This window comes from Bos indicus x Bos taurus, chromosome 3 (assembly GCF_003369695.1).
Source record: "Bos indicus x Bos taurus breed Angus x Brahman F1 hybrid chromosome 3, Bos_hybrid_MaternalHap_v2.0, whole genome shotgun sequence".
Classification (NCBI taxonomy): Eukaryota; Metazoa; Chordata; class Mammalia; order Artiodactyla; family Bovidae; genus Bos; species Bos indicus x Bos taurus.
In genome coordinates, this window is record NC_040078.1 from 33,700,106 (window position 1) to 33,771,791 (window position 71,686).

At 50.1% G+C, this 71,686-nt stretch overlaps 1 protein-coding gene and 1 pseudogene across 1 annotated transcript in view; both read left to right on the plus strand.

The window, feature by feature from the left end:
• Nucleotides 1–30,632: 30,632 nt before the first annotated feature.
• Nucleotides 30,633–37,562, plus strand: LOC113890305 (annotated as a pseudogene).
• Nucleotides 37,563–70,226: 32,664 nt separating this feature from the next.
• EPS8L3 (EPS8 like 3) overlaps nucleotides 70,227–71,686 on the plus strand; it is a 14,922-nt gene continuing 13,462 nt past the window's right edge. Inside the window, exon 1 of the mRNA XM_027536252.1 lies at nucleotides 70,227–70,396. The gene's annotated coding sequence lies outside the window, so the exon portion shown is untranslated. The remainder of the gene's footprint in view (nucleotides 70,397–71,686) is intronic.

Below are 71,686 nucleotides of genomic sequence, written 5' to 3' on the forward strand. Positions count from 1 at the left end.
GCAGATAGATAAGTCTGAGTAACAAGAATTCAGGGAGAGGCAGGTCAGTGGTGGGTGGCAGAGCAGGAATGACTGTGGAGCAGCTGGTCAGGGCCCTCATGACTTCAGGATGTCAGCTCGGGAGAGAGAGTGGAGCAGAAAGAGACTTGATTGGCAGGTCCAGCAAAGAAGGCCGGGGAGAACAGCTAGAGCAGAGAATGCCTCATTCATCAGGTTTGTTGCCAAAGTCCACTATTAATAGGCAACTGTTGTCCACAGCCCTACGAGCAGCTATCCATCCAGTCTGTCTGGTCTACCTACTCTCACAAGCTCTCTGACCTCTTAGGAAAGGGAGAGTTCCTGGAGGGACGGAAATCGTGTTCTTTGTTCCAGGAGTCCCAAGTTGGGAACGAAGGTACAGGGACACCTCTTGGAGGGAATTGAGGTGTATTGGGGGCTAAAAAGATGCCAAATCCCTAGCATGGACTCCAGACTGGGCAGTTCCTATGGCTGGAGGTTTGACCAGGATCCTTCTGAAGAATATCAATCATATCTATTTGAAATGCATATCATCACTGAAAAACAAAGGTAACTAAATGGAAGGAAAAGCAATGAGTTAATGCTTAAGTAAAGGTCTTACTTTTCTGCTTTTTCAAAACCAGTCAGTTGTTGAGATTTTCTTGCAGATTAGCTCCGCAAACATTCCGTTCACCGTGAGAATGTGCTAACAGCCACATCACAGTGCAACTCTGTCATACTATGGCTGCATCCACTTATCCAGCCACAGGTCTTGGGTCTATCTTGCCATTCATTCATCTGACCCTTCACTCATCCACTTATACCTTCATCCATCAAGTCAACGTTTGTCTAGCTTCCACTATGTGCCAGGTTCTATGTTGGACATTGGGGGTGTAATAATGAAAAATACCATTTTTCCTGTCCCCATGGTGTTTATGGCTTAGCAGAAGCTGAGAGGATGGAGGTGACAAAACAATGAAGCTGTCATTGGGTGAAATGCAGACTTCAACTAAGGAAGTTCAGGTTTCCATTTAAAACTCACCCAACTGAGCAGTTTCTAAGGTGATTCAAAATCATCTGTAAGGAGTACAGAAAAGTTATTTGAATTTCCACAGACAGGTTCAGATTTTATGTGAGTCACAAGAAATTCTTGGGATTGGAATCAGATTCAATGAAATTAGGTGTGGTAAGTATTGTGTGCCAAGGTGGATGAAAGGAATCACCACCCCAATCCCTCTCCTTTTCAGACTCAAGATTATGAGAACCTCTCTGGTGAGCTGACCTGGTCCCACCAGAGGACCACTGGTGGGGAAGACCACCAATACCCCCAAGAAAAGGGAAAGGGTCTGTAAAGAGGTGACTTAACTGTCACCTCCCAATCCAATTGCTCTAGCAGAGCAAGCCTGTGTGTAGAAACCCAAGTGTGATGCTTTCTTGGCTGCACCTGACACTGAGAGCACAGGAGTGTACTCCCTTGAAAAACCACCATGGCCTGTTCAGGGATCTGAACTGGGTGCCACTGCAGCCATGAACTGGGTGGGACTGTCCGTGATCAACAGCCACTGCTTGTGGTCATAAAAGGACCTGAATTACAGGCACTCCTCTGTCACTCACTGGCCATCCGAGTTGGCTCAAGTCCCCACCCATAAGTTGGGGACATTATAATTTTCTTCTCAACAAAGTTGTTTAAAGACTAAACGGAGAGACTATGTGGGAAGGCACTCTGTCACTAGAACAAGAGTGTGTTTAAGGAACCAGCTCCAGTCAGAATTCTCACATCCTTAGATGGCTAGTCAAGCATCACCTCCTACTAATTTTCACTTTGACTTTGGGTGAGACATTGTTGACAGGACAGTAAATCATCGATTGTTTTGCCCTATTTTAGACAGTAGCATTCTTTACTCTTTTTCTTTAACCACAACAAGTCTAAGCCTAACTGTGATGGGAAATAGGATAACACAATGTTCCTTAATGGGGTAATTGTAAAAATTAAATTAGGTATCAAGTGTCTACCACAAGGCAGAGCCTGGCACAGGCTTTGCCTATGAAATCAATTCTTGCTTCCCACCCATATTGCTCAATCTTTAGCATTAGTGAATACATGCAGAGAGTAGTTCTCAACAACAGTTAATAACAATTAACATTAATTGAGCACTTACTACAAGCAGGCACTGTGTGATGTGCCTTTTTTGTGTTATTTCATCTGATTCTCACGATAGCCCAATGAAATGTACACGATCACTATCCCTGTTTTACAGACGGGAACTAGGGGAACAGAGAAGTTAAGTAACTTGGCTAAGGTAGCACAGCTGGTAAATAACAGAGCTGGTATACACGCCCATACATTCCAATCTCAGAGCCCTTGCTCCTGAGTGCTGTACTCTGCTGCCTTATTACTGGGGTAGAGACACAAATTCAGTTCAAATTCAGCTTGAAAGTGGCTGATAGTAATAAATTGTAGGTTACTTCTAATTTGTGCTAAACCTTGACCAAAGGCAGCTTAGTTCCACCTGCTTTTCTCTGCCCATATAAACCATCTCAACAATGTGTTTCAGTCTGCTTATCTCCCTTAATTTGTTTATATCAGTCACCTAAGACAGGAGTAATTTGACCTTTTACACTTTAATAGCACTCAATGATTCACATGTCTGAAAGAGAGAGAGAGAGAAACAAGGTTAACAAAATACCATGTATCATAAAGAGTAGCCTGGGTCCAGCTGGACATGGAAAAAATCAGGGCAAATGGAGGGGGCAAAGGGAGGATTCTCTTTTGAGTAATAAATTTAGAAGCTAACATTTTGTCCTGAGTCACAGTGCAACATAAAATTTCCCATATTAAAGAAGCCTGGGAATGATACAAACTGTGGCCCCAGATATGATCAGTATGAAACAGAAAGAGAAGTCTGATGCAGTTGGTACCAAAGTGGAAGATGGAAGTAAGGAAAGACATATAAACAGCCAGGAAACCAGAGTTACCATGGAAACCCATGGTGCTGGGAAATGCAGCTCGGAAACACGAGGGAAGAGAGAGCCCAGGCAAAGAATGTGGGCAGGCTTACTTAAGGGAGTTCTGCCTAGCTCTTCCGGCTGGTGTTGGAGCCAGGAAGTATCCTGGTTTTCATAAAAGCTGGGGTGAATGATCCTACACTTACACTTTGGACACTGATTATGCATCTGCCCTTTAGTGAGGGCCAGGATGCAAAGATGCACCAAAGGTCACAACTGGCCTCAGAAAGTTTACCAGCGACTGAGACAGACAGACTGGCAGGCGTGTGATGGGCGTGCTGTGTAATGGATGCTTCTGTGGACCCGGGGAAAGAGTAGCAAAGAGGGGGCAGGTCCAGTACAGGGAGGGTCATATCGGGGATGCAGTTTGGGGAATGACGTGGTATTTTCGAGGGTGGCGCTGAGTGTCATCATTCCTGGCAGGGGAACCTTCACCTGCAGAGACCTTGGAATCTGAGCTCGTTTGGTGGGTTTGGGGAAGCATGTTGCAGGGTATGACTGGAGAGAGGGCCTCTGGAAACACAGCGAGTGATGGGCTGGAGGTCCGGCAGAAATCAGATCACACATCATGCATTTAGTTTATCCTGAAGATGCCTCTTTTCTCTGATGGTTTGTTGAGAACCCTGAACAGAGCAGACTTTGCCTGCCTGGGTGCTTCTGGGCTCAAGACAATACTTATTAGTATTTTTCAAACTATCAGTTGTCGATAATGAATTTAAAAAAAAAGAAATGGACTAAACCAGTGACTTTTGCATGGATGGCCTGCTTTTTTAAAAATTCCAATCTGTCATGGACTGATACTTCATAAAATACAAGGCAATAAAAATTAATTACTAGAAAAAGGATCATGCTCCTGGATGTCACAGTGATATCAAATTACTGTAAAAGTTTCTAAAAATTCCTACTTTATTGAGATATAATATCCATACCATACAATTCACCCATTTATAGTATACAAGTCAATGTTTTCTGTATATTCACAGAGTTGTACAACCATCACTACAGCCAATTTTAGAACACTTTATCACTCTTGAAAGAAGCCTTCTACCCCTTAGAAGTTAATGCACTTTTTCCTCTAGACCCACTCTTCCCAGCCTTAAATAGTCACCAATCTACTTTCTATCTTTAAAGGTTTGCTTATTCTGGTCATTACATACAAATGAAAACATACAATAATGTGCTTTTTTGTGACCGGTCTCTTTCTTTAGCATAACGTTTTCAAGGTACATGTATGTTGTAGCATGGATCAGTACTTCATTTCTTTTTATTGCAAATAGTATGCCATCCTTTGAGTATATCATGTTATTTATCCATTCATCAAGCTTCCCAGGTGGCGCTAGTGGTAAAGAACCCACCTGTCAATGCAGGAGGCATAAGAGACATGGGTTCAATCCCTGGGTTGGAAAGATCCCCTGGAGGAGGGCATGGCAACTCACCTCAGTATTCTTGCCTGGAGAATCCCCATGGACAGAGGAGCCTGGTGGGCTACAGTCCATGGGGCCGCAAAGAGTCGGATACAACTGAAGGGACAGCACCCACGGCACGCATCCATTCATCGGCTGACAGACAGTTGGGTTGTTTCCATCTTTGGGCTGTTTTGAATAATGCTGCTATGAAGATTCTTGCGTGAAGGCATGTTTGATTTCTCTTGGTATATACACACCCGGGGGTAGAATTTCTGGGTCATATAACGCTATGCTTATCTTTTTAAGCAATCGCTATACTGTTTTTCACAGCAGCTGCATCATTTTACCTTCTCAATAGCAGTGTATGGGGGTTCCACTTTCTGCACATTCTCATTAGCACTTATTACTTGAGCCATCCTAGCGAGTGTAAAATGATATCTCGCTGTGGTTTGTGTTTGCATTTCCCTGATAGCTAATGATGGCAGGCATCTTTTCATGTGCTATACACTTAATTTCTGCACTTATCTCCTTCCTGGCTGCTGATAAGCAGCTCACAGACCACACTTCAAGTAGCACTGGACTGGAAAATGTGAGTGCATTACATGGAGTCAGAAACCTTTTGTTTCGGTTAGGCACATGTGTTTACATGTTCGGGACTGAGATAATAAAATGTACTTGTACTTCTTATTGTTTGAATCCCTTCCTGACATCCCTCTTTATCTAGAGTGACACAGGCCATCCTAGAAGAGGGACATTGTCCTTCCAAATATGCCTCATGGCTAAGTGCCACTGCCAGAGCCCTGAGAAAACCTGACTGGCAGCTTCAAAATATGAAACTAATAAAAAAGGGTTTAAGTCCCAAACCAGTTTAATTACTAAAATATATTCACTGTTTTGAACTCAGTAAAATATTTTAAAAAATTTTTAAAGACTCTCCGTTGTATTTTAATGCTCTATTAATTTGATGAGGGTTTTAAAAAACCTGACTTTATTCCATGAAAATGTGATTGCTTAAAGGAGTTGGTTGACTCTGAGGTACAACCAAAGGCAAGGTATGCCTGGGTGGCCCTCGTGGAGACACATGTACACACCACTCAATTGTGAGTGTGCTCATGCCTTCCTGTACATGAGTACCCATGCAACTCCCTTTGCTTCAATAGATGCTGCTGTTCACTCTTGTTCACTGCAGTATTATTCACAATAGCCAAGTAGTGGAAGTCACTCAAGTGTCCACTGACAGAAGAATTAAAAAATGTGGTGGGTCAGTGTGCTCGGTTGTCTCTTTGCGACCCTATAGACTGCAGCCCCCCAGGCTCCTCGGTCCATGGGGTTTTCCCAGCAAGAATACTGGAATAGGTTGCCATTTCCCCCTCCAGGGAACCTTCCCCACCCAGGGATGGAGCCAGTGTCTCCCACGTCTCCTGTATTGCATCTCTTTCATTGTAAGTGGATTCTTTGCTGCTGAGCCATCAGGGAAGCCCAAAAAGCATGATATATACAGACAATGGAATGTAATCCAGCCTTTAAAAAAACAAGGAAATCCTGGCACACACTGCAACATGGATGAAATTTCAAGACACGCTGCTAAGTGAAATAAACCAGTCACAAAACAACAAATACCGTATGGCTCCACTTAAATGATGTCTCTAAAGTAGTCAGACTCGCAAATGCAGAGAGTAGGATGACGATGGCTAGGGCTGAGGGGAGGGGAAAATTAGGAATTGTTCTTCCATGAGCACAGAGTCTCCGTTTTGTAAAACGAAAAGGTTCTGAAGATCTGTTGCACAGCAATGTGAAAATGTTTAATACTACTGACTATATACTTAAAGATTAAGAGGGTAAATTTTATGTTGTGTAAAATTGAAAAAAATTAAAGATTAGGCCACTTAGAAGCCACACCACTTAGCAGACAGAACTGGGTGTTGGATTGACAAATCTGGATTTACATCTCCACTCTGCCTCTCCAGAGCTGTGCGACTTGGGTGAGTGATGTCAACCCTTGATGCCTGAGTGCTTTCTACAAGAAAATAGCTAGTTCTTAGTGCCAGCAGAAGGTTAGGGGTGAGTGAAGTGCCTGGCAGAAATTGAGGAGAGTCCAAAGAGCGGTGTCTTCCGTAAGCAGTATGAAACTTACAGCCCCCTCCCACGGCACTCCTGTCTATCCATCCTCTAGTCTACAGGAGCCAGTTTGCACAGCTGTGGCTGTAGTGCCGGGATCTCCCAAGTCGATCAGTGAGCTCAGCTCCATGGACAGCGGCCTGCACCTAAACCTGTTTGTTGTTGTGTTGTTGTTGTTTAGGCACCAAGTCATGTCCCACTCTTTTGTGACCCCATGGAATATACACCTCCAGGCTCCTCTGTTCATGGGATTTCCCAGGCAAGAATACTGGAGTAGGTTGCCATTTCCTTCTCCAGGGGATTTTCCTGACCCACGGATCAAACGCACGGATCAAACCCATGTCTCCTGCATTAGCAGGCGTTCTCTTTACTACTGAGCCACCAGGGAAGCCCAAACCTAAGTTACACCCGCTGACAACAGGACTTTCTGCTCCTCTGAAGCTCTGAGGGATCCAGTTTTAGGGTTCCTTGACAGAGCCTTTTACCAGCTCAGCCTAGCTTCTGGTCTCATAGAAGGCAGCCAGACACACGTTGTGGGATTTTAGGTGTGTTCCAAGAGAGGCAGTGGGGACTTTCTGTACCCAGGAAAACTCCCTAGCTAGTCAAGGCCTCATCCCTTGGCTCAAGGCTTTGCACTCATAAAACACACACATTTCTGAGATCATACTAATACCATTACAATTAAATAATTTTACAGTTCCCTAAGAGATCTCACATACAGAATATTCATCCAAACTTATTATCTCTGCTTTTACAGATGAAAATTTTAATGAGCACCTACTTTATGCCAAGCCACTTTCCAGGTTCCTTCTCCCAAGTTATCTCTCTCTGTTTCGTAAATAGCCCAGGAAGGACATGAATGGTGCTTTTCCCAGAGCACCTCAGCTCCCTTCTGAGTCATCAGTGAACCATCAGGCCCTTGCAGAGAGCAGATTTTCCTGAGGCAAAGAGCACAGCAGGCAGTACCTAAAAGAGATAGACCTTCCCAACAGAGAAGGGTGCAGACAACAGTGGCAAGATGAGGGGCCATCGGAATGTGGAACCCAGGACTATGGATGGTCTCGGCTCTCGGCCAGCCTGCCGGGCTTCAGTTTCCCGGGCTCTCTTGTTCTCTCTCCTCAGAATCCCTCCTCACAGCCCCACCCCACTCCCATAGTGGGCAAGCTCATTGGCTTGGGAGGCACACAGATCTGGCTCCAGTCTCTGCTAAGCCTCAGCCTTCATCAGTACAATAGGGACAGTAAGTGGAGCTGGCTCTTAGGAGACTGTGAGTGTTCCGAGAACTGCTGCATGTGAAGTGCCAGGGATGTTCGGGCTTCTGGTAAGAACTCAGTATAATCTGCCATGGTGCTTCGGCCCTGCCTTTCAGGGGCTCCTACCTCCAGGGCCACTACGAGTCCCTCTTTTCTCACCCAATCCCACTCCAGCCAAACCCCCACCCTTGAAAAAGCCACAGGGAATTGCACAAGAAACAGAGTGCCAGCTGGGAGTGGAGGGGAGCTGGCAGCAACAGAGCGTCCCTACCATCTCCCCTTCCTCCTGGAGGACAGGCTGACCCTCAGACCTGGCCTCAGAGACTAAATCCAAACTGCCTCCTTCCTGTTTACTCTATCAGCATCCTGGCATTTAATTAGGCCCCAGGGAGAGAAGCTGTGGGTTCAGCCTTAGAAGCGGCAGAGACCCTGGGCTGGGAAAGCCACTGGTCTGAGTCTCCCAGTGGGGCCATCCCATGCTACAGACAGGCTCAGATCAGAGGAGGTGAGAGCTTGCAGGCAGAAGGCAGGCTTGCTGGACCCAGGGAGCATTCTGCACAAGCTCTATCTGATGAGGCTTCCGGCAGCCTCCTGCTAATGCCGCTGGTGACATCCCAAAGGAAGTCACCAGTCCTTAGAAGTCCCGCTCCTCCCCCTCCCAGAGTCTCACTGCCTTGAAATTCTCTCACCCTGTGGGAGAGTGTCCCACCGTGACTGCCTTTCTGAGATTTTTGAGGAGATGCTTAACTCACACCCCCTCTAACTTTACATCTCTTTAGCAAGACCACAAAGAATGGGTATCATGATGAAGCTTTCATAACACAACGGAAAGACTGGGCTTAGTAGCCAATAGGCTGGCATGCAATCCCCAGTCACGCTATTTACTCTAAGTTCTTCAACCCCTTTGAACTTCAGTTTCCTCACATCTATAATGATTCTGATGACACTTAGTCCAGAAGGTTACTATGGAGATTAAGTCAGGTGATCTGTGACAGTACCTAATATGCTGGGCACATATAAAAGATGCTTGATAAATACTGTTTCCTCCCACTTTTTCCAGAGGGAATATCATGGACCATAGCTTAGTCAATCAGCCTTTTAGCATCCTGTACTTCTCAGTAGCATTCAACATCTGTTGGATCATAGACAAAGCAAGCGAATTCCAGAAAAATATCTACTTCTGCTTCATTGACTAGACTAAAGCCTTTGATTCTGTGCATCACAACAAACAGTGGAAAATTCTTAAAGAGATGGGAATACCAGACCACCTTACCTCTCTCCTGAGAAACCTGCATGTAAGTCAAGAAGCAACAGTTAGAACTGGACATGGAATAATGGACTAGTTCCAAACTGGGAAAGGAGTATGTCAAGGCTCTATATCGTCACCCTGCTTATGTAACTTATATGCAGTGTAAATCATGCAAAATGCCAGGTTGGATGAAGCACAAGCTGGAATCAAGATTGCCGGGAGAAATACCAATGACCTCAGATAGGCCGATGACACCACGCTTAAGGCAGAAAATGAAGAGGAATTAGAGAGCCTCTTGATGAAAGTGAAAGTGAAAAAATTGGCTTAAAATTCAGCATTCAAAAAATGAAGATCATGGCATCCGGTCCCATCACTTCATGGCAAATAGATGGGGAAACCATGGAAACAGTGACAGACTTTATTTTCTTGGGCTCCAAAATCACTGCAGATGGTGACTGCAGCCATGAAATTAAAAGACACTTGCTCCTTGGAAGAAAAGCTATGACCAATCTAGACAGCATATTCAAAAGCAAAGACATACTTTGCCGACAAAGGTCCATGTAGTCAAAGCTATATTTTTTCCAGTAGTTATGTATGGATGTGGCAATTGGACCATAAAGAAGACTGAGCATCGAAGAACTGATGTTTTTGAATTGTGGTGCTGGAAAAGACTCTTGAAAGTCCCTTGGACTGCAAGATCAAACCAGTAAATCCTAAAGGAAATCAACCCTGAATATTCATGGAAAGGACTGATGCTGAAGCTGAAGTCCCAATACTTTGGCCACCTGATGCAAGGAGCCAATTCACTGGAAAAGACCCTGATGCTGGGAAAGATTGAAGGCAGGAGGAGAAGGGGATGACAGAGAATGAGATGGTTGGATGGCATCACCAACTCAATGGACGTGAGTTTGAGCAAGCTCTGAAAGATGGTGATGGACAGGGAAGCCTGGTGTGCTGCAGTCCATGGGATCGCAAAGAGTCATACATGACTGAGCAACTGAACAACAACAATTTAGAAATGATTCGAGTGGGGAGGAGATATTGTCTCAGCCCTGGAGCAATTCCCAAGTGGGTGAGGGAAACCATAATACATGTGCTTTACTAGCAAACCAAGATGGTGTGACCAATGCCTCCTCTGGGTCTTGAGATACTGAGAGGTCACTGCTGCTCTCAGGGGCCCTGCCAGCATAGCTTCAAGGCATTGCTGTCTAATAAGAAGTGGAAGAAGGTGGGAGGGATGTTCATGTTGGTGGGGGGGACATGGTAGGTCTATGGCTGATTCATGTTGATATTTGGTAGAAACCAACACAGTAGTATAAAGCAATTATCCTTCAATTAAAAATAAAAAAGTTTTTAAAAAAGGGAAGGCTGCAATATTAATTTGGAGTGCTCCATTGTTTTGCTCAAGAACTCCCCAAATGGTCACATTATGTTCCAAGGGCCCTCTCCTGAAATGGAGCTATGATTCTGAGAAGACTCTGACTTGTCTACTGAAGGCAGAGTTGCAACTTTGCAAACCAAGCTGCTGTGGACAAATGTATTCTCACTAAGGAAGGGACAGGACTGATGAATGGCTATGGAAGTTTTCCTCTCCTTTTGCTCCCTGGGCTGAGAGTGGGGCCCTGGTGTTAGTGGAATAAGGGCCAGAAGCTGGTGACTGTATTGTGAGAGGCCGTGTGAGACTCTGGGCACAAGCTCAGCTGCTATGGGACACAGGTGAGAAAGTGAGGTGCCAAAGTTGGAAATGCCAGTATCTCTGATGGCTACTATGTCTATATCTTACCCTCCTAATATATCTTGAATGAAGTAATTGCTGGGACATAGGAAAGTTGTTAACGGCAGAGTGGCCAAGAAAGCAGACCCAGGGACCAAACCACCTGGGTTTAGGGCAAACCACTGAACTTCACTGACTTAGGTTCCTTGTCAACAAAATAAGGACACTGGTTCCCTTCCAAGGCAGCACATGTAAGGCACTTACAAGGGAGCCTGGTATGGGGTATGCTCTACGTAAGTGTCAACTGTTACTTTATTTATTTTTGGCTGCTCTGGGTCCTTGTTGCTGCTCGTGGACTTTCTCTAGGTGTGGTGTGTGGGCCTCTCACTGCGGTGGCTTCTCTTGCCGGGGAGCACAGGCTCTGAGGCATACACTGGCTCAGTAGTTGTCACTTGTGGGCTCTAGAGGGTGGGCTCAGTAATTCTGACCACCAGGCTGAGTCGCTCTGCAGCAAGTGGAAACTTCTGGGACCAGGGATCAAACCGTGTCCCCTGCATTGGCAGATGGATTCTTAACCACTGGACCACAAGGGAAGTACTCAACTGTTATTTTTGAGCCACATAAAATATTTACCTTTCAGTGAATGCTCTCACGTTTTCTAGGTTTGCAATTATATCATCAGTGAATAATGAACAACTGGCCAATTCTCTTTTCATTATCCTACTTCCTATTTCCTGCCTTACTTCTATGCCCTGCCTTATCTCTTTGGCTATAATGTAGGCCCTTTGGGGGAATGGTGAAAACCATGTTGAATATTCAGGCAGCTACGGGAAGGATGGATATGGATGTGAGACAAGAGTGGCCAGAAGCAGAACGCTGGCTAGACAGCTGCTGTTCTAAGTTAGCTTCAATGTGAAGATGACTTGGCTATGGATAACACCTAGAAAATGGCAAGGGGTGCTCCAGCTAAGAGACGTGCATGCGTGCACGCTCAGTCTCTTCAGTCATATCTGACTCTCTGCAACCCTATGGACTGTAGCCTGCTAGGCTCTTCTGTCCATGGGATTCTCCAGACAAGAATACTGGAGCCTTTCCCTTCTCCAGGGGATCTTCTTGGCCCAGGGAGCGAACCCACATCTCCTTACTGCTCCTGCATCGCAGGCAGATTCCTTATCTCTGTGCCATTGGGGAAGCCCCCAGCTAAGACAGCCTTTAGAGGAAAAGTTGATTGGATTTAATTGTGATACGAATCACAAAAATAAGGGACTAAAATTGACCATCAGAGCAATTCTATTATAATATTCATCTGGAAAGGAGAGAAAGAAGGGGAGAAAATCATATGGTTAGTTTTGAGTCAACGCATTTGGGAGAAGTTTGCAAACACTTTTTCTTTCTAGTCTATAGTTAGCTATTTCAAAAATACTCTATAGTTCATTAATGCTTGTAAAACTCAAGTTTACAAAGCAAACATACATTTGGCCTTATTTTGCCTTCACAAAATCCTATGGTAGATGTTACTAAGCACCAGATATGAGGCATTATAATAAAGTAGATAAAAACACGGCTCTGGTGTTTGAAGCCTGGCTTACTAGCTGTGTGACCTCTGGTAAATCACTTAACCTGTCTGTGCTTCAGTTCTGCATCTATGAGATGGAGGTAATAATGTGCTCCCTGTCACGGTGCTGCTTAGTCATATCACTAAGTACCTGTTACTGTGAATATAGGAGCTTCAGACTTGCAAAGTTCTCTTCCTTTCTTACCTGACCTTCTTTGATGCTCATACACTTGTCACACACTCCCTTTCGATTCACACTGCAGTTACCCATGGCCTGCCCTGTTACTATGTGCCACACGAGCCCACCTCCATCTGGAAACCCTGCTTCAGTCAGGAGAGTGATGGTTCCTGGGTGGTGAGGCTGAAGGCTCAGCCTGGTCTTTCAGAAGGAAGAGGAGTGAAGCTGCTGGACCCTGGAAGCATGACAGGGGCTCAGTTCCCATGCGCTGAGCCCCATGGCAGCCCCTCTGCTTAGGGCGGCTGAAGGACCTATAGTGCTCTTAAATAATTAGTCCAGGGTGACAGCCCTGAGCCACACCTGCCCTGGGCAACCAAGGTGTGTGGTCACTTGGCCTATGAGGGAAACTTTTTCTCCCCAGACCAAATCTCTGTCTCCCCAGACCAAAGTCTTCGTCCCACATCTCAGCCTGACACTGGCCCTCTGTGCTTCTATCACACATGGGCACTTGCAAAACTCCATGATAGATTCTGCTCCGGCCTGTTCTCCTCGGTCAAACCACTGGGGCATGCATGGAAGAGGGACAAACGATGTAGGAGCAGAAAGTAGAGACCACTCAGCTGTCAGAGCTCCCGGACAGACACGGGGCCAAGGGGAGGCTGGGGCTGGAGGGGAAGGAGAGGACCTCTGGGAGATGGGGGTTTGGGGGAGCAATCTGAAGGGGTGTCTGAGGAGGGACAGGGCATGGCAGGAAAGCAAAGGAACAGCGTGTGTGCAGGCAGACACAGAAGCGGGTTAGGCCCACAACAGAGCTGGGAACAGCTATGTGGTGCAGTGGAAAATCCCAGCCAGAGGCAAGAATTCCATTCAACAAATATTTATGGCACCTACTCAGTGCAATGGGGCCAGACTGAGTCACTGGGCACGGCCCTGTCCTGGCACTACTGCATGGCTGACTGAGGGACCTCAAGGGCCACAAGTGCAGACGAGGGGCTTAGAGAGGGAGCTGGAGCCAGTCCTGGTGCTGAGGACCACCTGGCTCTAGGCAGTGCTTCAGCTTTAGGGGGACCTGAGCCCTGTAGCCAGCTGGAGCCCCACTCGCTGGCAGAGAACTACTGAGTCACAGATCACTGGGACTACTGCCCAGGCTGATGGAGGGGGACCCATCAGATTTATGGGGAACTGAATCTCTACCATAGTACAGCATGGGGCAGGCGCCACAAGAATAAGCATCAACAGGCCCTTTCCTTCCTCCCCACCAGAGGCAGCCCCAGAGCTGAGGATGCTGAGACTGGGGTGGGAGTGGGTGGGGGAGGGGCAAGGAAGGGACGGAGCTCTGTCCGTCTCTCCATCTGTTTCTCACTCTACTGTTTCCTCCATAGCCCCACAGTTCCCCTATGTCTCTAACCCACTCCTAGCTTCACTCACTTGCTGCCCCATTGCCACAGGGTCCCTGTCCTGCATCCTGCCCTGCCCTGCCCTACCCTACACTGGCCCTGCCTTCTCATGCCTCGTTGTCCCAGCCCTCATGACCCAAAGACCAGAAGTAGACCTAGAAAGTCCTCCAGTTCTAGATTCAGACTTCTGGTTCCTTTGCCCCCAAGCTCTTCACAGCAGGCCCCTGAGACTCTGGGCAGGCAGCAGCTGATCCCAAACAAACTGACCCCATGGAAAGTATGGTAAAAGTAAAAAACATCATCCTCTACCTGAACACTAGCCAGCCTGGGTGAGAGCAGCCATCTATGACCACTCCCCAGGAAATGGCACCCCAAAAGGTCAATGCAGAAATGGGCTCCTGCTGAGGTGCTACCCCAAGAAGGCCTCAAGTTTGCAGAGCTATTGACAGCTTGCAAAGCACAATCACAGCTGATTTTTATAGAAACCCCAGAGTCACAGTGATCCCATTGTACAGATGAGGAAACTGAGGCTCAGGCATATTAAGTGCCCAGCCCAAACTTGGCAGCTAAGCAATAAAACTTGGACTGGAACTCAGGCCTGTCATATTCTGGTCCTCACACTCTACATTAAACCAAGATTCTTGCTCACTCTTCATCTGACATCAAGTCCAGATGACAGGTTGTGATAGGTGGTGATTCCCTCCTCACCTAAAGCAATCACTCCTGCTTATTCACATCCTGGCATTCATCACCCTGCAAACATTTCCTCCTTGTGCCTCCTTTAGTTACCCTCACCTAAGTGGGCCCCTGCCCTTTGCCCAGAAGGTTCTTTCCCATTTGCTCCTTGAAACCAGTCACCACCCTTTTTTTAGGAAATGTCACCTCCTCTGTGAAGCCCTCCCATCATGACTGAGCAGAGCCACCCCTTCTCTGCAGGCCCCCACATCTCTCTGTCCCTGGACTTCTGCAGGCTCTGATGTTAACCCACCATGAGAGAATCACCCATCTGTGATGTGCGCCCTCCACTCCCCCCACCAGCACAGAAGCCCTGCTCTTTGTTCTCAGTGGCTGCTGGTGGAAGGAAGAAAGTAGGGAGAGAAGGAGGGAAGGAAGGAAGGTTGGCTGTCCAGGGAGTCTGATCATGTGTCTGTAAGAGGGGCTTGCATCAGGAGGGCACCCAGTCATCTTGAGAGAATGGAGAAGCCGAGGCCAGGAGAAAAAGTGACTTCACTGGCCCTTGAGCCACCCAAGGGTCACATGTCCTCCTCATTTCTGGCCCTCCCCCGGGAGGACATTACTCAGCAACTCCTCAGCTCCACCCACTCCTCCTTGCTTTACTCAGGAAACAGACATCTCATGCAGTCATCTTTCCTACCTCGGTGTTTTTTTTTCCACTGACCATGGAATCTCCCTAAAGCCACCTTCTCCCTCACCCCTGTCTATGTCCCCCACTTCCAGAAAGGCAAAGGGGACTCCCCAGGAAAGGTCTATCAGGCCTCCCTCCCTCTCTCAGATGGAGCCAAGGGAGCAACCAAGCCTGAATCAGGGACTCACTCTGACCTTTGGAGGCCCACGTTTAATAAAGACAATGGCACCAGTGGTCCTCCTGCCCTCCTCCTTTGAGCCAAGGCCCCACACCCCAGCTCCCTGCTCTACAGAGCCAGCCCCCTCCAATGTGGGGCCCTCAGAACACAGCTCCAAGGAGCCCCAGGAGAAGGCTACCCCAGCTTGTTGTCCAGGCCTGCTCGTGTCAGAGCCTCTGACAGCCCCAACCTGCAACGACAGCAGGATTCTACCATTAGAATCCATTCCTCAGATGGAGCCCAGGCCTTCAGCTACCTTTCTGGGAAAGCCAGCTGATCATGGTTGCTTATTTAACCTCTTTGCAGAGCCACTTGGCAGAGATGGAGTCTACCAGAGAGGGCAGGTGTAGAGGAGGGTGCTGGCTCCTGGCCACAGCGTCAAGATGAAGAGTAGCTCCAGGATTCTCAGGCTGGGAGAGCTGGAAGCCAATGTCCTGTTGACCTGAGAGAGAAAGGAAATGAAGGCTTGACCTCCCAGTCCTGCTTTGAGGCACCCCTGGAGGTTTGGGCCAGGGGCAGGGGGGCAGGGCGTAACAAAGTTGGCATTAGAGGGGTTAACCTGGGTTGCCCAGCCTCTGTGTACAAACAGGCTTCTGAAGCTGTGCCTTCTTACTGTAAGTAGAGGTAGAGCCCAGACTGGCCTGGAGCATCTCAAGCCACAGCCTCCCCGAACCAGCTCCTGCTGCACTTCCCCACCTCCCAGCCCCATCACACCCCACCCTTCCTTGAATCCTTGTCCCAATCCCAGGAAGCCACTGGTGCTGGCACGGGACCCAGGCGACTGACTCATCCACAGGACCGGCGGCTGCCCCAGCCGCACTCGCACCAGCCACATCTGCTCTCTGCGCCTGCTCAACTGTCCAGCCAAACTGGCGCTCCCACTAGGGTGAAGGTGAGGCCCGGCCCAGGCCCAGACGACGGCAGGCTGTGCTTTGGTCCCAGCTGCTCAGAATTCTTCCATGAAGTGTGTGAACCCCACTCTGACTGACTACCTCCTAACTGTTCTCCACATGCCACTCACGGCCCCACTCGGCCTCTGTGCCCAGGCCATCAGGCCCAAGAAGCACATGCCAACCCTAGCTCCTGACCAGCCACAGAGAGGATGAAAGACAGGGCCACATGGCAGCCCCCAACTCATCCCCTTAAAGGCTCTCCCCACTGCCCTGGTACCCAGGCTCCTAGCCCTTGACCTTCCCCCACTGTCTATCCTGTCTTCCCTCCCCTTGGTGTCCCAGAAGCTGGCCTCTTTTCCTACTGGGCACATTTACCAGCCTCCCTTCCTGCTGGCAAGTGGGATGGTTTGGAGCTGCCGAGATCATGATGACTTGATCTCTTATGGTCTTACATGCAAAGGCCAAAGTGTTCCATGACCATGTGGATCCCTCAAAGCCATTGTCTAGTGCTGGGGGAGAGGATTCTTCTCCTGCACCCTCCTCACCCTTAAGGCCCATGGTCCTCCCAGCAGGGGAGTCAGGGTGCAGCACCCATTAGAGTTACATCTGAGGCTCGGCTCTCCGCTGACTAGCTGGGTGGCTCTGTGTAGATATCCTGCCAGTATCGATGTGGCTGTGATTTATTAATACAAACAGCAAAGGCTTTACCAAATGGATGGGAGGCATGTCCATCCCCCTGAGGGGCAGCTATTAGGTGGTCTGAAGGAGAGAAGGGGAGTCTGTCCTCTCTGTGCACAGAACCAGCTGAAATGGATCTGCCCACCCAGCCTAAAGGGACACATCAGAGCCAGGCAGCAGGTCTATGCCCAGACAGAGGTCACAGGACAGGGACAACACTGGGAGCCCTTGTTCCTGGAGACAGATGCAAGAAGATACAATCTTTTAATTACATACTCAGGCTTCCTGGGCTGTCGGCCAGGGTACACTCAGCCCTCAGCCTCCTCTCTGGGCCCAGCAGGAATACTGCCTCCCTCTGCCCTGACCCTCTCTGGGGAAACAGGAGTCCAGAGACCCCCAAGACAGAGGACAGGAGGCAGCAGGCCTGCCAGGGCTGGACTTGGAGCTCTGGCAAGTTCCCATCACAACATACCCACTTGGGCTCTGCCAAGACCTGAACGGGGAACAGGGAGAGTGCTGCCCCTCAAGGACAGCCCAAGCCTCTGGTCCAGATTCTTCAAAGGGCCACTCATCAGCCTACTGGATCCAGGCAGTTCCCAGTGTGTGAAGCAGCCCTGACTAAGTAGGGAGGACTGGCTCCACGTGTCATGCAGGCAGCTTCAGTTGCTCAGGCCTGTCTGACTCTTTGTGACCCCATGAACTGTAGCCTGCCAGGCTCCTTTGTCCATGGGATTTTCAAGGCAAGAATACTGAAGTGGGCTGCCATTTTCTCCTCCAGGGGGATCTTCCTGACCCAGGGATTGAACCCACATCTGCATTGACAGGCAGATTCTTTACCACTGAGCCACCTGGGAAGCCCTGTAGGCACTATGAGGTGAGAGCTAAAGAGGGGGACCCATCGTCTCCCACCTGAGGTACTCAGAAGTCTTCTTATGTGCTATTTTTGCTGGGCAAAAAAAAAGCCAGAACTGATCAGTTTGTGATTGACCCCTTCAGCTGATTTCCTTTCATCTCCCAAGGATCCCAGCCTCTCTGAATCCAAGTGAACAGGAATCCCTCTCTGGTGGGTCCCAGGGAGTGGGGCTCCATCCTTCCCAGCACCTGGTGCCCTGTCTCTTTAAGACAGGCAACAACTCTGAGACGGGTAATCTTTAGCTAGTAAGGGAACAGAGTCTAAGTGAGAGGTGATAACACACAAGTTCCAGAACATGAGGGTTGGATTTTGCTGTTTAGGGTTTGCGCTCTCTCTCAGGAAACTCAGGAAACCAACTTGGATTTATAGAGCAGTTATGCATTTATGAGGGGCTTTCCCATGTCAAAGCACATCTAATCCCTTGGCTTAGAGAGGGGAAGTCTGGGATGCAGAGAGAATAATGCCTCATCTCAAACCTGGGAGAACCAAGACTGGGGACCAGGTCTCCTCACTCAAGTTCTAGGTTCTTTTCATCTCAACTAGCCAGGCTAGCCCTGCACTGATGCAACTGGTGTGGGCACTGGTCCTCTTCGCCCACTCTGCTCAAGGTCACCACCTTTGCAAAACCCCCAGCAGATAGAGAAGATGGATGGCACCAAGGGAAAGAGTGTGCTGGGCGTTGACCTCTGTGTGCCACTGTGGCCCCGACCATGAAAAAGCTGAATGGTTCCTCTGCTGATGAGGCCCAAGTCTCAGGCTAGGTCCTGCTCGAGACAGCTCACTTTACACAGAGATAAGGACTTGGTCACTGGTCAGATTAGCCTCCCCACCACTGCTCCAGCCAGCAACATACAATACGAGGGGAGAATACATAGCCTAGAGCCTTTCATCCTGGGCTGAAACCTCAGCTCAGCTACCTGATAGCTGTGTGGGCTTGGGCAATTTCTTAACCTCTGTATGCCTCAGGTTTCCCATCTATAAAATGAGAACATTTAAAAAAAAAAAAAAATTGAGAACAATAATGCAGTACTTACCACATAGGATTCTCACAAGAAGTATATAAGTTAATATGCATAAGGTGCTTAAGACAATGCCGGGCACATTGTAAGGCACATTGTAAAGCAGTTGATTTATTATTACTATTAACTTACTATTTTATGTCCCAAGAGAGACTATGAATATTAAAGCAAGCAAAACCGTAACACCCTTGAAGAGTTTCCATGGGAGGAAGGGAAAAGGCCTGTTATGCAACGGATGCAAGGGACTGTCAGCCTCCATGGGCGAGTGGGTCATCAACAGGGTTACATCAGGTGGAAATTGCCATTAATAGCAGTTCCTTCTGGGGCCAGTCACAAACCCACAGAGCACGAGGGGGTGAGAAATTTTACTATTGTAGGAGTGAGAAATGTTACTACTGGGCACAATTCCATTTTTAGAATGTGGGAAGTTATTTTGAGCAGAGGGTTGATGTTTGTTATTTCTTTAATAGCCTCTGCACTCTAACAATACAGACAAGTAGGGGCTCTGACTAGAAACCAGGGCACAGTGGGGAGCCTTACTGCGCTTCTAGGGTTGCTAGGCAACCCCTCTGGCCTCCCACCCCAGCTAAGGCCTAGTGGAGAGCCAAGGGTGGGCTCCGCAAACCCCCCACAATCCCTCATCAGGAGTGCCAGAGCTCTTCTGATGCTTCTGGGACTCTCTCAAGGGTGTCTAGAGAAAGCAATCGGCTACTCTTTTCAGACTGAGCAGTGTCTAGGGAGGCAGGCAGATCCTCAGGGAAGAGCATTTGGTACAGTTATAGTTATGCCTCTCTTTCAAAAGTTATGTTGGTTTCCTATGGCTGCTGTAACAAACTGTCATGAACTTGGTGGCTTAAAACAACAGAAATCTATTATTTTTTAGCCCTAGAGGTCAGAAGTCCAAAGTCAGTATCACTGGGCCCAAATCAAGGTTTCCACTGGGCTATGCTCCCTCCAGAGACTTTAAGGAAGAATCTGTTCTTGGCCTCCTATAGCTTCTCATGGCTGCTGACATTCCTTGGCTTTTGGCTGCATCACTCCAGCCTCTGCCTCCATGGTCACATTGCCTTCTCCTTTTCTATATGTGTCAAATTTCCCTCTGCCTCTCTTGTTATTGCACTCAGAACCTACCTGAATAATCCAGAAAGGCATCCCTCCATCTCAGAACCCTTAACTTAATCTTACATCCGCTAAGAACTTTTTTCCATATAAGGTAATATTTATTCATTTCAAGGAATGAAGATCTGATATCTTGGAGGATCATCATCCAGCCACTGGGCTTCCCTGCCTCAGTTGGTAAAGAATCTGTCTACAATGCAGGAGACCGCCTACAATGCAAGAGACGTGGGATCGATCCCTGGGTTGGGAAGATCCCCTGGAAAAGGAAACAGCAACCCATTCCAGTACTCTTGCCTGGAGAATCCACTGGACAGAGGAGCCTGGTAGGCTACAGTCCATGGGCTTGTAAGAGTCAGACACGACTTAGTGACTAAACCACCACCACACATTCAGCCTATTATCCAAGCCAATGTCTTCCACCAACCAAATCAGATAGCAGGTCGCCACTCAGCCCTGGTGTGCTGCCCTATCACTGTCTCCCTTACACCAAACACCGGGGTAAGAACAACTGAAAACTCAGCACTGATCTGAAGCCCTGTCCATCCTGCAGGTGCTTTGCATAGATCTGCCAACAGGCCAGGCTTGGAGTTTCTGGGAGGAATGGGGGAGTTGGACTGCACACCCAGGCAATGACAGCTCCCTTGAGGCCTCTAGTTACCACAAAAGGAAACAGGGAACTATAGACCAGATGCCAGGATCGTAAGAATTCAATAAGGACGTGAAAAAAATAGAAAATGCTAATCCTTCAGAATGCCAGCTTCTGGAGATTAAAAAAAAATTGCCGTGTAAAGTGATCTTCTTTCTAGAACTTTTTCTATTCAGATAGAAGCATATACTTATAATTTTAGAAAGCAAAAGTGGGATTATACTACTCATCCTATTCTTCAATCTGCTTTTTTTTCAATAAATGAAATATTTGGGGTGTCTTTCATGGCAGCCCATGTAGCGTTTCCTCACTATTTCTAAAGGCTGCTGACAAAGGACCATGAGTAGTTACCCTATTCGTGGGCATTTGGATTGTTTTTAATTTTCCAGTTGAAATAAATGTGGCAAGATAGTTCAGTGAGAGATTAATAGCTGACTTGCCAGCATTGCTACAGGAGGCTCACAATGATGGGGAGGCATTTTTCGCTCTCCTTCACACACCACCCCAACACACCTCAAAGTAATCAAGCCTTCAGTGAAAAAATCTGGGGCTTCCCTAGCTCCTAGGAAGAATTAATCGGCCCTTGTTTTCCAAGACTGAGCATCACAGAGACAAAGAACCAGATTGTCAGAGAGGAAAGGGGCTCTGTGTTTGTGGGAGCTTCCATTGTAGGCAAACAAACATCTCCGCTCCATCTGGCTTAGACAATAGAGAGAACGTATTGCTTCCTGTGTCAGAGAAACCTAGGGGCTAAGTGGGATTCAGGTGTGGTTTGATTCAGAGGTTCTCAGTAGCCTCGGGCTCTGGTTCTGTTTTCCTGTGGTTCTCTTGACTCAGTCCTGCTCTGTAGGTTAGCTTTGTCCACAGAATCATTTTTTTCCCTTATAGTGAAAAAACTTAGCTCAGGGCCCACATTCACTCATGACACTACTCACAGGAAAAGAAATGTCTCTGTCCTAGTCTCTGTTCAGTAAAACTCCTGAGATGCATCTTGACTGGACCAGCTTAGGTCGTGTGCTTACCACTGAACCAATCACAGTGATGGGAAGGTGGAATGTCCTGACAGATCTAGTCTGGGTCATGTGTTTCCAGAGAGTTTAACCCTCTGAGGTTATAGAAGCAGATGGTTTTCCCAAAGTCAGAGGTATTTTTCAAATAAAAATTAGGATGTTGGGAAAGGGGAAACAGGAGAGTAGAAACTGAGGAGGTAACCAACAGGGGTTCATGAATAAGGATGAATGGGTTCAAAGTGGTCCTACTTAGGGAAAAGCAAGTGGGTTTTCTGGACTGTATAAACCCCACACCCTGGTGTGAATCCCAAGGAGGTAGAGGGCAAGCACAGTGTATGAGGAGCAAATTCATACCACTTCCCCTAAAATGCACCATAAGCATCCTGATATATGAGCATATACCTGAATGTAAGGGTGCTATGCTAAGTCACGTCAGTCGTGTCTGACTCTGTGCAACCCCATAGACGGTAGCCTACCAGGCTCCCCCGTCCCTGGGATTCTCCAGGCAAGAACACTGGAGTGGGTTGCCATTTCCTTCTCCAATGCATGAAAGTGAAAAGTGAAAGTGAAGTCGCTCAGTCGTGTCCGACTCTTCGCGACCCCATGGACTGCAGCCCACCAGGATTCTCCGCCCATGGGATTTTCCAGGCAAGAGTACTGGAGTGGGGTGCCGTTGCCTTCTCCGGAATGTAAGGATAAATTTCTAGAAATAGAACTGTTGGGACCAAGGGCTTGTGTATTCAAACTTTAATAGACCTTGCTAAATTACCCTCCACAAAGGTTTTACCCATTTCTCCTTCCAACAATACTGTCTATGAAAAGGTCCATCAACCCTCTTCTTGTTAGTGTTCAGTTCAGTTCAGTCACTCAGTCATGTCCGACTCTCTGCAACCCCATGAATTGCAGCACGCCAGGCCTCTCTGTCCATCACCAGCTCCCGGAGTTCAACCAAACTCATGTCCATCGAGTTGGTGATGCCATCCAGCCATCTCATACATACTAAATATTACCCATCTTTCTAATGTTGGCTATACCAGTGGGTCTTCCCTGGTGGCTCAGTGGAAAAGAATCCGCCTGCAATGCAGGAGATGTGGGTTCGATCCCTGGGTAAGGAAGATCCCTTGGAGAAGGAAATGGCTACCCCCAGTATTCTTGCCTGGAGAATTCCATGGACAGAGGAACCTCACAGGCTACAGTCCATGGGGTCACAAAGAGTCAGACACGACTGAGTGACTAACACACACAAAGAGTTAATTTGTTTTTTTTAAAACTATAAGGTAGAGTGAACATCTTTGCACACATTTATTAACTAATTATAATTCTTCTTCTATGGATTACCTGCTCGTGGCCTTTGTTCATTTTTTTATTGAGTTGTCTTTCTGCTGTTGATTTGTGAAAGCTCTTTGTAAATTAGGGATATAAGCCCTTTGTTTAATCTGTTGCAGATATTTTCCCCAGCTTGTCCTTTGTGTTTTGACTTTTTATAGAGAGCTTTTGTTGTCAGAACTTTACAAATTTTGTGTGGTTCAGTATATCAGGCTTTTCTGGTTTTCTGCCTAAAAGGTCTCACTCCCCCTAAAATAACACACAATAAAACGTCAACCGTGGTTTTCTTAATGACATCTGTGGTTTCTTTTTTATATTTAAGTACTTAACCTATCTGGAGTTTTAAAAATAGCATTATACATACAAGGCAGGAGTGAATTTTCTCTTTTTCAATTGGAGAGTCGATTGGGATGTAAGAACTCTGTGAGATTCCAGAACTTTCATAACTTCTCTGCTGTTCTAATTTCCATGGAGTGATTAGAAGGGGTTAAAAGGAACTTTGTTGATGCTTGTTTTTAAGCTCAGGGACAGCCAGGAATGGGGGATGAGATGAGGCTGGGATGCACTCTTCAGACAAGGCTGGGAGGATGCAATGTGGTACCTAGAGGAGGGGAAGCAGCTGAGCTCTGCAGTGAAAAAGAAAGGAGGGCATGAAGAGTCAGGCTCCTCTTGAGAAGAGTTCAGGGACCAAGAGAATGACCCCTGCAGCGTCCACCGCCCTCTAAGCCCCATACCCATACCTAGAAGTCTTTGGAAATTTTGCTGCCTCTTTCCAATCTTTCCACCCAGAGGTCTGAGCTCATTAGTGTGTGTTTGTTTCTTCCATGAGTATTTTTGACCACCTCCTCTGAATCCAAGAAAGAACCGCTATATCTGGTCTGGTATGAACGGAAGTTTGTGATATAACCCTGAGACAGCAAGGAGAATGCTTGCGGGGACTCTTCTGAGTTGCAGGAGGCAGGAAGTCATTTTACAAAAATTTCCTTTGGATGTGGTATTTAAAATGTTGTCCTTCAGATCTGAAAAAGTATTTCCCTGACTCCTGGGAAAATGAAAAGGGCCATATTATTAACACTTGTGAACATTCATGCCTTTCCTGAAAGAGCCGTCCAGGTGTGCTACCTGCCTCGTTTGGGAGAGGTCAGAGGTCAAGAACACCCGAAGGGAAGGACACCACCATCCGCAGCCATCCTGGTCTCCGTTGCAGGGGCTGGAGGTCAAGGGCTCCAAGCAGCCAGCCCCAGCAGCTTTCACAAAAGCCTGTGTACATCTCTGTCCCCACATTGACCTGGAATCATCTTTTAGGTCATCCTCCCAGTTGGAAGGCACAGTTCATGCATCTCAGTGTGGTCAGTGCTCCATGAATGGTTGAATAAACTAATGAGTCCATGACAGTGGAGAGCAGGTGGCACTGCCAGTGGGCCAAGCCCAGCTGAGGACCATGCAGAGACAGAGCCCGTGGCAGGCAATGGATGTCCGAGTGCAGCCTGTGAGGGAGCATGGCACCTTACCTCTGCTGCTTCACACACAGGGTTGGCTGAGAAATGCCATTGCTACCAAGTCCTGAGGCCATAACCCTCTCTTTCCTGGAACAGTGACCTCCAACGGATAGCCCCTCATAAGAACGGCAGCCATTTCTCGCTCAGAAGCTTCAGCAACTGCAAGTCCAATTCTCTGAGCCCTTTCCTGCTGACTCACCGCAGTCCCCCTGGGTCCGAGCTTCCTGCCAGGAGCCCAGTGGACTGGAGGGGAGAGGGGGAGGAGGCTGTGGACACTGCATCAGGACCCAGGAATGCTCCACTGGACGGGAAGCAAAGACAGCCAACTTCCTTCCCAGTTTCTGCTGCTCTGAGGGGTGACCAGAAAATGGGCCATCTGGAGGGTTGAGTGGACTCCTCTGTCCCTGACTCAGTCACAGCCAGGCCCTCGCCGACCCCCATTTCGAGAACAAGGCGCCCCCAGCCCCCTGCCCTGCCGCTTGTGTTAAGCACATTTGGGACCTGCCAGGTCATTCCTCTGATTGCCGGCGACGGTGTGTGGTTGTGCCCAGTTGCCTACGAGTGTGTGTCCTCACCTGCCTGTGAGTGTGGCTAAGTGCGTCTGTGGTTGTATAAAGTGGTATGAGTCTGTGCGTGACCGTGCGGATTCAGAATCCCTGCATGCCACGGCGTCCAGTTGTGTGATTACACGCAGACGAACGGGTGAGCATCAGTGCCTGCCGTTAATTGTGTGATTACACGCAGACGAACGGGTGAGCATCGGTGCCTGCCGTTAATTGTGTGATTACACGCAGACGAACGGGTGAGCATCGGTGCCTGCCGTTAATTGTGTGATTACACGCAGACAAACGGGTGAGCATCGGTGCCTGCGGTTAAGTCTCCCTGTGCACTGTGTGTTCTCACGTGCTTGTGTGTCATGGTGTGTGAACGCATGGTCGCCTTTGGTGACGTGTGACTCTACGTGGCTGTGTGCTGCTGACAGTCATGGTGTGTGACAGTGTGTGTTTGTGGACGGTTGTGTGTGACTAGGTGGGCTTCGTATGATTCTGCAGGCCCAGGGAGGTGAGAGGTCTGAAGCCCATATTTCATGGTAGGTGAGGAAGAGGTGTGTGTGTGTGTGTGTGTGTGGTGTATGTTGTGTGCTTTCTCTTTTTCTAGGTTCTACTCCTATAACTTTTGAAAAGAAGTATAACTAGGTTCAGGATGTTCTTCCCTGGGTCACTGACTGGTCCTAGAGTGTTTTCTTGGAACAGGCCAGGCTCAGGAGCAGCGCCAGCCTGTCTGAGCCCTCACGGCAGCTCCCAGTGCTCCCAGCGCAGCCCTGGCTTAGGCCCCGGCAGCTCCCCCTGCAGGGGCACAGCCGGCTTCTTTCAGTCCGGACAGCTGTCCCTAGCTCTCCCCAGACCTATTTTGAGTGCAAAAGTAACATTGGTACCCAGCTGTCTTTCTCTCCTTACCCTGAAGACCTGCCTTTAAGGAATTCACCCCCCACACACAGACTCCTTCAGGGAAAGTGGAGGGGGATCTAAAGCAACTCAGATGAGGGACTGAGGAGTGTTTCAGACTCTCACAGGCCCTGACAGTCCTAGCCCCCAGGCTGCTGCCTGTGGCTTCTGGCCTCCACTTTTCTACTAAGGAGGGTGGGTGAACCTCCCGTCTAACCGGCCCCAGGACGGGTGACCTCGCCCACCACCTTCCACCCTCTGCAGATGGGCCTTCTGCAGAGACTTCAGCTCTTGGGGCCATGGCTCTGCCCAGAAATGATGACATGACCTCTCTGGTTTGTCTTCTACAGATCCAAGTTTGGCAACAGGTGCCCAGGTGTGTGAGCCTCAAACTGCTTCTGCCCCTGCTGGAAAGAATGTTTGCACTCTGGATTGGATGGGCTGAGTGGCTGCTCCAGTGCCAGGCTGAGGTTGAGCAAGGTGCCACCTCCTGAGTCAGCAGGAGTCTGGAGCACACCAACCAGAGAAAGTCCTGGAAGCAGAGGTAGAGGGGAAGAAGAATTGAAGGTGGGAACCAGGGCTCTATAGAGAGAACTGGGCCAGGCCAGGAGTGCGCTACAACACCAAGGCCCCCCCAAGGGGGAGAAGAAAAACCTGTTGAGAGAAAACCCTGGACCAGCAGCCCAGGATACCAAGGTTCTGTTCTAATTCTACCTCCCAGAGGCTGTGTGACAAGAGGAAGCCGCTTTCCTTCTCTGGGCTTCTGTTTATCTACCTTGAAGGTTGAAAAAACAGAGGAAATGAAATATGTAAAGCGTGGAGCCCAGAGGCAGGAGTAGGTGCTCAATAGACATGAGTTCTCTTCCCTTATCCTGAACACGGCTGTTGATCCCTCTCCAGGGGTCTAACTAAGGCACTTTGCAGCCCAGATAGTCCATGTCTCTGAAGGAATCCCTCTTTTCTTCCCCCATTAACACTGGCAGGCTCAACACACCCAGATCCCAAAGAGACCCTGCTTGGAGTGGGCGAGGTGGGGTGGGGAAGGGAGTTGAACACTAAGAAGGGGAGGAAGCTAGGGGTGGAGGCAGGTGCACACGCATGACAACAGGAGCTGGGGTCTCCCCATAGCAGGGCCCGACAGGTGGCTCCTTGTCCTCCCTGACTCGGCCACTCAACCTATTCTGGTTCCCTCCCTCCCACCCCCACCATGTGCCCTCTGGGTCTATATAGCTCCAGATCCAAATTGTTCTGGTGAGTGCTGTAGCTCAACACTTGTGACATTCAGACTGAATTCAACATCCTAAGCCCAACAAGCTAAGCACCGGAGGCTGGAAAAGTTAATAAGATACACTACTGATCTTCGAAGATCTTTAAGCTACAATAAAAAGAACAGCTATTGATCATACTATCTAATGCCATTTGGCAAATTCAAATGCCTTCAAGAGCCAAACAGATTTTACAAATGGCTGAAGCAGTTGATGGACATAGTAGGGCCTGGGGGCCAATAATGGATCAACATTTGCTATTCCCACGCTGGCCAAAGAAGAAACAGCTGCCTCTAGCTGCCTTTTATGGCATTTTCTGAGTTTTCACTAAGTGCCAGGTACTGTATGAAGTGCTGTTGTGCTTTCATTTAACTCACTCAAGAATTTTGACAGATTAGTGTCATAGGAGACAGATTCTAAGGTGACCCCCATATCCTCATGTTCATGCCCTTGTGTAATCCCCTTCCCTCGAGTGTGGACAGGACCTGGGATTTGTTTCCAATCAATGGAATAACCATTATGCCAATATCTAACCAATATTGGCAAAGAGGATTAGATGTCCCTTCCATGATTACAGCATGTTACAAAGATCCAGTCTCACCAGCAGGCTGGTGCTAGAGACTTCCTCTCTCACTGACTCTGAAGACATAAGCTCCCTTGTCCGGGGAGGGCCTATACAGAAGTTCTTATGGCAAGGAACTGTGGGTGGCCTCTTAGTGCTGAGAGCAGCCCCCTGCCAATAGCTACCAAAATTCCAGTTTTTTAACCATAAGGAGATGAATTTTGCCAACAACCTGTGTGAGTCTGAAAGTGAATCCATCCTCACTAGAGTCTCCAGATATGAATGCAGCCCTGCTTGTCATCTTTTCTTTTCTTTAATTTTTTATTGCAAGATATTTGCTTTTACAGTATTGTGCTGGGTTCTGCCATAGATCAACATGAATCAGCCACAGGTATACATATGCCCCCCTGTCCAGCATCTTGACTGCAGCTTCGTAAAGGACCCAGCTCCCGACCCATGGACACTGTAGATAACAAACATGTGCTGTCTTAAATTGTGAAGTTTATAATAATTTGTTATGAAGTCCCAGAAAACATTAACATAAGTATTATCACATCTTACTAAAGAACCTAAAGCCCAGAGACTGATTGGAGTCTCCAAGGCACAGCAGGACCAGAGCCCCACCTCCAGCCTCTTCAGGCTGATGTTTTCTTCAGCCTGCCATGGCTTGTCATTGTTCTGTCAGTTTCTACCAAGAGACAAGAGGGGTAATCTGCACGGTGTGGATTGTAGTGTTGCTTTTCCATTTCAGTTCACCAGTTTGCTGAACCCCTACAGTGTGCCCTGCACCGTGCCAGGGGTAGAGAGGTCAGCAGCACAGACACGGGGCCTGCTCTTAGGGAGAGGATGGAGCACTAGAGGACATAGACAATGGACAAGTGATGTTGGCACGATGAAAGTTACAAAACAAGGAGGGATGGGGTGTGCTGGGAACACGTCATGGGACAGCCAGCTTCAGCCAAGGGCTAGGGAGAGTCTCCTTGAGGAAGTGACGCTCAGGTCCCTCGAGGGTGGGCTTGGTAAGGAGTGTGCCTCTGCATTGCAAGTGAGTGAGTGGGTGGGTGAACTTTCCTGAATGAGAGTCCCCAGGGAAGAGGCTTCTTCCAGCAATGTGAAATCACCCTGTCTCTGTGCACTGGCTCCCAAGACACCTTGTCCCAAGGACCCAGGGTCTCTCTGACTGGCCGGTGATGTCCAAGACTTCAGAGCATCACTTCCCGGATGTATCATGGTTGGACAGGGTAGGGGTGAAAGTTGCTTAATTCTCACTCTCATCCCTTAAACATCCTCAGATATCTGGCAGGGGAAGAATGACAGGTGAGGGCTGGAGGCAAAGCAGTAAGTTAGGGGAGGAGTGAGGTGTGAGCAGAGGCAGAGAAAAGAGTAGGAATTAGAAAGCCCACCACCAGCCCCCATGGGCCCCCATCTCAGGGCAGGGCCCATGCTCAGTGATGACTCAGCAGACCCAGGGGTCCTTGCTGATGAGCTGGCAGGATGGTATGGATCAGGAAGATCCTAGCAGGAAACAGGCAGCATACTTCAGTTGGACCATTAGAGGAGCATTCAGTAAAGAGATTCTTTTCAAAGGTAAGACCAGGGTGTAGGAAAGGATTGCAGGAACCTTGACCAAGAGTAGCCATCTATTCCACTGCTAGGCCTGCTGGCCTGGGGAGGTGACCAGAATGGTTTTGAATGGAGAGGCTGCTTGAGCATCTCTGTGGCCTCGGTTGCGGGCCGCAGCCATACTGTGGCAACCCCACAGGGAACATTAGTGGGAATAAGTGCCTTAATTCCCTCTCCTCTCTGCCTCCCATCAGCTGGCAATGCTCCCCACTGGTCAAAGCAGAGGGGAAGGGTACCCATCAAAGTGATTCCACAAGTGAGCATCCCAGGGCACCACAGAGCAGGGTGGAGAAGTTGGGGAGCAGACCTGGAAGTGAGAGGACACCCAGTTCCAACTCCCCCCCCCCTTCCCAGACAGCAACTCTGGACAAGCCCCTCAACTTTCCTGGGCCTCAGTTTCCTTCTCTGTAAAAAGGACAGTGAGTGTGCTTATGCTGTTCCAAGTTTGAAGTTCAGTGATGAATTTAAGGCTCCAGCTTGGAGCCCCAAGTACACTGACTGGCTGCCAGCACTTGGTTTCCAAGAGTCAGCAACGAGAACACAAAATCGAGGCCACTAAGGAGCCAGACTCCCCGGACATCCAGCCCAGAAACCCTGGACATCTGAACTCCACACCAATGAGAGGCTTGCTCAGCAGCTCGTGGAGGCCCGCCAGGACTGGAACCCAGAAGCAGTCTCTCTCTCTGCAGGACTCTGAGGGGTGCGTGCACGCGCGCGCGCACACACACACACACACACACACACACACACACACACACAGTGGAGCTGTAGGAAGGGCAGTGTCTCACCTCGGCCCCTCTGGAGAGAAGCAGCAACAGGCTTGTCACAGCCCAGGTCTGCTCTCTGCATGGCTGAGGTCAGTGGAGGGACAGACAGCAGGGCTGGGCCTCCTAGCCCTGCCCAGAATCATGGGCCCAGCTAGAAGGAAAACTTGGTGGCACTAGACCACCTCCTTGTGAAGAAATCCTCCCAGGCACCCTAGACACGTGTCATCTAGGTGGGACAATGGCAACCCACTCCAATATTCTTGCCTGGAAAATTCCATGGACTGAGGAGCCTAGCGGGAGCCTAGGATTAGGAGCCTAGAACTCGGAGCCTAGGACTCCTAGCCTACAGTCCATGGAGTCGTAAAGAGTCGGCCACAGCTGAGTGACTGAGCACACAGCCCGCTGGCAGCAATGGAGGGGGAGCTCACCACCTCACAGGGCACCCTGGGCAGCCACCTGCCCCTGGATGTCAATGCCCCTCCGAGGCAGCCCTTGGAACCTCAAGGTCAGACTCCAGGCCCTCACCCCACCTCTGTCTACCTGAGATATCGCTTCCGTGCCCAGAACAAAGGCCTCTGGTGAAACCCGCAGCCCTCTGCCCTTTACTTCTTTATCACCCGCGTTTCAAGTTCACAGGAAGAGGGTTTTCAAAACATCACAGAACGGCACTGTGGTCAATTTTTTCAAAAGAAAGGAAACCAAAAAGGATCAAAGAACTGCAGGTGCAGCAGATTTAGGCCCTGCAGGGTGGGCAGAGGCCGAGGGCAAGGAAGAGTGTGCCCACCTGCAGGGGAGTCCACTGCTTGCCCAGACCCCCAGGGTAGGAGCGGGCAAAGGGGCAAGGAGCGGGGGCAACTGGGAAACGACAGCAGGTCTGCCACACAGCTTTGTAGGTTGAGAGGATACAGCTCATACGGCCCAGGTCCTCGCCAGCTCTTGCCTGCGCCTGTGACAGTCTCTTAAGTCTCTGCAACACAGTGGCAAATTTCCTTTTTCTGAGCAATGCCAGCCATGTTTCTTGTGTTCCTGACATCTCAGCATCCTGAGCTCAGAACAGGAAATGCTAGTGTGCACGTCTCTGCTGAGACTGTCATTGAATTCACCAAGCTGATTATTAAAAGTGTGCACCATGAGATTGTTTCTTTTACTGCTTAGACGTCCCTTTCGCTTCACTTTTCTGGTTTTCTTTCCCTTTATTTTATCTTGTTTATTGAGTGAATCTTTTTAGAAAAAAAAGTTGTGAAATGTTTTTAAAATGTGAAAAAGCAGAGGGATTATATAATGAGCATCCTAGTATCCAGCTTTATCAGTTGTTATGAACAGATTGTCACATTTTTTTCCTCTTTTTGCTGTGGTACAATATACTAACACAAAATTTACCATATTAACCATTTCAATCTCTTTTAGAAACATAACATTATACATACAGCTAAAGAGCCTTTACGGCCTCTCCACCATGCCCTTCCCTTCTTCCCTAGAAAAGTGAAGTGGCTCAGTCATCTTCAACTCTGCAACCCCATGGACTGTAGCCTGCCAGGCTCCTCTGTCACTGGATTTCTCCAGGCAAGAATACTGGAATGGGTAGCCATTTCCTTCTCCAGGGGATCTTCCCGACACAGGGATCGAACCCAGGTCTCCTGCATCGCAGGCAGACTCTTTACCGTGTGAGCCACCAGAAATCCCACTATTCTGAATTTGATTCTCCTATAGAAGTGATGCATGGATGTTGTAAAATAATCCATGTAGTGGAGAAGATACAGAGCCAAAAGTAAACTTTCTCCTGCTTCCCCCAGCCTTAAACTCACTTCCCCCTTGAAGTAAACATTGTTAAAACTTTCTATGAATCTTTCCAGCTATCTTTTAATACAAATGAATATATTAGTTTGTTTTCTTTCTTTATACACGTGAGCTTACACTATGCATAATGTTATCCAACATGCCTTTCGTTTCCAGTTATCACTGTTCCTTGGAATTTTTCTGTGTTAGTACTGCTAATTCTCCTGTGTTCTTTTTAACAGCTGCATGAGATTCTACTTTATTTGATAGTTTCCCATGCAAGGGTATTTAGGTGGTTTCCAGAGGCTTAGCTATTCTAAACAAGCCTACACGGAACATTCTTGACATATAGTTTTGCTCACTTGTGGGAATACTGTGTATCTGTATAATACATACATGAAAGTGGAGCTTCTAAGTAAAAAATATTGAACATTTGACACCTCGAAAGATATTGCCAACCCCCGTCTAAAAATGATCAACTCAAACACCGACAAACTGCATGTGAGAGTTTCTCTCTCCCCACATCCTCGAGAACATGCCTTTTCATACCACTTTTGGCCTTCTGTTTATTTTCTTCTGTAAGCTGTCTGCTCTTACCCTCTTTGAACCCTAGCATTTTATGGGCTGGCTTTTTACACTTGAATCTTTGATCCATCTGGAATTAATTTTAGTTGATATTCTTTTCAATGAACATCTATTGATGTTCCCACTCTGTAAACAGATTGAATGAAGTACCGAGATAAAGGTGAAAGCAGATTTCGCTCCATTCAACAGGCCACAACTAGCTGATTTTGCCTTCCCACTTAGAACCAGCTCATGTCGAGGCTCTAGGCTAAGAAGTGGGCCATCCCTAATGGAGGAGAGAACACAGAGGCACTGCAGACATCCAGTCAGTGATTTGTTCTATAAACAAGCAGCAGTGGATTCAATCACTGGAATTTTGGTTTTTTTCCTGAAGAGATATGTATTGCATGTGGGAAGAGGGGTGTACACACGCTTGGTTGGTCAGAGGAACAGACCGTGGCAGAGAGGAAACAGTCCACCAAATCCATTCTCCCTCTTCCACTATGATGAACTTGAAGCTGAACATGGCTGCCCATCTGGGGATAGTATTTCCCACCTCCGTGCATTTAGAAAGGGCCATATGACTGCACGGGCTTCCCCGGTGGCTCAATTGGTAAAGAATCCACCTGCCAATGCAGGAGATACAAGAGATGTGGGTTTGATCCCTGGGTCAAGAAGGTCCTCTGGAGAAGGAAATGGCAACCCACTCCAGTATTCTTGCCTGGAAAATCCCATGGGCAGAGGAACCTAGTGGGCTACAGCCTGTGGGGTTTCAAAGAGTCGGGCATAACTGAGCACACACAAGCACACATGCACTCGTATGACTACATTCTCACCAGGGGAATGTGAGTGGAGCTGGTATTAGCCCCTCTGGCTATAATGGTTTTAAAATTCTTTGACTCTCAACTACCAAGTGACAGGTGTCTATGACCGCTCCGCCTGAACCTGGGTGGTCTTCATCCCAGAAGAAAGTGGAAAGTCATGTGATTGTTGAGGCTACGGCATAGAAGACTGGGCAGCTTCTGCCTTGTGGGAAGACTTGCTCTTAATGCCCCAAGTCTCAGTAAAAGAAGTCCAACTCCTGTGAGGACCCCAAGTTAGAGAGGCCACATGTAAGTGCCCTGGAACAGGCCCCACTGAGCCCAGTCTTCTAGCCAAGCACCAGGTGAGTGAAGACACCCCCAGAAAATTCAACCCCTACCACTTGAGTCACCCCTAGCCATCTGAGTCTTCCCAGATGAGGCCCCAGACATTGTAGAGTACAGACACAAGCCACAGTCCAGGAATTCTGCCCCAACTCCCAGCGTTCCTCACAGACCCACAGAATCAATGAGAATAATGAAATAGTTGATGTTTTATAGCACTATTTCAGAGTGGTTTGTTATCCAGTAATAGATATCTGGAACCAAACCAAGACCAAGAAAACTCTTTCCCTTCCTGCTGACTCCAACCCAGATGTGGCAATGATCCAGCCCCCACAATGCAGGTGACAATTCCTAGGATGACAGAGCCACTGGAGGAAAGGACCCGGGTCCCGAAGGATCACATGGAGCACTGTTGCCAGCTGATAAGAAAAACTCACCTCGAGGGGTATATGTGAGAGAGGAACACTTGTCTTTAACCTTTAAGCCAGCAGTCCCCAAACTTTTTGGCACCAGACACCAGTTTCATGGAAGACAATTTTCCCACAGACCAGAGGGGATGAGGGGATGGTTTCAGGATGATTCGAGCATATCATATTTATTGTGTACTTTATTTCTTATCTAATGCCACACTGACCTGACAGGAGGTACCTCTCCGCAGCCCAGAGGTTGGGGATCCCTGCCTTAAGCCAAACAAACAATGCATGCTGTACACAGGAAACGAACACAACATTGTTCATCAACTACACTCCAACATGAAACAAACAATGCAAAGATACAGCAGTGAGCAAGGCACACCGTTTCTGGGGAAGAGGATGGAGGGGGGGGGTCACAAGGACAGATCAAACCCCGCAAGAGAATACAGTTGTTTATTTAATGATAGTTGTAATCAGTTCTTTGCAGAGATATACAGGGAGCTGTGAAAACCATTCCAAGGGCTCTCGCCCAGTGTGGGTGGACAAGGAAGGTAGCCCTGAGGAAATGATGCTGCTTTGAGACCCAAAGGGTGAGTAGAAATTAAGTAGAAAGATGGAGAGGGAAGAGAGGAAGACTGCTAAGGCACCAAAAGTGGGTGGAACATGTACAAGGGCTCTGAGTCAGGAAGGAGATGGTGAGTTTGAGGAACTGGAAAAAATAAAAACCACCGTGGGCCTCATGGGTCATGCTGAGGATTTCAAATCTGACCTCTAAGAAATACGAATTCATGGGATAGTTCCAGCAGGAGAGTGACTTGATTGGATCAGCCTCTGGAAGCTGAGGGGAAGACACGGGGGCAGGGAGACCAGTGGGAGGTAGATGAAGACCCTGTCTATGGTGGGGGCTGTGGGGAGAAGTGATTGGGTCTGATGGATATTTGGGAGGTGGTTGGTAGGGCTTGGAGGGTAGGGGGAGATGGTTGCAAGAGAGATGAGTCAAGGATGAAACACCAATAAAATGATGTCTGGTCTATAAGTAAGTTATGATGTCATGGCCTAGACAGAGGCAACCTAGACAGGGCCAAGTCCACAGGTAGCTCAGATCAGGAGAGCGGGGATTGGACTTGGTGGTGGGTGCCTTTGAGCAAGCCATTTCCTCCATCTTTATAAACTGTCTATAACATGAAAACAACTTACTACACAGAACAGCTTTTTCGTAAGGACAATGGCTGCCTTCATTCACCCCAAAACACTTCGTGAGTGGTGCCTGCCATGTGCAGTAAACAAGATAAACACATAAAGTGCATGGTGTGCTAGTGACTGTGCCAAGGAGAGCAAGTAAAGTCGGGAAAGGAGACAGAGGAGGAGCGAAGTTTTAGATAAGATGTTTAAGCCATACACTCATGAACAGGGTGTCCAGGACCTGTGGAACCTGAGTGAGGCTTTCCTCTGGAAAATAAACATTAAAACATCTTATTTTTTCAAATTTCACAAAACACATGGCTCTATGAATAGACTTCTAGGGCTTGGAAGGGGTAGGTATGAGTAAGGGGGCCCAGAGCATAGGCATCAAGAGTTTTCTCAGTAATTCCACCTCTGCTCATGAGTAACAGAGCCGTAGGAGGGGTGGAGGGTGACTGTGGGTGTCACCAAAGAACCTGCTTTATGTGACTTACAGTAAGTCACTCAACTACTCTGACACCCAATTTCCTGAGCTGTAAATGTCCTTATAAGGTTTTAAAGAGTAAATAAAAGCATGTAAATCAAATTTCCAGCTCAGTGTAATATGTGGTAGCTAATTATTTTAATTTTTATTTTTATCTGACACAGGGAGAACCATGGTCTGGGCTGTGGGAAGTAAGCAAAATGAAAGAAGGATTATGAGCCCCACACTGCCTGTGAAGGCTGGGGTCAGTGGCTGCAGGAGGTTCACACTCTGTGCGTGGTTTTGACCTGTGGAACTGGTATGTGGCAATGGCCCTCGTGTGCTGCCTATTGGAGAACAGCCTTAGGGAGACCACACGTCGAATGAAGTCCTAGCTGCCCCTAGGGACTTGAATGCATGAACAAGATGAACAGAAAGAGGGGAGGCTGAGCACACGGCTAACATTGCACAATAGTCATCCTCTGCACAACAATTACAACTGTCTCCCGAGCCTTCGCTCTCCTGTGAACAAGGGCAACTCTTAAGGGAAAACTGATTGCATGGCTGCAGGAGAGGAGGCAACAGTCGCAAACAATAGAATCATTGCAGTGGGTGTTGGACAAGTAGGTATGGCATGTGCCAGCAGCATTCTGGGAAAGTCCCTGGCTGATGAACTTGCCCTTGTGAATGCTTGGAAATGCATCTGCAGCATGGGAACATCTTTCTTCAGACACTTAAAATTGCGGCAGAGAACAGATCACCCTGTGACTATGGGGATAACCTCAGGAGTCCACCAGCGAGAGAGAGAGAGAATCATCTCAGTCCGGTGCGGAGGAATGTTTTCTTCAAATTCATTATTCCTGCAATCATCAAGTACAGTCCCAATTGCATCATAAGTGAGGCTTCCAACCCAGTGGATATCCTCATATATATTACCTGGAAACTAAGTGGATGACTCAAGCACCATGTGATTGAAAGTGGGTGTCAAAGGTTTCACTATTTTATGGCTGAAAACTTGGCATTCATTCCAGCAGCTGTCATGGATCATGGATGGATTTGGGGAGAACACGGTGACTCAAGTGTAGCTGTTTGGAGTAGAATATATGTGGCCAGCATTTCTGTTTGGGAACTGAGCCCAGAAATGGGAAAGAACAATAACAGTGAAAATTGGAAGGAAGAATGTAAGGTGGTCAGAGAAGGCAACGGCACCTCACTCCAGTACTCTTGCCTGGAGAGTTCCATGGACGGAGGAGCCTGGTAGGCTGTAGTCCATGGGGTCGCTAAGAGTCAGACACGACTGAGCAACTTCACTTTCACTTTTCCTTTCATGCATTGGAGAAGGAAATGGCAACCCACCCCAGTGTTCTTTCCTGGAGAATCCCAGGGATGGGGGAGCCTGGTGGGCTGCCGTCTATGGGGTCGCACAGAGTCAGACACGACTGAAGCAACTTAGCAGCAGCAGTAGCATGTAAGGTGGTAGTGGAAAGTGCCTGTGAAATCACCAAGCTAAAAGGGTAACCAACTGGTCTGTTGGATGACATGTGACTGATCTCATTGAATCCATGATGAAAAATCTATCCAGGATTCATCTGGTGTCACAATGGTGAAGGAGATGCGTGGCATTTAGAATTAAGTCTTCCTCAATCATCCGTGTGTCCTTAATGCTCAGGGGTTAACCAGTGTAATCAACCAAAAGCTGAAGGCTAATAAGGTTGCTCAACTCAAGAAAAGTGCAGATACACTGAGGGACATCCAGAAGGACCTGCAAGGCCTGTGGCTTCTGGGTTCTAAGCTGTAGACATTTTAAAACTCCTATGTGAGGGAATTCCCTGGTGGCTCCATGCTTCAGACTCTGAGCTTCCACTGCAGAGATCACGAATTCGATTCTGGGTCAGGGAAATAAGATCCTGCATACTGCGTGGAGTGGCCAAAATATAAAAATGAAAATAGAAACAAAAACACTCCAATGTGATTATCCATGAGCCTTTGGTTTTCATCCATGTATATGGATCACAGTTTTCTTTTTCTCTTCCTAGATGTGTGAATTTGGGCTCAAAGAATCAAAGGCCATGCTTGTGGTTTAATGTTTGCAATAGGAGCCCTTGCTCTAGGAGTATTAATTATCAAAATAAAAAATAAAAAGCAAGATGGAAGGAGAGAAAGAAAGGATGGAGGCTGGGAGCTTGGGCAGGTCTGGATTACAATCCTACCTCTGCCTCTGACAACCTGTGACCATGGCTGGTGGCTTCATATGCTCGAGCTGCCACTTCCTCAGCTGTCACACGGCAGGACAGTCCTGACAATGCTGGGCAGAAGGGTTGTGATGACATAAAGTGCAGACATGCACAGAGCGAGGGGTCACTGTTCCTGCTCCCTCCTCTTCCCAGTCAAATACACACTCTGGGACCTGCACCAGGAGGAGGCACGTCTATGACTACAGCCTTGGGCACCTGGTGACTGAAAGTTCTCCAAGGCCCTGGGTGCATGGCTGTCACAGCATATGCTCTCAGCCATGTCACAAAGCAAGCCTGGCTCATGGTGGGTGTCGGTGACGTTCGATGACCTAAAACAACGAAACCCATAATCAGAGGGTGCACTGACTTGGCTGCTGTGGGTTTGTTTGCCCACGCAGGAGGCACAATCATCTCGCTTGGAGTTGCATCGGCCGTTAGCCCTCAAGTTCTGTTGCTAAGAGATTATGAACCAAATGATGTTTCCAAAAAATAACCACTACAGGATGTTTCAGGATAGAACCATAATAACAGCCTAAACAGAATGGGTATGTTGTTATTGATAAATCCTTATGAAGAGCCAAGGAATGGGGTGACTGGGGGGTAGCCTGGCCAAACACATCCTATGGAAATTACTGGTTTGCCAAGGTCTTGAGTATAACAAAATAGACTCAGGGATAAAACTGTAAGGGACATAATATAATGCCCTCATGATTCTGAAATCAAGCAAGCAAGATGTATTTGTTGGGAACTTATTATTTGCCTGTTTTGTGTGTGTTTACAACAATGTCAGCCACATTAAGTTACAGGCTGCTGCTAAGTCGCTTCAGTCGTGTCTGACTCTGTGCGACCCCGTAGACGGCAGCCCACCAGGCTCCCCTGTCCCTGGGATTCTCCAGGCAAGAACACTGGAGTGGGTTGCCATTTCCTTCTCCAGTGCATGAAAGTGAAAAGTGAAAGTGAAGTCACTCAGTCGTGTCCGACTCTTCGCTACCCCATGGACTTCAGCCCACCAGGCTCCTCCGCCCATGGGATTTTCCAGGCAAGAGTACTGGAGTGGGGTGCCATTGCCTTCTCTAAGTTACAGGCGGTGGTGACTAAGTCTGGCAAAGCTGTAACCACCCCTGGTTGGCACAGTGCCCATGGGCCACAACTGATTAAGTGATTTAACAGCCGTTTGCTGCCACCTCCACTATTGCTGTGTTGCTGGGGCAACAGGAACCAGTCTACTAACAGAAGCCCACGTTAGAGCAAGACAAGAGATTCCATCCACAGGGTAGTCAGCAAACAGGGCACTTGTAAGGGACTGATGATTGTCACTGGTGCCTAGACCAGTGCTACCCATGGGATTTTCCTGGGAAGATGCAGCCATTCCACTGCAGGTCCTCACCTCTAGGAGATCTCTGTGAGGCAGGTGGATGAGTGCAAAACAGGTGTTATCTGTTAAGAAAGTAACTCCTGATCTCTGCCCGCCTTTCTCCTGACCAAGGAGCTGAGCAGTGTGATGCCAGCCCCGCCCACTTCCCCCCTCTTTCATCCCCGCCCTCACCGCCACCCGCTGGACCCCAAAGGAGCCCCTGTGCTTGCTGTCTGGCTGGTTACTCTGGCTGCAATGGCCTAATGGTCTACATTTCATCTCACTGGGCAGATAAATGGAGGGCAAATTGTTGTGTTCTTCTTTCTCACTTTACAGGTGTGACAGCCAGGGTCACAGAGGGACAGAATAAAGTGTCAAAGCACAGAGCTAGTAAGTCAAGGGCAGACCCATGTCATCTAGCCCCAAATCCCAGGATCCTCACTGCTTGCCAGACCCCAAGACCCGTGATGCTTTGCGCAGGAAACCGCCGAGTGTTGCAACGCACCCAGAAAGGGGTCAGTGTTTCCACGGGTCAACCCTGGTGACCCTCTGTCACTATGTGGCACCCAGGGGAGGGGGCAGAGCCGCCAGCACTCTGACTTCCTCTTTCCCCCAAGGGACAGAAGAAGGGGGTCACAAACCAAGCAAATCATTAACATCCCAGCCTCAGAAGCTTATCCTGCCACTCGGTACCTGGGTGACCCCAGGCAAGTTAATCTTTTGCAAAGCTGTTTGCTTTCTTAAAATTAGGAGCTCAGGACATATCTACTTCGTATGGAATTTATGAGGAATGCATGAGATTAAACAGGTAAAGATGGTTAGCAGTATGTATGGGAAACAATAAATGCTAACAGCAGCAGCATCTGGGGCTGTAACAATACCCTCACTTTCATTGCCACCATCATCCACTTCTGCTCAGGACTTGGGGTGCAAGTGGGTAGGAGGATGGCACCAATTAGAGTCCCATTACAGTCCCCAGTAGTGACCGGCCTGTGCTATGAAGGCCTCCGCTGACAAAGGGAGACATTTCTCAGGGTTCCTGGCAATAGATGCTTCGTTTTTCACAAGCTAGACTCAAGGAACAGAGAAGTAGCTTTGCGGGTTTCCATGGCTGTCTAAACACATGTGCTTCCAATTGGCTCTCGGGCTGGAATTCCCCGGTGCCCGGCCCAGGCCAGCTCTCTCCACTGCCCAGTGCCCCCCACCCTGAATTGTGCTGGGCATCTTCCCACGACCAGACCTAGGGGCCTCAATCGCAGATTGCATCGTACCCATCATTTCTTAATTCCATCCCTTGGAATGGGAAGAGCTGGGGTAACCCCCCCCCCACACACACACAAGTCTTTCTGAAGGTTTTTACTCTGAGAGTCTTAAAACTCCAGCCCAGAGAAGGGCATCTGAAGGTGGGCTGGGTGGAGGGTGGAGATGCAGGCTGAAGTGGTGGGATCATGAATTCACCAGCCCTGCCACTTGGCACCCACCCCCAACACAGCGGCTCCAGTTATCCTGTGGGGTCAGGATGCTGTTTCTGCTGAGTCATCCTTTCTTGCCCAGAGGGATCCTGGCCCAAAGCCACATTCCTGGTGGGGTCTGAGTGCCACAGAATACAGAAACTTCCTTTCTCACCAGCCCCTTGGCTCTCCAGCCCCGCACACAGGCTGGTCTCTCAGCAGCCTCTGCCGGCAACAAACACCCTCCACCAAGTCTGTGTGTGTCCCCCCAGGGCTCCGGCCCACCCTGGACCCTGAGCTCTAGGAGCAAAGAACATCCCACAGGGAGGAAGGCAGCAAGTGTGCCAGTGCAGGAGGGAAGGGAGGAGAGGCAGGGCCCAAGGGGAGGAGCCCAGAGGGGGACTGAGGAGCTACTTAAGCTAAAATTCCTGCCTGTCCACTTGGTGGGCCCTCATGTCAATGCGGGTCCAGCAGCCACTTTGAGAAGGACAGGCCTGGGCAGGAACCCCATTTCAAGCCAAGAAGCAATGAGACAGTCTAGGCTTCAGCCCTGGGCCCATCCTGCCCCCCACCCAGCAAGTCCAGCATCCCCCGATCGTGCAGAACTTCAGGGTCCCCAGATAAGCACCTTCTGCGGAGCCCAGGTTTCAGGAACATCTTTGAGTACCCACTGTGTGCTAGACTCCATACCAAGCACTGGCCCTACTAGAGAGGACAAGATAGATGCGGCCAAATCCATGATGTCTCTCCCATCTTTTCCAGGCCCACTGCCCTCACCTCCACTCATGCTCTCATTGCAGACTGCTTGGGTTACAATCTGGGTTCCCCACTTTCAGCTGTGCGATCTTGAGCAAGTTACTTTACTTCTCCGAGCCTCCATTGCCTCACCTGTAAAATGGAGGCAAGCTAGTACCTACTTTACAGGGATATTACAAGAGATAAGGGAGAAGGCAATGGCACCCCACTCCAGTACTCTTGCTTGGAAAATCCCATGGACAGAGGAGGCTGGTAGGCTGCAGTCCATGGGGTCACTTAGGAGTCGGACACGACTGAGCGACTTCACTTTCACTTTTCACTTGCATGCATTGGAGAAGGAAATGGCAACCCACTCCAGTGTTCTTGCCTGGAGAATCCCAGGGACAGGGGAGCTTGGTGGGCTGCTGTCTATGGGGTCGCACAGAGTCGGACACGACTGAAGCGACTTAGCAGCAGCAGCAGCAGCAACAAGAGATAAATGAGTTTGCTGCTGTTGCTGCTGCTGCTGCTGCTAAGTCGCTTCAGTCGTGTCCGACTCTGTGCGACCCCATAGACAGCAGCCCACCAAGTTCCCCTGTCGCTGGGATTCTCCAGGCAAGAACACTGGAGTGGGTTTAAATGAGTTTACATATGTAAAATATTTAAGACAGGGCCTGGCACGAAGAGCTCAGTGTGTGTATGTGTGCGTGTGCGCGCGCGTGTGAGTGTGTCTGCGTTCCTGACCTTGAGTGTTTGCTCAGGCTGTCCACTATCTGGAATGCTTCCTCCCTTTTCTGTGGAAACTTGGGGATTCAGACTTGGCAGAGTTTCCATAAGGGAGAACCATTAGATCCTGAGATCAGGCCACAGCCAGGTGAGAGAGCCCTTAAAACTTGCGGAGCATTTTCCTGTTCAACAAGGGTTTTACACCCTGTGAAGCAGATGAGGGAAGGGGGCTCAGGGATGTTGACACCTGCCCGAGGTCACAGCCCTCGTCAGCACTGGAGTTGAGGGTGGAGGCTGGGACTCCTGACTGCATGTAGTACAGTCCTTGCCCCAGCCTCACAATGTTGGTCCCCAGGAAGCTTCAGACACCCTGAGGCCAGGGCCAGGATAGCAAAGCTCCCCCAAGGCTCAGCATGCAGAGGACAGGACCTTCTTGGCCCTTCAGGGACTCTGGGGTCAGTGGGCTTTGTCTCTCAGAGCCAGACAGGGCCACAGAGAGCCGCAGGACAGGGGGCACTTGCTGGCAGAGCCCTGAAGAGGGCCCCGCAGGAAGGGCTCAGCCCAGGAAACTCTGAGCCATGCTGGCAGACCACAGGGCCCCCAGGCTTCCTGCTCCCTCCTCACAGGCTGCCCTGTCAACGTCAACGGGTTTGTGAAACCCTGCCGGGCAGGCAGTGGGAACTCAAGGGCCCCCAGGGTTCACGGGCTGTGGTCACCCTGTTCCTTCTCGGCCCAGGAGAAGGTGGCTTTCTAAAGATGGCCCTCCTCACTGAAATGGGATCCAGCTGCTACAGGAGACAGGCACCTGAGAGCGGCCCCTTCTCGTTAGGCCCCGAGGCCTCCAGATGCCAGCGTTCTTCCCTGCAGGCCCAGATCTCCCGGGCCTCCACAGATGCACGGAACCCTTAGACGCAGATGCAGGGGGATCTGTGATTGAAAGACTTTGGAGTGAGAGATAATGTGGATTATGAACCAGCTCATAGCTTTGCTAGCTGTGTCATTTTGAGCAAGTTGATTAACCTCTCTGTGCCTCTGTTTCCTCTTGTGTAAAATGGCAATAAAAAAAAGCAGCTATCTTGTTTTGAGAATTAACTAGAATAATGTATATGGAAGGTTTGGCACAGTATCTGGCACACTGTAAGCTTTTGGACCACAGAAGCTGCTACGTTAGTAACCGCTATGTGTGGCAACAGAATGCAAATACTATTGCATTTCTTTGATTTTTGAATTTTACTTAAAACCATCTAGACCCAACCTGCTATACTTGAAGGAATTCTGTGCCTTCCTCTGGAAGCTTCCTCTCCCTTTGCGTTGTCCAAGAACCCCAAGTCTTACGTGCTCCAAAGGGAGAGGTGGAAGGTCCAACTCCCCAAAGTGGGCCAGGAGCACTGGGATCCTGACCAGTCCGGTGCCTGGTGACACTATCCCCCCATGGCAGAAGGAGAAGCCCGTCCTATACTCTCAGGCCACATGGATCTCCCAGGGGTGCGACTCCACATATGGGCCCAGGTGCCGCCAGCCCTGCCTGCTGAGGTGCTCCCCACACTCATGCTGCTCATGCTTACACGTGGTCATCCCGTGCTGCATCTGCAGGACTTCTGGGTCCACTCCCTGCAGACGGGAGTTCAGTCCCTTTTCCTTCCCCAGGATCCCTGCTGGGGTTGGGGCTACTTCTCCTCTTCCTACCCTAAAACACAAACAATCTCACTACTCCTCTGTGTTTGAGCATCCCCGAAAGCCGCACACCTCGGCCACCTTCCACGGTTAGCCTCAGTGCCGATTCACCTGCCCACAGACCACCAACTTGGTAACTTTCACATGGAACAGAAAAAAATTGGTCTCTGTGGGGCATCCTGCCAGATCAATGTTTTTTTCAGTAACTGGCAGCAGGGAGAAGCCAATCTTGAGGCCAGGGCAGCAGGGGAGCCTTTTCTCTTCACACCCTGGAAGCCACAGATGTGAGCTCCTGGAACCAGGGATGCAAGAGAGTTGCATTACAGTATCCCTAGCAGCTGGCTCCAGCTCCTGAGCTCTTGCCAACATGTCCATATGGTTCAGTGAATGCTTGTTGACTGACAGACTGACCAACGGAGAGCAAAAAGACCTATCTGAAGGAGGGGGTCAGGCAGAGGTGCTGGCTTGGACAAAAGAGGGCTAAATGGACCAGGGACACCAGGGTAACGGGAGAGCATGTGGGTCTGTGAGGGGGGGTGGGCTCCTTGTGGGGGTCAAGGAAAGAGGGTGCACTTCTAGGGCTGCCTAAGGGCGCGGGGCAGTCAGGGTGGCACCGGGTTTGCTGAGGGACCTAGGAGGCACCTCTGGAGATTCCAGACTCCTCCAGGTACACAACAGGAGCTGGGGAACGTGATAGTAGGACCTGGGGAGGCAGCAGCCTCAGAAGCTAGGTGAGCAGGACCTGCTCCTGGGCAGCGGGATTCAGGGGCAACCATCAAATTGTAATTCCTCTCTCAGAAGGGACATCTGGGCTCCTGGCGGGGTACGGTGGGCATTCAGGGGAAACCATCAAATCATAATTCCTCTCTCAGAAGGGACGGCTGGGCATGGTTCAAACTGTGATTCGGGCACACTGCCCTTGACAATGTCCAGAGCTCAGGTTGCTCAAGAGAGGGGCTCCTACGGCCCAGAGGTGGCTCCAGCATTCTCTGGGTCCATTTCAGTGCCCTGTGCTAAGATCCTCAGGGACCTCTGGGCCTTGAGCAGCTTGGACCTGAGCTGGACTCCCTCGGGAGCAGCAGACACAAGGAATGTCTGAGGGGGACAGGAAGAGCCAGGGCCCACTGGCCCACTGGAGTCATCGCCTTTAGAACCCAGTACCTGAGCTTCCCTTGTGGCTCAGCTGGTAAAGAATCTGCCTGCAATTCGGGGGACATGGGTTCGATCCCTGGGTTGGGAAGATCCCCTGGAGAAGGGAAAGGCTACCCACTACAGAATTCTGGCCTAGAGAACTCCATGGACTATACAGTCCTTGGGGTCACAGAGTCAGACACGACTGACTGACTTTCACTTCACTTCACCTGGGTCCAAACCCCAGTTCTGCCACTTACCAGCTATGTGACAAGTACCCTCTGTGAGTCTGTCACGTGCCTCATGGAGCTGCTTGTGAGGATTTAGTGAGGATGTAAAGCATTTAGCACAGAGCGTAGCCCAAGGCACAAAGAATAATGGAGCCCCCACTTGGCATGACCCTGAGACAGGTGTGCCGAGGAAGCGGGTAAGGGTGATAGGGACCTCTCCCAGGCTCGTGCCTTTCTAAGAACCTTCTTGGCATCTCTTCCTCCTCCAGCCAGGGCTCCAGGCCCAATTAGAGGAGGCTGGGCCTTGGCCCAGGAGCACAGGAGGTTTCTCACCGTGGCAGAGAAATTGCTGGGTTGGGGGTGTGGGCAGCCACAGTGACCGTCTCCAGGCAGGACGGATGCGGCTTTGCTGACAGAGAGTCTGCGGCCAGGACATGCCAGCGGTGCAGGTCTGAGGTCAGCAGTGGGGAGCCAGCTTCGCCGCTCCCGCCAGGGCCCCACCGGGGCAAGGCGTCTGCTTTCAATCAGCTGCCCCTTGGCTCAGGGAGGGGGGTAGGGGCCTGAGACCTCTTCCTCAAGCCCAATTTCTCATCACTTGGAGTGGAGATACTCCGGGCAAAGAAGGCAGGGAGAAGCTCCAAGGACCCAGGACAAGGAGACAGGGGTTGGAGATAAGGTTAATTATTGTTAGGTCACTTAAACGCCTTCACCTGATACCTCGCAAGGCCATGCCTAATCAGTTGTCAGTCCACGTCCGCCTCCCCCCATGTCCCGTCACAAGCCTCTGGCTTACTCCCCGCTCCAGGACTTTGCTCTCATGCCCTGTACCCAGAGGCCCTTACCTGCCCTGTACAAGGCTGACCATTCCCTTCCCTCAGTTTAAATCTTATTTCCTCGGGAAAATGTCCCTGATCCCACGTTTGATCCTGTTAAATAATCTCGTAAGGCACAATTCATCTGGTACTTAAGTATTTGTCTGTGCTGCTATTTCATGCCTGTCTCCCCTCTAGATGCTAAGCCCCATGCAGATAAGAATTGTCTTCTTTGGGACTGTATCCCTAAAATCTAATGCATGGCCTGGCATAGGTTATGTGCTCAATAAATACCTGGAGAATGAATGAATGAATCATGCCATGAAATTTTTCTAGCAGTTTCCTTTTGTAACCTTCAATTTTTTGATCTCTACTAAGTCCCTGCAGGATAATCAGTGCTTATGCCTATTTTGCAGACCCGAAGTCAAGGTCACAGGTGAATTCCTGGCCCCTGGCTCCTAATCCAGTGCTTATCCTTTGTCTAGAAGGAGACAGTGGAGGCATGAGCCATGGACTCAGAGATCAGAGAGAGGGCTGGGCGAGGGCCTGAGGAGGGTGGGGGTACTGCCAGACCCCTCCAGCAGTCAGGCCTGCCCACAAATAATACATAAGTCAGCTTGAAGTGTTCCCCGTTTCCAGAGAAAGTCCAACAGAAGCCAATGGGGATATGCCTTGGCAGCCCCCCAGCTCTCACACCCCATCCCTGAAATAGCCTCCACCACCACCTCAGGCTGGTCCTTAGCCGACCCCCAAGACTGAGGGGCATGCCTCAACCCCATGAAGGAAGTGGTCTTGGCAGTCAATCCCCCTGGTCAAAAAAAAACAAAAAACAAAAAAAAGCAGCTATTCCATATCAGGCTGGTTATTCACTTCTCAGAGCCTCAGTCTCCTCACCTGTAAAATGGTACAATAACAAGGCTTAACGGGTTGTGGTGAGATTCCATGAGCTCATGAAGGTCAAGTGCCTTGCCCTAAGAATTGGGTCTCTGCTGTCGCATAGCCCTCATTGGCTTCTGGGGACCATCTTAAAGGCATTAAGTGGTTTTTCTGTGGGTGGTGGCCAGGCCTTACTCTCCTCTCCTGGGAGTGACTGGAGGACAGACGCCAGGTCCCATGTGGACATTGCTAGACTAGCACAGGCCCAGGCTGGCTGCTCAGCCAGCTGCATGGATATGAGAGTTTCTGCTTGGGTCCAGAGGAGAAGTTCTGCTATTGTCCTGCTGATGAGAGGGCCGGGGACTGGGAGGAGGCTCCTCTCCCTCTGGGATCTAGCGGCTGGAGGATGCATGTGGAGGGCAGAGCTATAGCACAACAGGAGCTTTCAGAGAACCTGCAGTTTCCAAAAGAGGCCGCAGTAAACTCCAGAAGGGAAGTGGGGATTACCCACTGGAGAGGGGGCACAATCCAGAAAAGAGGTTTCGATGGAGGTAGTTTTGGCCTGGGACCCAAAGTATAAACCCCGGGGCCCCCAAAGACAGGAGAGGATGCCTGGGAGGGAACAGGAGACACCCTAGACCTCAGCCAGCTGGTGGAGAAATCCAGCTAAAGGAGGCAGAGGAACCCAAAAAGCAAAGACATCAGCGTGCAAGCTTGAATGCTGGAGCCCCTGCCCAGGGGAGTGCCCGTAATATTACGGGCACTGCAATCCCATGAACTGTACAGCCCATGGAATTCTCCAGGCCAGAATACTGGAGTATGTAGTCTTTCCCTTCTCCAGGGGATCTTCCCAACCCAGGGATCGAACCCAGGTCCCTTGTATTGCAGGCAGATTCTTTACCAGCTGAGCCACAAGGGAAGCCTGTATATATATATATATATATGCTGCTAAGTCACTTCAGTCGTGTCCGACTCTGTGCGACCCCATAGACGGCAGCCCACTAGGCTCCTCTGTCCCTGGGATTCTCCAGGCAAGAATACTGGAGTGGGTTGCCATTTCCTTCTCCAACACATGAAAGTGAAAAGTGAAAATGAAGTCTCTCAGTCGTCCCCGACTCTTAGCGACACCAAGGACTGCAGCCTACCAGGCTCCTCCGTCCATGGGATTTTCCAGGCAAGAGTACTGGAGTGGGGTGCCATTGCCTTCTCCATACACACACACACACACACACACATACTGGGCACGTGTTCCAGGCAGGCACTGTTCTGGGCAGTGCTGCTAAGGGGACACCCATAAATATATATATTTAACAAAGATGGAGTTCCACCTCTGGATATCCCCTTAGCAGCACTGCCCAGAACAGTGTCTGCCTGGAACACGTGCCCAATCAACATTCAGTAAATGAATGAATAAAGAGGAAGATTTTTTTCTCTCAGCTTCTCAGTTGATCTCTTGGCCTCCCTGCAGCCTGCCCTCCTTATAGCAGTTCCAAGATGCCCCCACGGGGAGCAGACCCTGGCCCCTCACTCCCACCCCGAACCTCCGGTACCTCCCCTCCCACCCCAGCCTGAGGTCACACTTGTGGCCTCTGAGCCAAATCCAGCTGGCAGACCTTTCCTGTTAGGCTTGCATGTGTGTTATTGTTTTGCTTAGTGTTAAATCTGGATTAATTACTAACATCTAAAAATAAAAGAAACCACATAAAAATCTCAGTTTCCAGCTTCTCTGAAGACTGAGTTCGGCGACATGTTGACTGTGCCTGTTGGCTCACCTTGGGGAAAAGACCTGCCCACTTCAGAGCAATGATTTGCACAAGCATCTTCACACCCCAACCCCCTATCCGGGCCCTGCAGGCAGCTGAGTGGGGGTCCCCTGCCACAGACTAAAGTCCCAACCCCTCAGCCAGGCCCTGGAAACACTGAGAAGTGACCCTCAAGACAAGCATCTCTGTCTCCACGGTCTTTGTCCCCAAGGTCTGGCCACCACGCTCCCTCTAGTTCTCTGACAGCCCAGGCTCTTTCACACCTCTGGTGCAAGTGGGATCTCCAGCCACGGTGCCTCTTCCCTTCATGGGGACCTTGCTGATGTTCATCCACTATACAGTGTAGGAGGTGGCGCCTCCTGCTGCCCATCCCAGGAAGAGCAAGCATCCCCTGCTCCCTCTGCAGCCTGAGGGAGGCTCCCTCAAAGTGCCTCCCTGCTTTCTGCATTGTACCGCCGGCCGTGGACTTGGGGCTGTGGGAGTCATGTCTTATTCTCCCTCTATCTCTGGGACCCACAGGCCATCTCTGACCTAGACAAGTCTTCAGGGCATGCATTCTTTGAGGAAATGCATTAAATAGAAGTCCTTAATTTCATGGGTGGCAGAGGCATACAAATTCCCCAAACAACACCAAAGAAATTGAGAAGGCTTTGCTGTGACTTTACCAAGAACCACAGTGATGACATCTACCCCAACACACACACACACACACACACACACACACACACACACACACACGCACACACTGCCCTGGCAGTTCCAGGACAGACTGCCCCAAGCAGGCCTGCTCTAGAAAAACAGGAAAATGGGACAAATGTTATTTTTAAAGATGTACACACACAAATCCACATAAAAACACACATGCAGATGCATGCGTGCACACCACTACACATATACACACACATGTGCCATGTCAATGACCCTCAACTACCTCCTCTCTCACCTCCAGCTGGGGGCCCTGTGTCTCCTTCAGGTTCTAGGCCTTTGCTGAAACCCTGAAGGACCCACCTTCTCCCCCCACAGCAGCTATGTCCTAGGCCTACTCTTTGAACCCAGCCCGCTAAGTTGACTGTAGAGTTGGACAGCCCAGACCCAGATCTAGTGGCAGATTCAGGTGTCAGACTGGAGAACTGAAAGGGATTTCAAGACCCACCCATGTTCTGGGTGAGAACAACCAGCCTACAGTCAGACTCCTTCTCCCAGCCCTTCTCAGGTGGGCAGAGCCTGGCTGGGAGAAGAAGGGCCCCTCAGCCCTCTGCTGAGCCAACACACCAGGGTCACCCAGTCCCCATAGGAGCAGGGCATCCTGCCAGGCCGCATTGGCAGAGGCAGAACCAACACACAGTCAGCTCCGGTGAGGCAGGCCCTCTGCTAATCTCTCTGGTTCCGGCTCTGGTGCCCTGTTCTTCACCACCATATTCTGAGCGTCACTATTACCTAAAACTGGGTTCACCTCTTGGTAGGTGTCAAACCAAAGGATACAACCAAGCCAAAGACTTGGAGAAGGAAGGATTTATTACTTGCAGCAACCAAGGAGAAGGGGGTGACAGAGGATGAGATGGTTGGATGGCATCTCTGACTCAACAGACATGAATTTGAACAAACTCAAGGAGATAGTGAAGGACAGGGAAGCCTGGCATGCTGCAGTCCACGGGTGAAGGGTCAGACACAACTTAGCGACTGAACAACAAGAACACTGGAGATCTTTCCCAAAGCAGTGTCTCCCTGAACAGCAAATTGCGGAAGTTTTTTAAGCTAAGGGTACATGTATGTTGATGAAGGGTCTTGAGAATAGAACAATCCAGTGTAGAATTAGGGCAAAGATGGACAGAATCCAAGCTTTAGTTGATTGAAGTCAGGAGAGTCAGCATGCTCACTCTGCCCTCCACGTGCGTGGGGGCCTTAGTTCCTGCAGAACTCAAAGATGGGCATCAGATAGCGATGTATATCCTTGAGGAAGATCCAGGACTCTGTTTTATGGCTGAACTATTATTTCTTGACTGCTTTCCCTTTGTTCCTGCATTTCCTCACTTCCCTTAAGATCATTCATTACCAAGACCTGTTTAAGGGCAAGCACTGTGGTCAGACTTAGATCAACCAAAATGGTTTAGGACAAAAATGGCTTCTCTTATGTCAAGAAAGCCATGCCTGGTTCTCTTTCTCCAGGGCCCCCTACCCTATCTGCTAACATTTTCACTGGCTGTTGACAGGCATGAAAGGGAAACCAGCTGATACGCCTACTGACTTGCATTGTACACCAGAGCAGCATTCAAATTTGTCATCATGGTAGATCTGTATATTTACTCAGTGAATAATCTTCTGCAGGCCAACATAAACCATGTCGAACAAAGGGTGGTGCTTTCTCAATGTCTCCCCAGAGACTCCGTTTGGGTCCAGGTCTTATTGGTTGAGGGCACTCACAAGATAAGGAGGGTTAAGGAAAGCGCAGCCAGGCACTATCTATAAGCTAGCTACTTCTTGGCCCTGTTTTCAGAGGAAGCTCAGGCTCCACGGGATGAGTCACATGCCTCAGGCGCTTTTCCAGGACAGAACACGGGTAGACCTGCCCCTGGCCCTGCCCTGGCTCTGTCCCCTCCCAACCTCAGGTCAGCTCGCCAGGCAGAGAACAGGGCCCAGCCTTGTGCCCTGGAAGAGAAGGGACATCTCTCCTTCTCCAGCCCTGGAGGGAGGCGATGGGATGCTGGGTTCCACAGAACCACCACTACCCTCCGGGGTGTCCACCACAGGACTGGGAATCTGGGGCTTTAGGGTGTCAACTCAGGTTCTTCTTGGCTGCCTCTTCCGCCTTCTGCTGCTCCCGCTACCATAGCCAACCCCATTAATCACCTTCGCTCTCGCCAATCCCCAGGAATGTGGCGGTCTCATAAAAGTCAGCCCTGGGTTAAACAAACAAACCAACCTGGAGGCTTCTAAGTCAGCTGTGAGGCTCTACCAGGCTTCTCCTTCCCTGCTCTGCCTGCCACCGTTGCCTACCCCCAGCCCCTGCTCCCACTGGGATCTCAGAGCCTCCTCCCACACACCCCAGGACCAGGAGGGAACAGCACAACCCCAGTGAAACCACCTTTAGGCTGAGCAGGGAGGGGCTTCCCAGAAGCCTGAAACCCACCTCCCCCTGCCCAGGGCCTCCCGTCACCACCTGCTCTATCCTCCACAATCTCTGCCCCTTACTCCTTCATATTTGGTGTCTAGCGGCCCCACTTCCCAATCTCAGGCCCTGCAAACCAGCTCTTATCCTGCCTGGGTCCCTCAAAGGAATGGAATGTGTCCCTGGGAAGATTCCCCCAAGAATGCGGAGAAGCCAGAGAGGTTGGGGCCAGCTGGGAGCCTCCTCCTGCTCGCCTTCCTGCTTTCCACATGCTCTCCTCCATCCCCAGGACTCAGCATCAGTAATGTCCCACTGAGTCTGGCCTGGGAGCAGGCTCAGGGACTTTCTGCTAAGGGAAGAGGGACCCACACCCCTAACTGCCTGTAAACAAAGAGGAAAATATGCAAACACTCAGCCCACTCACAAGAACACAAGAATTCACAGCTGGACCGAGGGATGTGCACAGGTGCAGACCACACTGCTGATCAAATGAGCTGCGCTGCCGGGTCCAGGGCTGCGGCTGCGGCTCCCACGCCGGGGCCCCCAGCCCGACGGTGCCTCAAGCCACTTAAAATATTTCAGAAAGCCAACAGACAGCCTACATTTAGCCACAGCGAGGCTTCTGGGATTAACAGTGAGGCTTCTGGGACTCTGACTTTGCTTTAGCCAGAGTCATATCAACTCAATGCAGACCATTTCATGCTGATAAGCATTCTGAGGGTCCATGTACCAGAATTAGATTGAGAAAATAGAGAAAGAAGTCATAAATTAGCAATCTTTATTTAACAAATTTTTTCTAAATATGGAGTATATAGCAGATAATAAAATGGATCTTATATGCTTATTTCCTTAATATACAAAGAGCTCCTGCGAATCAATGAGAAAATGATGCATAGACCTCCCTTGAAATGGTCAAACATCAATAACATGGGATTCACAAAAAGAGAAGAAGAAATTAAAATAGTCAACAAATATAGGAAAATATGCTCAAACTCACTCTAAAAGGTACTTAATTTTTAATGAGATATTATTTTTCACCTATCAAATCAATAAAGATTTAATGGCAACCCACTCCAGTACTATTGCCTGGAGAGTCCCATGGATGGAGGAGCCTGGTGGGCTGCAGTCCATGAGGTCGCTAAGAGTCAGGCACGACTGAGCGACTACTCTTTCACTTTTCACTTTCATGCATTGGAGAAGGAAATGGCAACCCACTCCAGTGTTCTTGCCTGGAGAATCCCAGGGATGGGGGAGCCTGGTGGGCTGCCGTCTACGGGGTCGCACAGAGTCAGACATGACTGAAGCGACTTAGCAGCAGCAGCAATACTCATATTGGTAAAGATGCAAGAAAATGGGTATTCTCATACACTACTGATGGTATTGTAGGTTGTTACAGTGTTTTGGGAAGTCAATTTGGTAACAAATATTCAAATTTTAATCAGCAGGCAATTAATCTACAAATATAGCTGTTCATCTCAGCACTATCTGTAATAGTAAAAACTGGAAGCATCTTAAATGTCCAGCAAAAAAACGAACTGGTTACTTGAGTCTTTACAAGGACTTTGCAGTCAGTACAAAAAATGGGTGGATATACAGACATTGACATAAAAAGGAGGCCCAAAATATGACATTAAATGAGAAAAAAAGCTAGCCATAAAATAATATAGTTATGATTCAACTGTGTTAAAAAAATACAGTGATGTGTATCTATATATGCTTGTTTATAAGGAACATGCCTTAGGGATAAACAAGAAATTGTTAAGAGTGGTTCCCTGGGGAATAGGATGGGAGCAGGAGCAGGGGTGGACAGAACGCTCTTAATTTTTATGTGCCTTCCCTTGATCTTATAGTATTTATCAAAATTTTTATAACTTTTAATGATTTTTATTCAGTATAATTGACATATGACACAGTTTCAGGTGTACAACATAATGATTTAATATATGTATGTAAATTGATTTTTGAAGAATGCCTACCCACTCCAGTATTCTTGCCTAGAGAATTCCCCGGACAGAGGAGCCTGGCAGGCTACAGTCCGTGGAGTCACAAAGAATCAGACACAACTGAGTGACTTTCTCTTTCACTTGGCAAGGAAAAGATTCAAGCTCCCAGTTTAGAAGCTCTGGGTGATTTCTAAGAAGGGCCCTTCAGAGGATGTGAGGATGGCTGTCCCAAGGTCCAGAGCAGAGGCTTGGAGGGGCCCCTACAGAGGAGGGGAGGCCCGTAGGAGCAGGCCTGTCTCTCATCTGGAAGAAGATGTCAGTGGAGGGAGCTCTGCTCTTTCAGTACCTCACCCTCTCAGGCAGGGAGACAAGCCTTGAAGGGGCAGGTTGACTTGCCCTGGGGTATGGTTCAGCCCCCTCTCCTCTCCCTCCACCCCAGGGCTCCTCCTTCTCTTTCTGACCCAGGCCTGGACAAAATCTCCAACCCACAAGAATACAATTAGAACAACAACTTTTTTTAAAAGGAAAAGCAAAAGCTACAAGACGATCAGATACATAGCTGTTTGAGAGCAGAGTGTTTGACCGGAAGATCTCACAGCCTGGCCAGGGATGCTAAGACCAAGGGTGGGGTCCTCTGGAGGAGGAAGACTTTTCTCGTCTTTGTGATATTCCTGCAACCCACTCACCCCCATCTTAACTCCAGTCCCACAGAGGCAGAGTAGGGTCACATGGTTCTTGACTGGTAGGTCAGCTCCTAAGTTTCTTATCAGGGCTGTCACTTTGCTTCCCTGGCCATCAGTCTCTTCATCCATAAAGTGGGCATCATGGCACCCTGAGGGTTGATGTGAGGATTAGAAACATAAATAAATATTATAGCAGGAGGAGTGCCACACAAAAAGCATATGGTTAACTACCTTTATGTGGTAGTAATTTTGCAATAATAATTATTAATTGCAATTGCCACTGTAATCATTTTACAATATATACCTATATCAATTCATTGTGTTGTGCATCTTAAATTTATACCATGTTACATGTCAATTACATCTCAATAGAGCTGGGGGTGGGAGCATATATAACTGTTCATCAGTGTTCTCTTATCACAGCCTCACCTCTGTGTCTTTGCTATGCTGGTTTCCCTGTTCTGGATGCCCTTCCTTTTTCTCCATCTGGCAAAATCTTACTATTTTAAGACCTACCTCCAGTATCACCTCCTTTGAATCCACCCACCAATGCAGGAGGCGCAGGAGATGCGAGTGTGATCCCTGGGTTGGGAAATCCCCTGGAGAAGGAAATGACAACCCACTCCAGTATTTCTTCCCTGGAAAATTTCATTGGCAGAGGAGCCTGGCAGACTATAGTCCAGGGCAATAGTCGGACACAACAGAGATCGAGCATACACACCAGTATCACCTCCTTTGTCAAAACTTTTGAAGTGCTAGATGAGCAGAAGCATCCTCTGCTCCTCAGGACTTCTGGGCACTTTACTCCTACCCCCTCAGCCCTTACCAGCTAGGTCTTGGGAGTCACTGACCCTGTGCACCAGGAACTCTGGGCTGGGATGCTGCCCTTTCGTGTCCTGTCTAACATAGAAGCCACTGGGCAAACCTTTGTCAGATGCCCACAGAATGACTTCTGCTTGTCTCCTAACAACCTTCCCCACTCCTTTTTGGGAATGGGCCTTCCTTTTCCGTAGGTACTTTCCTGGATTTGGGTTGATTCCAAAGAAGTTGGGGTGCCCTCAGTGGGGGCCCAATTCAGATACTCTTGAGGTTGGGGCTCCCTCATTATGGGGAGGAGCTGGGGATACCAAAAGCAAGGGGCACAGCTGGAGAGCTGGACTCGGCTGGGACACGTACCCTAGAAGGGTGGATGCCCAAGGCAGGGCTGTCCTGTTAGGTCACCCGAACTCAGTGGCTTCAGAGGCCACGCATGGGCCTTTTGAGGGAAAGAGCTGGCCTGCCCTGACCCCCACCACAACACACACACACACACACACACACAAGCACACACAGCTGTGCACAGCTGGATTGTTCCCTCTGAACTCTCTGAACCTGGTGTTCCTCCCCACTCTCAGAAGGGCCACCCCACCCCAGACCTCAGGAAACATCGTGGGTCTGTCCTGCCCCCTGCTGGCCTCGGAGAAAATAGCCCTGAGGAAAGTGCAGGGCGCTGCCTGGCCACTCTGCCAGGCGTTATTCCTGAAGACAACGACCACCCCAGCCCCAACCTTCCCGCTGTCCTGTGGGTCTCACCATTTGACCTTAGTTACTGTTCAAGTCCAAACTCTTTGGCTGGGCAAAGTCCTTCAGGACCTGATTCCAAAGTCCCTTTCCCATCTGACTTCCTACCACTCCCTCCCCAAACCCTGGTGCCAGCAAAGCATCTGTTTTTTTGCCCCTGGAATACACTCTCCAGTGTGTTCTGACTGCTGGCCTTGATGCAGGTTATCCCTTTCCAGCAATGCCATGGCCCTTTTCCTCTGCTTCAAGATCCAGTCAAGTCTCACCTCCTGGCTGAGCACCCCAGCTCCAGACGCGCTCCAGCACTCAGCCAGAGCCCATCCCTGTCCCCTGTGGCTTGTGCCCACCCTCGTTCCATCTGCAGCTAGACGAAGGATAGTCACATCGAATGTGCACAGACTCAGGGCTTCAGCACAGGGCCGTGCACACAGCCAGTGCATATACTCAGTGCTGGTGGGATAGGTGATCAGTCCCAGCACCTCATGTTTCCATTTCTCCCACCAGCCCCAAGGGCTGCGGGGAGGCTGGCAGGGTCCCCTGGGAGGGGAAGGGTGCTCTCAGTTTAAAGTGTAGGTCCCTGATCATCCTCCAGGCCCCTTGCCCTCACAAAACTAGTATCTGGATGGCACCAGCTGTCAAGGAGAGGCGGGAAAGGGGAGGCCCCCTGACGTGCAGCTGGACCTGGGAGAAATGTGTGTGCAGGGGATGCTGATTACCCTCCTCCAGGTCACTCCCTCCTCTCCCAGTCACTTCTGCTCTCCTGACTTCTGGTTCCTGTCTATCTTCACTCACTCACTCCGTGATCCTCTGTTAGGTGGCAGACACGGGTTTGGCTTACACAGAAAAAGACACAAAACCCTGTCCTCAAGAAGTACTTTGTCTAGTAGAAGAGAAAATGAAGGTCTTCACCAGTATCTCGCATTAAGGGTTCTGACAGAGATAGAAGAAGCTGTGTGTCCTCCCAGACCACAGCTGAACCAGCTGAGAGGCAAGGGGAATCCAGGCACCCTGCCAGGATGTGGGCGTGTTGAAGGTGAGATGGGAAGGAGGCACCCAGTCATTAACCAGGCAGCAAAGGTGGGGAGACAGAAAGTGAAGCCAGGTCTGGATTTCTGGGCACTTCTTTACACATGGATTCAGGGTGGGAAGAGGAGATTTGCAGAAAGCAAATCTCAAGTGCCATGGGCAAAGATAAGGACTTTGATTTTTTTTTTTTTTTTTCCCTTAAAGCAAAGGGAGCAACTGAAGGATTTATAAGCAGGGAAGTGACGTGTGTACATCTGAATTTTAGGCAGATCTGTTAGGCAAAGTTTGGCAAGCAGCAAAGGGAGCATCCGTAGGGAGGTTTGGGAGGCTGTGGTGAAATAAAGGGGGTGGGGGTGGGTCTGAATTAAGGCAATAGCAGCAGGGATGGAAAATCATAGCAGATTCTGGAGTTTCAAGCAAGAAAACATACGACTCAGTCCTAGATGTGGGGAGTAGATGGGGGGACCACAGACTGAGATGGGGACACTGGAGAAGGAACAGGCTCAGTTTGGAGCCCAATCTCTGGGGCCTCTGTCCTCCCCAAGGATAGTGTTCCCTGCATGGATGCCGCAGCCCGCATGACCCCTGCCTTGCCCTTCAAGACCTTCCCTGGAACTGCACCTTGCTGGTGGAAGGACATAGCAGGAACCTTGGCCTCTGCCCTGTGTCCTCCCCACCACACGGGTTCCTGCCCTTCCTCTTTGCAGCCCCAAAGGAGTTGGGTGGATGGGATTTAAAAAAAAAAATGGAGGTGAAGGAGCTAGGGAGCCCACTAGGACTGAGCCGTTCAGCTCCCCTGCAAGAGAGGTTGGGGGTGGGAAGCTCCCCAGGCCAGGAGCCATGAAGGCAAATTCTACCCAATGAGGTGGCAGCCCCGGCTTCAGTTTCCTCAGCTGTAAAATGCCCAGCTCTACGGTAGGGCTACCGGCTGTGTGGTGGGACTAATGGCGACCTCCTCCAAGAGGACTTATGCCAACACGCTGTGCCTCCCAAGACTGCTGCTGCCAGTCCCCCTGTCCCTGTGGCAGGCCACTGCTAGCTCACACCTCCACAGAAGACCCTCAAACACTCACAGGCAGGACGCATTGGAAAAGACCCCGATGCTGGGAAAGGCTGAAGGCAGGAGAGGTGGACGACAGAGGCTGAGATGGTTGAATGGCATCACCAACTCAGTGGATGAGTTTGAGCAAACTGCGGAAGATTGAGAAGGACAGGGAAGTCCATGGGATCACAAAGAGTCGGACACTTCTTAGTGACTGAACAACAAAACTGCTCAGCGGGGTCAGGCCACCTTCGAGGTCCCACCCACAATAACTGCCTGTGATTCCACCCTGTCCTGTCTGCAATTCACCTACTAGCCAGCAGAGGGGGCCCACACCCCTTCCCAGCCAACCTGGAGCCCGGCCAGGAAGGCTGGCAAAGAGACAGGAAACCTGACTAAATCACCGCTGTGTGGAGCATGTGACTTGCTTAGTGCAGCACTAGGCCTGGGAGCCTGGTGGGCTGCAGTCCATGGGGTCGCTAGGAGTCAGACACGACTGAGTGACTTCACTTTCACTTTTCACTTTCATGCATTGGAGAAGGCAATGGCAACCCACTCCAGTATTCTTGCCTGGAGAATCCCAGGGCGGGGGAGCCTGGTGGGCTGCTGTCTATGGGGTCGCACAGAGTCGGACACGACTGAAGCGACTTAGCAGCAGCAGCAGCAGCAAGCCTGGGACACTCATTCAATAAGTAGGAGCCATAGTCTACATTTTGCAGATGAGGAAACTGGGATTCCAAGAGTTACATTTGAACCCAAGGGTTCAGGCACCGATGACTATTTAGGCAGCTCCAGGAAAGCATGATAACACACTCTTAACGTGTGAAGAACTTACCTTAAAAGAGGGAACACCCTGGGTGAATGTTCCAGGAATACAGGCCTGACACCGGCTTAGGAAAGAATGTTCCAATGGTCAGGGTTGGCTGGCTGGGACAGGGACTGCCTTGACGGTGAGCACGGTCTCTGAGGGAATGTTTTAGGCAGCCAGGAATTAAGGGGTGGTGGGTCTCTCTAAAGCCCCCTCCAGCCTAGAGGACCACATTCTGAGAGGACTGAAGGGCCTAGTGCAGTGGGTGCCTGTCCTGCGTCAAGGAAGCCACTGCCCCTCTGGGGGCTCAGCTGTCTCCGGTGCCTTGCAGATGTCCACACTCTCCCCAGGACACACTCAGCCTCAGGGCCGGAGAGGCCCAGGACCTTCTCTGCAGGCTCTGGATCCCAGTCACGAGCCCAGGGGCAGCCCCACTCCCTCCCCCCACCCCACCCCCACTCCTGGCTGCCCCACAGCTGGCCCCTCCTCTGAGGCTTGTTCTGGAATCCAGGGCAGGCCTCTCAGGGCAGGGTCTCTGCTGGCCTGAGTTCTGTGCTCTTTTCACAGGGCTGTGGCCCTGCCAGTCTGCTGGGGAGGGCAGCCTGCCACAGTCAGCAGGCTTATTCTGAGAGCCCTGCGAGGCTATGGCTCAGGCCTCTCTTTGGACAAGTATTCTGGGTCCAAGTTGGGGAGGCCAGGGTTCCTGACCTGAGCCACTATCCAGTTTCAGAGCAGAGCATGGTGGATTATTTCTCTGAAAGGATGCTCCCTGACTGTGGCACAAGCACACCCCACGGGGCACACCCAGGGGACTGAGGGGGAAGAGGGGAAGCAGACAGGACAGCCTCTCAGGTCCAAGTCAGACAGCAGCAGCCCAGCACGGGCCTCTTCCAGGTGACACGCTTAAGGAAGGGTCTCACCAATTGGTTCCCATGAGAACCACGGGGGAGATTGTGAAACTGGATTCTGGGACTTGTTCCTGGACTCTCCATGGCTGGAGTGTTCAATCATGCTGCCCAGGGATCCCCACAGACCAGGTATGTGAGACACTGCTCTAGAGAGACCGAGGTGGCAGCCTGCCTGGCGCTGCGCCGTGCTTTTCTGGGGTGGCTGCGGGAGCTTGGGGAGGCCTGCTGGGGGAGACACCCCTTGGACGCGTGGAGTCTACTCTGCATGGCTCCGCAGGGAGAGCTGGGAGCAGCAGCACTTACAGGGAGGCCCGAGTTGGGAGGCAGATTTACAGAGCCCCTTCCTGCTCCAGACTTGTGACCTACGATATCTTATGTAATCCTTAGTCATCACCGGCTCTTCTGACAAACTTCTGACAAAGCTCAGAGAACTCAGGTTCCAAGGCCACACAGCTAAGAGCCAGAACTAGGGTCAAACTAAGTGTTTCTGGCCCTGAGTCCCTTGCTCTGGACTGTATAGGGTCCCACACAGCCTACATTGCTGGTGAGGTAATGGGGACTGGTCACTAAGAGGGTCCCAACAGCAGCTGGGTGCTGCAGAAGGGAGCCTTGCTCCCTGTGGAGGAACCACGTGGGGTGGGAATATGTAGTGGGGGTGGGAGGGCCAGGAAACCACAGAGAGGCTTCCAGACTCCCCCACCAGTCCCCCACCCCACCCCCACACGCTCAGCCCTCCCCAGGGCTCGGGAAGGACAGCACAATCTGTCCAGTGCCTCTCAAGGGCAACCAGGGTGTGGCCTGGACCCAGCCCACGCTCTGGGTGGCCTCCATGAAGAGACCCGAGATTCCTCAGGGGCACAGCCCAAGGCCTTTGGGACCCTCAGGGACCATGTGGCACAGAGGGGAGGGTTGAGCCCTCCCACTGGCCTTCCCAGGGTCTGGTGGGGGTCCCAGGACACTGATCTCACCCTCCAACAGCCAGCTCTGGGCAGGACTGAGTCCCAGGGCTGCAGGAGCAGCACTTTCCTGGGACAATTTTGTCTTGTTTTGTTACTTTTAAAACTCCCATTTATTTTGTGTGGGGTGGAGAGGGAAAGGAGAGGCACTGATTAAAAAATAACATGCTTTTTGGGAAAAAGTTGAAAAATATAGAAAAGCACAGAGAAGAAATCACATAGAAGCCGCCCCCCACCCCCAAAACCCTAAAGAGATCTGACATTGTTTCTTTCAGTACCTTTTCTTCAAGCCAAGATGCTGCTGCTAAGTCGCTTCTGTCGTGTCTGACTCTGTGCGACCCTAGACAAGCTGCTCAGGTTCAAATTGCTGTCCTGTCGTCTCAGGGGTGTGACGCGGCATAAATGGCCTCTCCCCTCTTTGCACCTCAGTTTCTTCATATCTAACCTGGAGATGAAAATAACAGAGCCTACTTCAAAATGTTGGTGTGAGCATCAGCACATCGGTGCCTGTCACAGACTAGATGCCAAGAAAGTGTTTAGATTCAAACACTGATGTTTATTTTTATGTTTAGATTTTCGTGATTAAAATTGTTTATAAAATTGAATATTGCCATTTCATAACAAGCTTTTTTCACCTAATACATCACGAACATTAGCTATATTTAAGATTTACATGATTGAAATGCTTTGTTTCTACTTATAAGGTTACGTGTGTTTTTAGATTTTTTTCTATGTTTTTATTTATATGATCTCAATTTATGTGTTTATTTGTTTATTCAACTAAACTAGTATCTACACAGTATCTACTACTGTGTGGCCTGCCTTCTTGTGCTGCGCCATGAACTCCCCCGACGCCCCCCCCCCCTTCACTGAATAATAGACTTTGAATGGCTGCATTGTGCTCGCCGGGCAGTGGATTGAAACGCGTGGACAGGAACGGAAGTGCATGATGGAGGCGCTGGATGAGTGCCCTCCCCTGCACACCCATAGCAGGCAGCCAGACCAGGCCCAGGGAGGATGACCCAGGGCGCTGCCCCTCGTGGGACAGTGAGCCAGGCATATATCCATCCCCTCCCTTAAGATCACCGAGGATAGGCCCTTCTTTGAGGCTCCGCGTGCTAAGCAGCCCTCCCCAGTCTGGCCTGAGGTTCCTCTCCACCCCAGCCTCTCTGGATGCCTGCTCTGAATCACCGTCCAAGGGTCAGGCCTCTGGTGAAGAGGTTTCCAGGCGTCCCTGTCAGCCTTTCTGCCAGGGCTGTCTGGGTGAGAGGAGGCTGGAGGAATCTCGTCCCTTGGGACCACGGATCTCCCTGGATGAGGGGTGGGATGCAAAACAGAGGGGTGGGATGAGGAGGTATGTGTGGGAGTCACCACCCCATCTAAGGCTGGACGAAGGCCGAACCCATTGCCCAGAAGTGGGGGAGGGACACTGAGAATGTCATCTAGAGGGCCATCCTGCTGCCAGGGACAGTTAGGAGAAGGATGGAGAAACAAGGCCTGAGAACTGGCTTGGGGTGTGGGGGCTTAGGAGACTGAGGAACTCAGGACGAACAGGGCAGATGAGGGTGGGCCCTGGGATTCCGACCCCAGCCTCCCAGCCCCTGAATGGAGCTGTTTCCAGGAGTACCTGAAGCCCAGCCTTGTCTCCTGAAAATCTAATCCTCCAACACCACCCTGGCTGCACAGTGCTTACCCTCAAGCCACCCGCTCCCAGCCTCCCCCAGCTGCAGACCCCTTTCCTCTGCATCTGTGGAGCAGGAAGGTGAAGGTGGAGGCAGGGAACACAACAGAGCTGCTCTTGGGAACCAGGCCAGAGGCCGTGTATGTGCAGAAATCCCGGGCCGGCTCAGACCCCTCCTCTCCCAGGGAGGCCAGCTCCTCCCTCTACACTCTGGACCCCACGCTGAGCATGCTTGTTTCTTCTGACCCCCAGAAGGTAAGCTCCAAGTACAGGGACATCATGGCTCTTGCTGACTCCTCTGTCTGGCTCACAGAAGCAACTCGCCCTGCGTGCCAGTGCTGGGGGTAGCTGAGATGCACTGCTTCTGTGACTGCCTGGCAGCCCCGGGACCATCCATCAGCCCCAGCCAGGACCACCATGACTCGGGCCCCACCCCTGATCTGACGTGGAGGCTGTGCCTTGTCTGTGCAGGGCGCCAGTCAGACCTCTGGCTGGACTCTGCTTGTGGCATCCATTCCGTGAGCCTGAGACGCTCCTAGTTGACATTCCACCCCGGAGCCTTTCAGCGACGGAAAGGCTCCGCCCTCCATGAAACCAGAGCCCTCGTTCCCCAGAGTCCTCCAGAGTTGCCCCCTGCTGACCAGGGTCTGCTCTGGAGTTTCCAAGAAGCCCAGGACTGCTTCCATGGCCAGGCCAGGGTAGCCTGGAGGGGCTCCTTGGCCCCTTCAGCCTAAACCCTGTGCAGCTGGGTCCATTTCTACCTGGTGCCTCAGTAGCCTCTCTCTAGGCCCTGAGAACCAGCAAGTGGCAAGGTTCTCCCAGGGGTCGGGAGCATGGGGAGGGGGCGGGGTTGGGGCAGGGAACAGCGACATCCTTGTCACATCTTTGTGACACTCAGTGACTCAAAGCACTCAGTGACTCCACTTACCACCAGGTGATAAAGACACAGATATTCCCTATCACCTGCCATCACCATCTTCACTCACACACACACACACACACACACACACACACTGGCCACTCCCAATGTCTACCACTCCATTTCACTCATGCATCCAACAGGATTTTTACTCCCTCCACCTGGCATTCCCTTCCCACTTTGTCTCTGGGCCTGACTCATGTGTGATTTTTAAGCTCTGGCCCCAGCATCCCCTCCTCTGGGAAATTTTCCCTGATGCCCCCAAAACAGTATGTGGTCTTTTGTGCCTGGGGGGCCACAGTTCATGAATTTGTCCACAGGTCCTCCTCTCCCCTGAGGTCTCTGATGTGGACTTTCCCTCAGTGTGCCACATGCAGTAGTGGAGGGACGTGTGAACCAGGGCCTGGTCCCCACCAGTCTCAGGCAGTGGGAAGGCTGCTAGAGAAGGTGGGGCTTACAGGTAGACAGGAAGGACAGTGGGCGTTTCCCAAGGGCAGAGAGAACAGCCTGCCTACCAAGTCATGACGCATCTAGGAACCAATCATGAGTCAGTCTCTAAGCTGAGTGTAAAGTACAAGCAGCACGAAGTGAGGGGAGATAAGGGCTGAACCCAGAGGCTGGAGCCTCAAGTTCACAAAGCTCCTACTCCGTTAAGTTGGAACTATGGCGCTGTTTGCTATATCTGGGTAAGAGAGAATGCCAGTCTCTCATCTAGCCACCATTTCATGTGCTGCTGCGGACTAGTTTATCAAAGCGATGGTTCAGAGTCAAAAGGATGCCTAAAGTGGGTCCAAGTCCCATTTTAATGAAGAATATAAAATTGAAAGCTTTTAGAAGGAATTCTTTCTAAATCTTCTGAAATCCAATCCCTCAGATTCTAGATTTCCTAGAGATAATAAGAATTTGTCCAATAACTTGTTAGATATCTCCAAAGTTTTAATAAATTTCTGCATCTTTTTTAAGCGCTGTGATAAGGAATTTGGATCTTGTCCTGAGATCAGTGGGGAGTTAGTGATGGGTTTTATACAGAGGAGTGGATGATCAAATTTCCAGCTAAGGAAGATCCCCTGCCTGCAAGGATGAGGGGGACTAATAAGAACAAGATTGGAGGCAGGGGGTGTAGGAGACTACGGTGCCCTCACAGGCAGACAGTCTGACAGTGGGCAGGACTCAGGACGCGGAGGCGGGATGGGAGGAAGGTGGACCTGTTGTTGGTGTTGTTGTTTTGGTTGCTTAAGAAGTTGCTAAGGAGATGGGACTCGCAGGAGGGGTGATGGGCCAGGTGCAGAGGTTGTGCCCTGCTTGGACACTTGACCAGTGATAGTGCATTTGCTGAGCTAGCAACATGGGAGGAGAGGCTGGGTGGTTTGGAGGGAGATACTGAACTCAAGCTGAGTTCCAAGGTGTCCCCTAGCATGTAACACAGTGTCTGGCAGACAGGAAGTCCTCAGTATATAGCTGTGGAGTGAATATATAAGTGAATAAATGAATGAATGAACACGGTCTTCCAGGCTTCACAGCCTTGTAATTCAAGGAGATGCCTCTGAGCTTCTAATCCCTTCCCCTCACACCTGCGTCTGGGCTCCTGGTGTCCCAGTCAGGATTACTCTGCCAAAGAATTTCTTTGACACCTGGAGCTTTCTTTGTGGAAGCATCAGTTATGTCCCCCTGGTCCCCAGGGATGAGGGGCTTGGCCTCGCCATCGCTCCAAAAGCTCCCTTCCCTGGAGTAGTTCCACCATGCTTGGCACTGAAGCAGCCCCAGGCCCAGCCCCACCCAAGCTGCCAAGGGATCCTGTCTGAGGAGACCTGCCCTGCTCCTAAGGGCACTCCTACAGGGCCCTGAAGGAGCAAGATGCTGAGGATGCAAGCGGAGCTCCTTGTTTCTCCACCTGAAGATTTCACAGGGATCTCTGCAGTGGGCCAGGCCCCTCTCCCAGCCTCTGCTCCCAGGCTCCATGAGAGTACCTGCAGTGCTTGTCCCTCAAACGCATGGAGAGGCCTGTGGGAAGGACAGGGTCCAGCCTGAGCTGGACAGGAACGCAGTCTTGGTGGGGCATTCTGATCAGGGCTGGCGCTGGGGTTGGGGGAGGCAAGGAAGGGACAGGCTATCCTGTCCTGAGAGAAGCTGAAGGGCCAAGAACCTCAGACCCATGGAACAGAGCAGCAGGGGAGGTCAGGAGAGCTGGATCCATGAGGCCACGGCTAGGGCTGGCTCAGCAGCCCTGTGACCCCTGGGCCTCTAACGCTGGCTGCCCAATGGACTGTCTCCGCTGGAAGGCCTGTGGACAAGATCCTATCCCTGGACTCCAGGCCATCTAGGGCTCCGTTGGCCGGGGTAGGGGTAGGGGAGTAGGCTGAGATCTCCTGGGATGGCCCCAAGGAAGCCAAGGGTGGGAGCTAGACACAGGCTCTGCTCCCAGACCACAGGACTCTCCAAACACAGATCTTAACCCTACAAAGCCGAGTCTCTGACCATGAGACCACCACCACACAAACACAGGTATTTCCCTCCCTTCTTTCCCCTCCTACTTTTGCACTCCAGTCCCCTATAATGAAGAGGACATCTTTTTTGGGTGTTAGTTCTAGAAGGTCTTGTAGATCTTCATAGAAACGTTCAGCTTCAGCTTCTTCAGCATTACTGGTCGAGGCATAGACTTGGATTACTGTGATGTTGAATGGTTTGCCTTGGAAATGAACAGAGATCATTCTATTGTTTTTGAGACTGAATCCAAGTACTGTATTTTGGACTCTTTTGTTGACTATGATGGCTACTCCATTTCTTCTAAGGGATTCCTGCCCACAGTAGTAGATATAATGGTCATTTGAGTTAAATTCACCCATTCCAGTCCATCTTAGTTCACTGATTTCTAAAATGTCAATGTTCACTCTTGCCATCTCCTGTTTGACCACTTCCAATTTGCCTTGATTCATGGACCTGACATTCCAGGTTCCTATACAATATTGCTCTTTACAGCATCAGACTTTACTTCCATCACCAGTCACATCCACAACTGGGTGTTGTTTTTGCTTTGGCTCCATACCTTCATTCTTTCTGGAGTTATTTCTCCATTCTTCTCTAGTAGCATCTGGGCACCTACTGACCTGGGGAGTTCATCTTTCAGTATCCTAACATTTTGCCTATTCATACTGTTCATGGGGTTCTCAAGGCAAGAATACTGAAGTGGTTTGCCATTCCCTTCTCCAGTGGACCACGTTTTGTCAGAACTCTCCGCCATGACTCGTCCATCTTGGGTGGCCCTTCATGGCATGGCTCATAGTTTAATTGAGCTAGACAAGGCAGTGGTCCATGTAATCAGTTTGGTTAGTTTTCTGTGATTGTGGTTTTCATTCTGTCTGCCCTCTGGTGGATAAGGATAAGAGGCTTATAGAAGCTTCCTGATGGGAGAGACTGACTGAGGGGGAAACTGGGTCTTATTCTGATGGGCAGGGCCATGCTTAGTAAATCTTCAATCCAATTTTCTGTTGATGGGCGGGGCTGTGTTCCCTCCCTGTTGCTTGACCTGAGCCAAACTATGATGGAGGTAGTGAAGATAACGGCAACTTCCTCAAAAGGTCCCTTGCAGAACTACTACACTCAGTGCCCTCGACCCAGCAGCAGGCCACCACCGACCCATGTCTCCGCCGGAGACTCCTGGACACTCAGGGGCATATCTGGGTCAATTTGTGGGGTTACTACTGCTCCTTTCTCCTGGGTCCTGGTGTACACAAGGCTTTGTCCTCCAAGAATCTGTTTCCCCAGTCCTGTGTAAGTTCTGGTGGTTTTATGGTGGGATTAATAGAGACCTCCTCCAAGAGGGCTTATGCCATACCTAGGTCTGCTGCACCCAGAGCCCCTGCCCCTGCAGCAGGCCTCTGCTGACCCGTACCTCCACAGGAGACACTCAGACACAGTTCTGGCTCAGTCTCTGTGGTTTGGGCATGCGTTTTGTGCCCTTTCCAGGTTGAGCAGCTCAGGCGATCAGGTACTTGCTGAGCACACTGTCCCAGGTGGGCTGTGTGTCTTAATCACCTCCCTGGTCCCAGTCACTCAGTTTCCTGGGTGTGCTGCAAGAGCACCATCTCAGATGTGCCGTATGTCTCCTATGGAGAGCTAATCTCAGGCTGTGACCCTCCTGGCGGATGTCAACCATCCAGGATCTCAGGAAGATGTGGTTAGCAGCTGGGAGCCTGCTCACAGCCTTCTCTGGGGACAAGATTGCAGCAGCCCCTTGCCTTCTGGCTCTGGCTGTCGAAAGCCTGCCTCTCTGCCTCCAGGTATCGAGGGACCGGTATGCAGCTAGCTCTCCTTTGGTATTTGCTCAATCCTTTGTTCTCTGAGCCGGCGAGGCTGCGCGTTAGGCAGTTAGGTTAGAGCCTTTCACGGGAAAGTTCTCTCTTCTGCAGTTGCAGTTAGGCGTGTATTTTGTGGGTTTGGGGTTTTTTTCCTCCCAGTTATGTTGCCTTCTGAGATTCTAAAACACCCCACAGACCCCTCTGTGAGACAGTTTCCTACTGTGTGGAAACTTCTCCTCCTTCACGACTCCCTCCCCAGAGCCAGACTTCCTGGAATGCAAAGTCAAGCGGGCGGGCGTTAGGAAGCATCACAACCTACAAAGCTAGTGGGGGTAATGGAATTCCAGTTGAGCTATTTCAAATCCTAAAAGATGATGCTGTGAAAGTGCTGCACTCAATATGCCAGCAAATCTGGAAAACTCAGCAGTGGCCCACGGGACTGGAAAAGGTCAGTTTTCATTCCAATCCCATAGAAAGCCAATGCCAAAGAATGTTCAAACTACCGCACAATTGCTCTCATCTCACATGCTAGCAAAGCAATGCTCAAAATTCTCCATGCCAGGCTTCAAAAATATGTGAACCATGAACTTACAGATGTTCAAGCTGGATTTAGAAAAGGCAGAGGAGCCAGATATCAAACTGCCAATATCCTCTTGATCATCAAAAAAGCAAGAGCATTCCAGAAAAACATCTACTTTTGCTTTATTGACTACACCAAAGCCTTTGACTGTGTGGGTCACAACAAACTATGGAAAATTCTTAAAGAGATGGGAATACCAGACCACCTGACCTGCCTCTTGAGAAATCTGTATGCAGGTCAAGAAGCAACAGTTAGAACCAGACATGGAACAACAGACTGGTTCCAAATTGAGAAAGGAGTACATCAAGGTTGCATATTGTGTCCTGCTTATTTAACTTATATGCAGAGTACATCATGTGAAATGCCAGGCTGGATGAAGCATGAGCTGGAATCAAGACTGCCAGAAGAAATATCAATAACCTCAGATATGCAGATGACACCACCCTTATGGCAGAAAGTGAAGAACTAAAGAGCCTCTTGATGAAAGTGAAAGAGGAGAGTGAAAAAAAGTTGGCTTAAAACTCAACATTCAGAAAACAAAGATCATGGCATCCTGTCCCATCACTTCATGGCAAATAGATGGGGAAACAATGAAAACAGTGAGAGATTTTATCTTCCTGGGCTCCAAAACCACTGCAGATGGTGACTGCAGCCATGAAATTAAAAGATGCTTGCTTCTTGGAAGAAAAGCTGTGACCAACCTAGACAGCATATTAAATAGCAGAGACATTACTTTGCCAACAAAGGTCTGTCTAGTCAAAGCTATGGTTTTTCCAGTGGTCATGTATGGACGTGAGAGTTGGACTATAAAGAAAGCTGAGCACCAAAGAATTGATGCTTTTGAACTGTGGTGTTGGAGAAGACTCTTTAGAGTCCCTTGGACTGGAAGGAGATCCAACCAGTCCATCCTAAAGAAATCAGTCCTGACTATTCACTGGAAGGACTGATGCTGAAGCTCCAATACTTCGACCATCTGATGTGAAGAACTGACTCATTGGAAAAGACCCTCATACTGGGAAAGATCGAAGGTGGGAGGAGAAGGGGACGACAGAGAATGAGATGGTTAGATGACATCACTGACTCAAAGGACATGAGTTTGAGTAAGTTCCGGGAGTTGGTGATGGACAGGGAAGCCTGGCATGCTGCGGTCCATGCAGTCACAAAGAGTCGGACACAACTGAGCGACTGAACTGACTGACTGACTCTCCCCTCCTGCCTTACTCCCTGTTTCTGTCCTACCTCCCTTGTTAGACTGTGAGCCCCCAGAGGGCAGGCAGCCTGGATGCCAAGGAAGGCTCTTAAATATCATGAAGCATGAAGACTGGATCACATACAGGGACAGAGGTAGGGTCTCAGTTTCACATCTCTGTTGAAGCTGCCCAGGCTCAACCAGAAGTCTGAGGGCATGGGGTCAGGTGGGGAGCAAAGAGTGGAAGAGGGAGAATGGTGAGGGCAGGGCTCCCTGCTGGGTCAGAGGGGAAAGAAGCAAAGGCAGGATGAGTGGGCCCTGCTGCGAAGAAATCTCAGTCCTCCACCTAATGCCCGTAGTGGTCCCAGCTCCCACCCGCCATCAACTCTTATGAGCCCCACATCCTGCTCACAGGCACCACTTGGGCACCCATAACCACACACCCCCATGGGCAGCACACACAGGCACACGTGCCAGCCCACACTGCCCCCAAGCCTGGGTCCACCTCCACCCACCTGTGCCCGGGGTGCCCTCTCCTGCTCCCTGCCCCAGTGCCTGATGCTGACCTGGGGCCTCAGGGGAGGCACCCACAGGCAGAGGGAAGAGGGTTACGCTAATGGCAGAGGCAAGTCAAGCAGGAAGCCTGGAAGCAAGGGGCTCTGTCTAAGCTAGGGACACCTGTCGGCGCAGGCACGGCACAGGCCTGGGTCCTGGCACGGGGCAGGTAGGCCGCCCCACCCACTAAGAGTCCAAAGAGCACAGGTGTGGCTGCCTCCCGGCCTCCGCACTATAAGACCGGTCTGCTTCAGGGCTCAACTGACCACAGGGCGCCTGCCCGGGACTGCGCCACTAGCAGAGAAGCCATCGTCTTCCCACCACCAGCGCCAGGCCACCAGCTCAGACACCTGCCCCTTCGGAGGCACCAGCCTCCAGGCCTCACTGGAGCCCAGGTAAGGGCCTGGCCCTCAGGAAGATCAGGGCCCAGCCAAGCCGCAGGAGGTCCCGACATAGTGGGGACAGCTCGGTGGCTTCCCAGGCCAGGGTCTCCAGCCCATTCTCGATGTGGTGGCCCTAAGGAGGGCTTGGGACTCAGCTGAAGGCTAGCGGGCCAGGGAGCAGAGCGTGGGGCAGGCCGGGCTCCAGCAGCACCTCTGGGCTGCTTCTCTCCAGGGCCCGTGATGCAGACATGAACTTCTTCCCTGCTTCAACTCCCTAAACTTGGGGGATAAATGGGAAAACTGGGCTGCCACAGATTCTCTTACCCCCCACCAGAGGCAAGACAGACCAAAGTCAGCCCCCGTTCCTCCACCCCTACCTTTCATCCCCCATCCCCATCCCACCTCGTTGTTGTGATGTGGAGCAGGAGATGTTGCTTGGACCTGCCAAGAGAGACTGTTGCCAAAATCCTGGCTCCCTGTCTACCGATGCCAGATAGAAATAAGGAGACAGAGTTTGGAGGAAGTAGAAAAGAAGAGCTTCATTATTTTTGCCAGGCAAAAGGGAAATACAGCAGGCTAGCGTCTCAAGAACTATGCCCCCCTTTCTTGGGAATAGGGAGAGGTTTTATATCCTCTTGAAGGCCTTGCATTTTCTTTTTCTTTTGCAACATTTCAAAACGGCCACAGTTGCCATCAGGCAACTCAGCAACCGGGTCTTGTGTTCCTGAAGTTATCAGCCCTTGACCTTCTTTCTGAAATGCAGAATGCTACATGAGAGTGGAGGGGGAGAGGAATGCCAGGTGCGGAGTATAATCTATATGGAGTCAGAGAGTAATCAGCCTTGTGGAGGACAAGTCCAGCTACAAGTGTTTGTTACTAGTAACAGCTAAAGAATAACCAAGATTGTTTAACTCTTGTAGGCCTGTTCGGCTGGAATGTGCCACAGGCTGCTCACTCATTTCTGTTTTGCTGCAATAAGACCCACAGGGACCATCCTGTGTGAAGGGCCTGGCAGGTAGGGAGGGGTGCTAAAGAAACAAAGTTCATTTTCTCTTCTTTATCTTCTGGATCTAGAAGCAGGAAGTGTTGCAGCCTGTGGGGTGCAGCTGGGGAGAGAGGGAGCAGGCTTTTAGAACCCCTTACCCTTGGAGAGGAAAGGGATCCTTCCAAACGTGGAAAACACAGACCCATAGACAATCCCTTGTTTACTAGCAACTCATTTCCCCAACACTGAGTCATCTTATCAGATCTTCTGCTATTTTCATAGCAGGCCTAGTTACAGGGGCGTGGGCTGCTCTCTGA